At 39.3% G+C, this 72,089-nt stretch overlaps 2 protein-coding genes and 3 pseudogenes across 2 annotated transcripts; all 5 read right to left on the reverse strand.

Annotated features, from left to right (window-relative positions):
* Window positions 1-28,892: 28,892 nt before the first annotated feature.
* Window positions 28,893-29,868, reverse strand: LOC130974266 (cytochrome f-like; annotated as a pseudogene).
* Window positions 29,869-29,973: 105 nt separating this feature from the next.
* LOC130974267 (chloroplast envelope membrane protein-like) lies at window positions 29,974-31,012 on the reverse strand (annotated as a pseudogene).
* Window positions 31,013-31,102: 90 nt separating this feature from the next.
* Window positions 31,103-32,251, reverse strand: LOC130974268 (photosystem I assembly protein Ycf4-like; annotated as a pseudogene).
* A 104-nt stretch (window positions 32,252-32,355) lies between these two features.
* Window positions 32,356-33,438, reverse strand: LOC130974980 (acetyl-coenzyme A carboxylase carboxyl transferase subunit beta, chloroplastic-like). Its single transcript, XM_057899815.1, is given in 2 exon segments — window positions 32,356-32,727; window positions 32,730-33,438. Coding segments are annotated over 2 exon segments (936 nt in total). The 3' UTR covers window positions 32,356-32,500.
* Window positions 33,439-41,815: 8,377 nt separating this feature from the next.
* LOC130974981 (uncharacterized) lies at window positions 41,816-42,343 on the reverse strand. The gene has a single exon (XM_057899816.1). It carries the CDS (start codon window positions 42,341-42,343, stop codon window positions 41,816-41,818), a length of 528 nt encoding a protein of 175 aa, XP_057755799.1.
* Window positions 42,344-72,089: the final 29,746 nt, after the last annotated feature.

Consider the following 72,089-nt stretch of genomic DNA (forward strand, 5'->3'; position numbering starts at 1 on the left):
TCATTAGTTTCTCCAGGAGTACTTCTAGATTGGTGATTCTCTGTGAATCTTGTGTGATGGGTTGGTTTTGGGGTGTTGATGGATGAAGGTAAGTGTTTTGGTTAGTTGGGTGGTTATTGGGTGGGTATTGGTTAGAATTTGGGTAGTTGTTTTGTGGTTTTCTGTATGAATTTTGGTTAGTAGTTGGCTGGAGGTTGTGGTTTGTGTTTTTCCAATTGTTTTGGCCTGTGTTTCTTTGCCATGGTTGTTGGTTTTGATTATGGTTGTCTCCCCATCTGAGGTTTGGATGATTCTTCCAAGATGGATTGTAAGTCTCTCCATAAACTTCATTTGTTCCCTGATTCTGGTTGTGCAAGTATTGAACCTGCTCTTGTTGTTGCTCCTCTTGAGTTTCTTCACTTTGTACCCAAGTGTTTGGAGGTTGGCTTGTGGTGCTCACTGCTGCCACTTGCAAGCCATCAATTCTCTTAGCCATTTGCTCAAATTGTTGTTGAATCTGTTGTTGCATCATCTTGTTTTGAGCTAAGATTGAATCAACTCCTTCCAACTCCATGACTCCTCTTCTCTGTGATGGTTGGCGTTGTCTTTGATGAGCAAAGAAATATTGGTTGTTGGCCACCATATCAATGAGGTTTCGAGCTTCCTCTGTGGTTTTCATGAGTTGTAGAGAGCCTCCAGCAGAGTGATCAAGAGCCTCCTGAGCTTTAAGAGTGAGGCCTTCATAGAAGTTTTGTAGCTTGTCCCACTCAGTGAACATCTCTGGTGGACACTTCCTCAATAGAGCCTTGTATCTCTCCCATGCTTCATATAAGCTTTCGGCCTCCAATTGAGTGAAGGTTTGAACCTCTGTCTTCAACCTTAGGACTCTTTGAGGTGGATAGAATTTAGCAAGGAACTTGCTCACCAAGTCATCCCAAGTGTTGATGCTTTCTTTTGGAAAAGTCTCTAGCCATTGAGTGGCTTTATCTCTAAGAGAGAATGGGAAGAGTAGCAACTTGTAGCTATCAGGGGGTACACCATTTGTCTTCACTGTATCACAGATTCTCAAAAAGGTGGACAAATGTTGGTTTGGATCCTCCAAAGGTCCTCCTCCGAAGGAACAATTGTTTTGCACCAGAGTTATGAGTTGTGGCTTGAGTTCAAAGTTGTTTGCATTGACATTGGGAGGAAGAATGCTACTCCCACAATGCCTAGCATTTGCAAATGTGTATGAAGCCAAGACTCTTCTCTGTTGGTCATTGTTGGCTCCTCCTCCTGGTTGACTAGTATCTCCTTCCATATCTTGGAATTCCTCCTCAGATTCTTCTTCTTCTCCAACAATATTCTTCCCTCTTTCTGCTCTTCTTATTCTCCGAAGAGTCCTTGGATCAATTTCAGAAATGATAGGAGAGGATCTCCCTATACCTGACATACAAACACACAGCAACAAACGCACAAACCCAGAGAGTTAACAAAACTTCAATCTATTGCTAGAGTGAGGTTTTGGTTGGTTAGTTTAAGCAAAAATTCAAACAGTTAGTGTGTTAGTAAGAATTAGGATGACAGAAAAGGAAAAGTGCTTAATCTAGACCTCCACTTCACTTAATCATTGTCAATCTATTCCAATCCCCGGCAACGGCGCCAAAAACTTGATGTGTGGAAAACGATCCAACACAAAACTCACCGGCAAGTGTACCGGGTCGCATCAAGTAATAATAACTCACATGAGTGAGGTCGATCCCACAGGGATTGAAGGATTGAGCAATTTTAGTTTAGTGGGTGGTTTAGTCAAGCGAATCAAGTGTTGGTTGAGTGATTTGTGTTTATCAGGAAGTAAATGACAGTAAATGTAAAGGGGGAAGGGAGAAATGCAGTAAAATAAAGAACAGAAGAGTAAAAGTGCAGAAACTTAAAGAGCAAGAAAGTAAATGACTGAAACTTAAAGTGCAAGAAAGGTAAATTGCAGTAACTTAAATGGCAAGTAATGTAAATTGCTTGAATGTAAAAGGGAATTGAGGAATGGGATTGCAGGATCTAAACGAAAGAAAAGTAAATTGCAGTAATGAAGGTAGCAGAAATTGAATTGGATGCAAGCAGAAATTTAAACAGCAAGGAAATTAAAGTGCAGTAAGGTTCATAGAAGAACCAAAAGTGATCTCAGGATCCCAAGGGCTTAGGTAGCAGAGCCTAAAACCCAATTTCCTTCCCAGATCTGAAGTTACTAAGCAATTGACAGAAAATTAAAGATGAAGCAGTAGAAGAACAGAATTTGGATTGAATTATGCAGAAAATATAATGCAAAGAGTTTGAATGGGAATTGGGACAGAATTTCCCCAATTTCACACACCCAATACTCAGAAAACAGAAGAGGAGAATTGCCCAAGGGAATTGAGGAAGGAGATCAATCAACTCTCCCTTGATCCTCTGAAGTCTCGGCCAATTCTCTCCAGAACAATTCCAAGAGAGTCAAAGCTCCAAAGGAATGTGAAAATGAAAATTCAAAAGCCAAGGTAAAAGTAAAAATTCAAAAGTGAGCATAAAGGTTCCTAATTACATCAAACTAAGTCCTATTTATACACTTTCTATTCTTGGATAATGGGATTTGGATGGGCTTTTGGATTGGTGAAGAAATGAATTCAAATTTATTTTTAACTTGAATTTTGGCCCAAAAACCACTCCCAGGAGGCTGCCCTGCCCTTGTGGAGGGCAGGGCAGAAAATTGATGCTAGGCACAAGAAGTTGGTGCGGCCATGTTGCTTGTTGGTGCGAGTTGGTGCGCATGAGGAGGAAATTTGGTGCGCCAGAGGCTGCCCTGCCCGCGCCAAGGGCAGGGCGGGAAAGGTTGATGCGCCAGGATGAGCGTTGCGCGCGGATGGTGCTGCCAAGAAGAAAAGTTGATGCGCCAGGATGCGCTGGTGCGTGGGAGGCTGCCCTGCCCGCGCCAAGGGCAGGGCAGGATCGGTTTGGTGCGCCAGGGATGGGACGCGCGCGCCAGGATCGTGCCAAGGAAGGAATTGGTGCGCGCGTTGGTGCTTGTTGATGCGCCAAGTTCAATTGCCGCCCTGCCCGTGCCAAGGGCAGGGCAGGGTCCTTCCTTCACGCTTCGGGTTCGATCCTGGGAGCTTGCAAAAACGCCACTTTTTCTTTTGATTTCTTGGCACGCTAGTTGGTTTCAAGGCTTGGCTTCCTCATGGTTCTTGGTTCGAACCTTGTGGCATGCATGGGAGCTATTTTTCCTTGGATTTCTTTCCTTGATGTGCCCGATCCTGCTCTCCACAAGGGCAGGGCAGAATTTGCTTCTCTTGGCTCCAAGGCACCATTTTGTGCTCTGCCCTTGGAGTGGGCAGGGCAAGGTTGCCTTGTCTTGGTTCGGTCACTTAGTGCTGCCCTCCTAGAGGGCATTCTGCCCTTGTGGAGGGCAAGGTTGCTTCCCCCATTAGTTGAGGCACGCTTCTCCCTTCTTTGGCCACGCTTCCCTTTTCTTTTGTCACGCTTCTTAGGCCACGCTTTTCATTTTCTTTTCTTTTCTTCACCTAAAATAAACCAAACAACCACTCAAAGTATCACTAAATTCAAGAGGCTTATAAATCAATTAAAATGCAATTAAAATTAGCTTAAACCTCATGATTTATCATTAATTTCATGGTGGTTGCTTGATTTAGAGAAGTTATGCATTTTTACTCCAAATCACTAACTTAGGATGCAAGAAAGTGCATAAATGCTAACAAAACAAGTGAAATTAGCTTGAAAAATGGGTATATGATGACTTGTCATCAAGTAACATGTCTCCTTTTTTCATCATTCTTTCAAGAGCCAACATTCATGAACAACAAATTCAAAAGATATATGCACTGTTCAGGCATACATTCAGAAGTCAAAGTATTGCCACCACATTAAAATAATTAATCTGTTATAAAATTCAAAATTCATGCAATTCATCTCTTTTTCAATTAAGAACATTTTTCATTTAAGAAAGGTGATGGATTCATAGGACATTCATAACTTTAAGGCATAGACACTAAGACACTAATGATCATGTAATAAGACACAAACATAGATAAACATATGCATGAAAATTCGAAAAACAGGAGAATAAAGAACAAGGAAATTAAAGAACGGGTCCACCTTAGTGATGGCGGCTTGTTCTTCCTCTTGAAGATCTTATGGAGTGCTTGAGCTCCTCAATGTCTCTTCCTTGCCTTTGTTGCTCCTCTCTCATGATTCTTTGATCTTCTCTAATTTCATGGAGGAGGATGGAATGTTCTTGGTGCTCCACCCTTAGTTGTCCCATGTTGGAACTCAATTCTCCTAGGGAGGTGTTGATTTGCTCCCAATAGTTTTGTGGAGGAAAGTGCATCCCTTGAGACATCTTAGGGATTTCATGATGAATGAGATCTCTTGTCTGCTCCATCCTCTTCTTAGTGATGAGCTTGTCCTCATCAATGAGGCTTGCCAAGGTAGAGGACTTGTCCGCCACCTTATAAAGTTCTTTGGCTATAACCTCATGAACTTCTACTTCCTCTCCAATCATGATGCTATGAATCATGATAACCTTGTCTATAGTAACTTCGGCACAGTTGCTAGTGGGAATGATTGAGCGTTGGATAAACTCCAACCATCCCCTAGCCACGGGCTTGAGGTCATGCCTTCTCAGTTGAACTGGCTTCCCTCTTGAATCTCTCTTCCATTGAGCGCCCTCTTCACAAATGTCTATGAGGACTTGGTCCAACCTTTGATCAAAGTTGACCCTTCTAGTGTAAGAGTGTTCATCTCCTTGCATCATGGGCAAGTTGAATGCCAACCTTACATTTTCCGGACTAAAATCTAAGCATTTCCCCCGAACCATTGTAAGCCAATTCTTTGAATCCGGGTTCACACTTTGATCATGGTTCTTGGTGATCCACGCATTGGCATAGAACTCTTGAACCATTAAGATTCCGACTTGTTGAATGGGGTTGGTAAGAACTTCCCAACCTCTTCTTTGGATCTCATGTCGGATCTCCGGATATTCACTCTTTTTGAGTTTGAAAGGGACCTCGGGGATCACCTTCTTCATGGCCACAACTTCATAGAAGTGGTCTTGATGCACCCTTGAGATGAATCTCTCCATCTCCCATGACTCGGAGTTGGAAGCTTTTGCCTTCCCTTTCCTCTTTCTAGAGGTTTCTCTGGCCTTAGGTGTCATAAATGGTTATGGAAAATAAAAAGCAATGCTTTTACCACACCAAACTTAGAAGGTTTGCTCGTCCTCGAGCAAAAGAAGAAAGAAGAGAGTAGAAGAAGAAGAAATAGAGGAGATGGAGGGGGGCTTTGTGTTTCGGCCAAGGGGGAGAAGTAGTGTTTAGTTTGGGTGAAAATGAAGGGGTGAAGATGGGTTTATATAGGGGTGGAGAGAGGGGTAGGGTTCGGTCATGTATGGGTGGGTTTGGGAGGGAAAGTGGTTTGAATTTGAATGGTAAGGTAGGTGGGGTTTTATGAAGGATGGATGTGAGTGGTGAAGAGAATGGTAGGATTTGATAGGTGAGGGGTTTTTGGGGAAGAGGTGTTAAGGTGATTGGTGAATGGGTGAAGAAGAGAGAGAGTGGTGGGGTAGGTGGGGATCCTGTGGGGTCCACAGATCCTGAGGTGTCAAGGATAATTCATCCCTGCACCAAGTGGCGAGCAAAAATGCTCCTTCTACCAATCCTGGCATTAAACGCCGGGCTGGTGCCCATTTTTTGCGTTTAACGCCAATTTGGTGCCCCTTTCTGGCGTTAAACGCCTGTCTGGTGCCCCCTTTCTGGCGTTAAACGCCCAGAATGGTGCCAGACTGGGTGTTAAATGCCCATTTACTGCCCTTACTGGCGTTTAAACGCCAGCAAGCTTTTCCTCCAGGGTGTGCTATTTTTCTTTCTGTTTATCATGCTGTTTTTGCTTTTTCAATTGATTTTGTGACTTTCCATGATCATCAACCTATAAAAAAATAAAATAACAAAGGAAAATAGATAAATATAACATTGGGTTGCCTCCCAACAAGCACTTCTTTAATGTCAGTAGCTTGACAGTGGGCTCTCATGGAGCCTCACAGATACTCAGAGCAATGTTGGAACCTCCCAACACCAAACTTAGAGTTTGAATGTGGGGGTTCAACACCAAACTTAGAATTTGGTTGTGGCCTCCCAACACCAAACTTAGAGTTTGACTGTGGGGGCTCTGTTTGACTCTGTTTTGAGAGAAGCTCTTCATGCTTCCTCTCCATGGTTACAGAGGGATATCTGATGAGCGGATATTTTATACGCTTTTTGGGGGTAATTTCATGTAGATTTTAGCATGTTTTAATTGGTTTTTAGTAGAATAATATTAGTTTTTAGGCAAAAATCATATTTCTGGACTTTACTATGAGTTTGTGTGTTTTTCTGTGATTTCAGGTATTTTCTGGCTGAAATTGAGGGAGCTGAGCAAAAATCTGAGTTAGGCTGAAAAAGGACTGCTGATGTTGTTGGATCCTGACCTCCCTGCACTCGAAATGGATTTTCTGGAGCTACAGGAGTCCAATTGGCGCGCTCTCAACGGCGTTGGAAAGTAGACATCTAGGGCTTTCCAGCAATATATAATAGTTCATACTTTGCGTGAAGAAAGATGACGTAACTTGGCGTTGAACGCCAAGTACATGCTGCTGTCTGGAGTTAAACGCCAGAAACACGTCATGATCCGGAGTTGAACGCCCAAAACACGTTATAACTTGGAGTTCAACTCCAAGAAAGGCCTTAATTCGTGGATAGCTCTAGTCCCAGCCCCAGCACACACCAAGTGGGCCCCAGAAGTGGATTTCTGCACCAATTATCTTAGTTTACTCATATTTTGCAAACCTAGGTTACTAGTTTACTATTTAAACAACTTTTAGAGAATTATTTTGTACCTCATGACATTTTCAGATCTGAATTACATACTTTTTGACGGCATGAGTCTCTAAACTCTATTGTTGGGGGTGAGGAGCTCTGCAGCGTCGCGATGAATTAATACAATTCTTTTATTTTCCATTCAAACACGCTTGTTCTTGTCTAAGATGTTCATTCGTGCTTAATTATGGAGAAGGTGATGATCCGTGACACTCATCACCTTCCCCAAACCATGAACGTGTGCCTGACAACCACCTCCGTTCTACATCAGACTGAATGAGTATCTCTTAGATTCATTACGCAGAATCTTCGTGGTATAAGCCGGATTGATGGCAGCATTCATGAGAATCCGGAAAGTCTAAACCTTGTCTGTGGTATTCCGAGTAGGATTCTGGGATTGAATGACTGTGACAAGCTTCAAACTCCTGAAGGCTGGGCGTTAGTGACAGACGCAAAAGAATCAATGGATTCTATTCCAACCTGATTGAGAACCGACAGATGATTAGTCGTGCTGTGACAGAGCATAGGAACGTTTTCACTGAGAGGATGGGAGGTAGCCATTGACAACGGTGACACCCTACATAGAGCTTGCCATGGAAGGGACTTTTCGTGTGTTGAAGGATTTTAAGGAAGAGTTGAAGTTCGAAGGACAAAGCATCTCCAAAACTCCAACATATTTCTCATTACTGCACAACAAGTAACGCTGTTATTCTCTTTTATTTTTTCCAATCAAATCTAATAATTCCAACTTATAATCTTAATTAATATCCTGACTAAGAATAATAAAATAAACATAGCTTGCTTCAAACCAATAATCTCCGTGGGATCGACCCTTTCTCACGTAAGGTATTACTTGGACGACCTAGTGCACTTGCTGGTTAGTTGTGCGGATTACAAATTCGTGCACCAAGTTTTTGGCGCCGTTGCCGGGGATTATTCGAGTTTGAACAACTAAAGGTTTATTTTATTTCTTAGATTAGGAATAATTTATTTTTAATTTTATTGTTATAGAGTCATTAAATCTTGATAGGATAGTTTCTTTTCAAAATTTATTATTTTTCTTAATTAATTGCTAATTTTCGTGAGTCTAGTGTTTTGTTCTAAGTTTGGTGTCAATTACATGTCCTATAATTTTCTTTAAAATTTTCGACTTGTGTTCTTTGTTCTTGTTTGATCTCAAGTTTTTCTTGCTTTGTGTCTTTTCTTGTTTCACTTGTGTTCTTTTTAAAGCATTAATTGGAATATTCAGAACAAGTGTTACATTTACTCCCAATTGGCTAGAGTATTGGTTTATATTCTTGATAATTGGGTATATGCTTTGGAACCTTTTTCAAAAATAAATTTTCTTTGATTGAATCTTATGCCAAACTTTAAGTTTGGTGTTTTCTTGTTAATCTTTTTTTTATATAATTTTCAAAATTTTATTAAAGTTTTCTAAAAATTTTAAGTTTGGTGCTCTTTCTTTTGTTCTTGGTGTTCTTGTGAATCTTCAAAGTGTTATTGAGTTCTTCTTGTGTCTTGATCTTAAAATTTTTAAGTTTGGTGTTCCTTGGTGTTTTCCCTCCAAAAATTTTCGAAAATAAGGAGCATTAGATCTAAAAATTTTAAGTCTTGTGTCTTTTGTGTGTTTTTCTCTTTCATCATAAAATTCAAAATTAAAAAAAAAATTATATTTTCTAACTAATTTTGAACTATTTTTTTTCGAAAATTTTATATAAAAATTCAAATTTCAATTTCAAAATATTTCTAATTTCTTTTATTTATTTCGTTTTTTTCTATTTTATTTTATAAAAATTAATTCAAAAAAAAATAATAAAATCAACATATAAATTATCTCTTGTATTCCATCATGCAAGCAAGTAGGAATGAACAGTCCAAGAGGACTCTGGGGTCATATGCTAACCCCACTACTGCTTCATATGGGAGTAGTATCTGTATACCCTCCATTGGAGTTAGTAGCTTTGAGTTGAATCCTCAGCTCATTATCATGGTACAGCAAAACTGTCAGTATTCTGGTCTTCCACATGAAGAACCTATAGAGTTTCTGGCACAATTTTTGTAAATTGCTGACACAGTACATGATAAGGAAGTGGATCAGGATGTCTACAGATTATTAGTGTTTCCATTTGCTGTAAAAGATCAAGCAAAGAGGTGGTTAAATAACCAGCCTAAGAACAGCATAAAAACATGGAAGCAGCTGTCAGAAAAATTCCTGAATCACTATTTCCCTCCAAAACGGATGACACAGCTAAGGCTAAGCATCCAAGGCTTCAAATAAGGAGATAATGAATCTCTTTATGATGCCTGGGAGAGATACAGAGAGATGCTAAGAAAATGCCCCTCTGAAATGTTTTCAGAATGGGTGCAATTAGACATCTTCCACTACGGGCTTACAGAAAAAGCTCAGATTTCTCTAGACCACTCAGCTGGTGGATCTATACATATGAGAAAAACAATTGAAGAAGCTCAAGAGCTTATTGATATAGTTGCCAGAAATCAACATCTGTACCTAAGCAGTGAATCTTCCATGAAAGAAGAAGCTAAAACAGTAACTGCTGAACTCAGTCCGGTGGATCAGGCTAATGAATTCAATCAGCAATTAGACTTTCTAACTCAGCAGCTAGCCGAATTCAAGGAAATATTATAGGAAACAAGAATGGCTAACAGGAATATGGAAGTACAATTAAAGCAGACAGAAAAGCAATTGTCAAAACAAATAGCAGAAGAATGCCAAGCAGTTCAATTAAGAAGTGGGAAAACATTAAATACCTCACTTCAAAGCAGCAGGAAACCAAGAAATGAACAAGTGGATACTCAAAATCCCTCTGAGGACAGTCAGAGCCCAGAGAGGAATAAAGCTGGCGCTAAACGCCCAGACCATGCTCATTCCTGGCGTTCAACGCCAGAAACAAGCATGGATCCGGCGTTGAACGCCCAAAGGGAACATGGTTCTGGCGTTCAAACGCCAGTAACAAACAAGGAAGTGGCGTCTAACGCCACTCCAGCCCCCACCACTGGCATTCAAATGCCAATGGGGAATCAGTCACATACAAGTGCTGATAACAACCCTTCTAAAAAGGCTTCTCAACCCACTTCTGTAGGTAATAAACCTGCAGCAACTAAAGTTGAGGAATACAAAGCCAAAATGCCGTATCCTCAAAAACTCCGCCAAGCGGAACAGGATAAGCAATTTGCCCGCTTTGCAGACTATCTCAGGACTCTTGAAATAAAGATTCCGTTTGCAGAAGCACTTGAGCAAATACCCTCTTATGCTAAGTTCATGAAAGAGATCTTAAGTCATAAGAAGGATTGGAGGGAAACTGAAAAAGTTTACCTCACTGAAGAATGCAGTGCAGTCATTCTGAAAAGCTTACCTGAGAAGCTTAAAGATCCTGGGAGCTTTATGATACCATGCACATTAGAGGGCACTTGCACCAAGCAAGCTTTATGTGATCTTGGGGCAAATATCAACCTAATACCTGCATCTACTATCAGAAAGCTTGGTTTAACTGAAGAAATCAAACCAACCAGGATATGTCTTCAACTTGCTGATGGCTCCATTAAATACCTATCAGGTGTGATTGAGGACATGATTGTCAAGGTTGGGCCATTTGCCTTTCCTACTGACTTTGTGGTGCTGGAAATGGAGGATCACAAGAGTGCAACTCTCATTCTAGGAAGACCTTTCCTAGCAACTGGCCGAACCCTCATTGACGTCCAAAAAGGGGAAGTAACCTTGAGAGTCAATGAGGAGGAGTTCAAGTTGAATGTTGTCAAAGCCATGCAACATCCAGACACCCCAAATGACTGCATGAGTGTTGATATTATTGACTCTCTGGTAAGAGAGGTCAACATGGCTGAGAGTCTCGAATCAGAGCTAGAGGACATCTTTAAAGACGTTCAGCCTGATCTGGAGGAGTCAGAAAAAATAGTAGAACCTCTGAAAATCCCTCAGGAAGAGGAGAAACCTACTAAACCCGAGCTCAAACCATTACCACCTTCCCTAAAATATGCATTCTTGGGAGAAGGTGATACCTTTCCTGTAATCATAAGCTCTACCTTAGAGCCACAGGAAGAGGAAGCACTAATTCAAGTGCTAAGGACACACAAGACAGCTCTTGGGTGGTCCATCAGTGATCTTAAGGGCATTAGCCTAGCTAGATGCATGCACAAGATCTTACTGGAAGGTGACGCCAAGCCAGTGGTTCAACCACAAAGGCGGCTGAACCCAGCCATGAAGGAAGTAGTGCAGAAAGAGGTCACTAAATTACTAGAGGCTGGGATTATTTATCCTATTTCTGACAGCCCCTGGGTGAGCCCTGTCCAAGTCGTCCCTAAGAAAGGTGGCATGACAGTGGTTCACAATGAAAAAAATGAACTGGTTCCTACAAGAACAGTTACTGGGTGGCGTATGTGTATTGATTACAGAAGGCTCAATACAGCTACCAGAAAGGATCATTTTCCTTTACCATTCATAGACCAGATGCTAGAAAGACTAGCAGGTCATGAATACTACTGCTTTCTGGATGGATATTCAGGTTATAATCAAATTGCAGTAGATCCCCAGGATCAGGAGAAAACGGCATTCACATGCCCATCTGGAGTATTTGCATACAGAAGGATGCCATTTGGCTTTTGCAATGCACCTGCAACCTTTCAGAGGTGCATGCTCTCAATTTTCTCTGATATGGTGGAAAAATTTCTGGAAGTCTTCATGGATGACTTTTCAGTGTTTGGAAACTCATTTAGCTCCTGCCTTAGCCATTTAGCACTTGTTCTAAAGAGATGCCAAGAGACCAACCTGGTTTTAAACTGGGAAAAGTGTCACTTTATGGTGACTGAAGGAATTGTCCTTGGGCACAAAATCTCGAACAAGGGAATAGAGGTGGATCAAGCTAAAGTTGAAGTAATTGAAAAATTACCACCACCCACCAATGTTAAGGCAATCAGAAGCTTTCTGGGGCATGCAGGATTCTATAGGAGGTTTATAAAGGATTTTTCAAAAATCGCTAAACCTCTGAGCAACCTGCTAGCTGCTGACACACCATTTATCTTTGATAAAGAGTGTCTGCAGGCATTTGAGACTCTGAAAGCTAAATTGGTCACAGCACCAATCATCTCTGCACCAGACTGGACATTACCATTCGAATTGATGTGTGATGCCAGTGACCATGCCATTGATGCAGTGTTGGGACAAAGGCATGACAAGCTTCTGCACGTCATTTACTATGCCAGCCGTGTTCTAAATGACGCACAGAAGAATTACACAACCACAGAAAAAGAGCTACTTGCAGTGGTTTACGCCATTGACAAATTCAGATCCTATTTAGTAGGGTCAAAAGTGATTGTGTACACTGATCATGCTGCTCTTAAATATCTACTCACAAAGCAGGATGCAAAACCCAGACTTATAAGATGGGTGTTGCTTCTGCAAGAGTTTGATATAGAGATAAGAGACAGAAAAGGAACAGAAAACCAAGTAGCAGATCACCTGTCCCGAATAGAACCAGTAGAAGGGACGTCCCTCCCTCTCACTGAGATCTCTGAAACCTTTCCGGATGAACAACTCTTTGCCATCCAGAAAGTGCCATGGTTTGCAGATATCGCAAACTACAAGGCAGTAAGATTCATACCCAAAGAGTACAGTAGGCTGCAATCAAAGAAATTGATCACAGATGCAAAGTACTATCTTTGGGATGAACCATATCTCTTCAAGAGATGTGCAGACGGAGTAATCCGTAGATGTGTGCCTAAGGAAGAAGCACAGAAGATTCTATGGCACTGCCATGGATCACAATATGGAGGACATTTTGGAGGTGAGCGAACAGCCACAAGAGTCCTCCAATGTGGCTTCTACTGGCCTACTCTCTATAAAGATTCCCGAGCATTTGTACTTAATTGTGACAGTTGTCAAAGATCTGGCAATCTGCCTCACAGTTATGCCATGCCTCAGCAAGGGATCTTGGAGATTGAGTTGTTTGATGTATGGGGTATTGACTTTATGGGACCTTTCCCACCATCATACTCAAACACTTATATTCTGGTGGCAGTGGATTATGTATCCAAATGGGTGGAAGCTATTGCAACACCCACCAATGACACTAAAACAGTGTTAAAATTCCTCCAGAAACACATCTTCAGTAGATTTGGTACCCCTAGAGTATTAATCAGTGATGGGGGCAGTCATTTCTGCAATAAACAGCTTTACTCTGCTTTGGTTCGTTATGGAGTTAGCCACAAGGTAGCTACTCCATATCACCCACAGACTAATGGGCAAGCTGAAGTCTCAAATAGAGAACTCAAAAGAATCCTGGAACGGACTATAATTAACCGTAGAAAGGATTGGGCAAGGAGCTTGGATGATGCTCTGTGGGCATACAGAACAGCATTCAAGACCCCTATAGGGACCTCTCCATACCAGCTTGTGTATGGAAAGGCATGTCACTTGCCAGTGGAACTGGAACATAAGGCCTACTGGACAACCAGATTCCTAAACCTTGATGCCAAATTAGCTGGAGAAAAACGATTGCTTCAGTTAAATGAGCTAGAGGAATTTAGACTCAATGCTTTCGAGAATGAAAAAATTTACAAAGAGAAAGCAAAAAGATGGCATGATAAGAAATTGTCATCCAGAGTCTTTGAGCCGGGGCAGAAAGTTCTGCTATTTAATTCCAGGCTCAAATTATTCCCTAGGAAATTAAAATCCCGGTGGAGAGGTCCATATGTGATTACAAGCGTATCACCATATGGATACGTAGAGCTTCAGGATAATGAATCCAACAAAAAGTTCATTGTTAATGGATAGAGAATTAAACATTATCTTGAAAGTAACTTCGAGCAAGAATGCTCGAAACTGAGACTTGATTAGAGCTCACTGTCCAGCTAAGGACAATAAAGAAGCGCTTGCTGGGAGGCAACCCAGCCAATCACAAAATTTAATTTTATTCGTTGATTTTTACAGGTATATGTCAAAGTATCTTCAAAGGTAAAATAGCAATTGATTGGATTCACAGAGTTACAAGGGAATTTGGAAGCTCACTGGCGTGAAAAAGCCAGTAAGAAACATTTTGGGCGTTGAACGCCCAAAAGAAGCACCCACTGGGCGTTCAACGCCAGTAAGGGTAGCCATCTGGGCGTTAAACGCCAGAAAGGAGCATCTTCTGGGCGTTAAACGCCAGAAAGAAGCACCTTCTGGGCGTTTAACGCCAGATTGACAGCATCCTGGGCGTTCAGAAAAACGCCCAGTGACAAAGGACTTCCTGGCGTTCATCGCCAGAAAGATGCATCAGCTGGGCGTTGAACGCCCAGGAGAAGCAACATTTGGGCGTTAAATGCCCAAAACATGCAGCGTTTGGGCGTTTAACGCCAGGATGGTGGGAAGGAGGTAAAATTCGTTTCTCTTTACAAATTTTCTAATTTTTTTTTATGTTTCAATTCATGATTTCTTGCATAAACATGTTTCAAATTATCATCCCTCAAATCAAATTAGTTTTCTAAAAATCCTAATTTCTAATATCCCTTTTTCTGTGATTTCAGGTATTTTCTGGCTGAAATTGAGGGAGCTGAGCAAAAATCTGAGTTAGCTGAAAAAGGACTGCTGATGCTGTTGGATCCTGACCTCCCTGCACTCGAAATGGATTTTCTGGAGCTACAGGAGTCCAATTGGCGCGCTCTCAACGGCGTTGAAAAGTAGACATCCAGGGCTTTCCAGCAATATATAATAGTCCATACTTTGCGTGAAGAAAGACGACGTAACTTGGCGTTGAACGCCAAGTACATGCTGCTGTCTGGAGTTAAACGCCAGAAACACGTCATGATCCGGAGTTGAACGCCCAAAACGCGTTATAACTTGGAGTTCAACTCCAAGAAAGGCCTTCATTCGTGGATAGCTCTAGTCCCAGCCCCAGCACACACCAAGTGGGCCCCAGAAGTGGATTTCTGCACCAATTATCTTAGTTTACTCATATTTTGCAAACCTAGGTTACTAGTTTACTATTTAAACAACTTTTAGAGAATTATTTTGTACCTCATGACATTTTCAGATCTGAATTACATACTTTTTGACGGCATGAGTCTCTAAACTCCATTGTTGGGGGTGAGGAGCTCTGCAGCGTCTCGATGAATTAATACAATTCTTTTATTTTCCATTCAAACACGCTTGTTCTTGTCTAAGATGTTCATTCGCGCTTAATTATGGAGAAGGTGATGATCCGTGACACTCATCACCTTCCCCAAACCATGAACGTGTGCCTGACAACCATCTCCGTTCTACATCAGACTGAATGAGTATCTCTTAGATTCATTACGCAGAATCTTTGTGGTATAAGCCAGATTGATGGCGGCATTCGTGAGAATCCGGAAAGTCTAAACCTTGTCTGTGGTATTCCGAGTAGGATTCTAGGATTGAATGACTGTGACGAGCTTCAAACTCCTGAAGGCTGGGCGTTAGTGACAGACGCAAAAGAATCAATGGATTCTATTCCAACCTGATTGAGAACCGACAGATGATTAGCCGTGCTGTGACAGAGCATAGGAACGTTTTCACTGAGAGGATGGGAGGTAGCCATTGACAACGGTGACACCCTACATAGAGCTTGCCATGGAAGGGACTTTTCGTGTGTTGAAGGATTTTAAGGAAGAGTTGAAGTTCGAAGGACAAAGCATCTCCAAAACTCCAACATATTTCTCATTACTGCACAACAAGTAACGCTGTTATTCTCTTTTATTTTTTCCAATCAAATCTAATAATTCCAACTTATAATCTTAATTAATATCCTGACTAAGAATAATAAAATAAACATAGCTTGCTTCAAACCAATAATCTCCGTGGGATCGACCCTTACTCACGTAAGGTATTACTTGGACGACCTAGTGCACTTGCTGGTTAGTTGTGCGGATTACAAATTCGTGCACCAATATCCTTGAGCCTTAAACACAAAGGATTCTTCATTCACTTGAATGATCAATTCTCCTCTGTCAACATCAATCATAGCCTTTGCTGTGGCTAGGAAGGGTCTGCCAAGGATGATGGATTCATCCATGCACTTCCCAGTCTCTAGGACTATAAAATCAGCAGGGATGTAATGGTCTTCAACCTTTACCAGAACATCCTCTACAAGTCCATAAGCTTGTTTTATTGAATTGTCTGCCATCTCTAGTGAGATTCTTGCAGCTTGCACCTCAAAGGTCCCTAGCTTCTCCATTACAGAGAGAGGCATGAGGTTTATGCTTGACCCTAGGTCACACAGAGCCTTCTCAAAGGTCATGGTGCCTATGGTACAAAGTATTGAGAACTTCCCAGGGTCCTGTCTCTTTTGAGGAAATTTCTGCCTAGTCAAGTCATCCAGTTCTTTGGTGAGCAAAGGGGGTTCATCCTCCCAAGTCTCATTACCAAATAACTTGTCATTTAGCTTCATGATTGCTCCAAGGTACTTAGCAACTTGCTCTTCAGTGACATCTTCGTCCTCTTCAGAGGAAGAATACTCATTAGAGCTCATGAATGGCAGAAGTAAATCCAATGGAATCTCTATGGTCTCATTATGAGCCTCAGATTCCCATGGTTCCTCATTAGGGAACTCATTGGAGGCCAGTGGATGTCCATTGAGGTCTTCCTCAGTGGCGATCACTGCCTCTTCCTCCTCTCCAAGTTCGGCCATGTGGGTCATGTTAATGGCCTTGCATTCTCCTTTTGGATTCTCTTCTGTATTGCTTGGAAGAGTACTAGCTAGGCAGGAGTTCAGTAATTTTCTTGCTCAGCTGTCCCACTTGTGCCTCTAAATTCCTAATGGAGGACCTTGTTTCAGTCATGAAACTTTGAGTGGTTTCGATTAGATCAGAGACCATGGTTGCTAAGTCAGAGTGGCTCTGCTTAGAATTCTCTGTCTGTTGATGAGAAGATAATGGAAAAGGCTTGCCATTGCCAAACCTATTTCTTCCACCATTATTGTTGTTGAAACCCTATTGAGGTCTCTGTTGATCCTTCCATGAGAGATTTGGATAATTTCTCCATGAAGGATTATAGGTGTTTCCATAGGGTTCTCCCATGTAATTCACCTCTTCCATTGAAGGGTTCTCAGGATCATAAGCTTCTTCTTCAGATGAAGCGTCCTTAGTACTGCCTGGTGCAGCTTGCATTCCAGACAGACTTTGAGAAATCATATTGACTTGCTGAGTCAATATTTTGTTCTGAGCCAATATGGCATTCAGAGTATCAATCTCAAGAACTCCTTTCTTCTGATTCGTCCCATTGTTCACAGGATTCCTTTCAGAAGTGTACATGAATTGGTTATTTGCAACCATTTCAATGAGTTCTTGAGCTTCTGCAGGCATCTTCTTCAGATGAAGAGATCCTCCAGCAGAGCTGTCCAATGACATCTTAGACAGTTCAGACAGACCATCATAGAAGATACCTATGATGCTCCATTCAGAAAGCATGTCAGAGGGACACTTTCTGATCAATTGTTTGTATCTTTCCCAAGCTTCATAGAGGGATTCACCTTCCTTCTGTCTGAAGGTTTGGACTTCCACTCTAAGCTTACTCAATTTTTGAGGTGGAAAGAACTTTGCCAAGAAGGCATTGACTAGCTTTTCCCAAGAGTTCAGGCTTTCTTTAGGTTGTGAGTCCAACCATATCCTAGCTCTGTCTCTTACAGCAATTGTAGACCTCAGGGTCAACCCCATTGGTCTTGACAGTGTCACAGATTTGTAAGTACTCAGCTAAAAACTGATGAGGATCTTCCAATAGAAGTCCATGGAACTTGCAATTCTGTTGCAATAGAGAAACTAATTGAGGCTTAAGCTCAAAGTTGTTTGCTCCAATGGCAGGGATAGAGATGCTTCTCCCATATAAGTCAGGAGTAGGTGCAGTAAAGTCACCCAGCACCTTCCTTGCATTGTTGGTATTGTTGTTGTTTTCGGCTGCCATGTCTTCTTCTTGTTTGAAGATTTCTGTTAGGTCCTCTACAGAGAGTTGTGCTTTAGCTTCTCTTAGCTTTCGCTTCAAGGTCCTTTCAGGTTCAGGGTCAGCCTCAACAAAAATGCTTTTGTCTTTGTTCCTGCTCATATGAAAGAGAAGAGAACAAGAAAGTATGGAATCCTCTATGTCACAGTATAGAGATTCCTTGAGGTGTCAGAGGAAAAGAAGAATAGAAGGAGAGGTAAAAGAATTCCAACATATCAAGAAAGATAGAGTTCGAATTGTGCATTGAGGAGGAGTGTTAGTCCATAAATAGAAGGATGTGAGAAGAGGGGAAGAAATTTTCGAAAATAAATTAAAAAGATTTTAAAAACATTTTGAAAAATTGAAGAATGATTTTCGAAAAATATGATTGGGAAAGAAATAAAGTGATTTTTGAAAAATATTTTTGAAAGTAGAAATCAAAAAGATATGATTGAAAACTATTTTAAAAAAATTGTGATAAAAATATATGATTGAAAAGATATAGTTTTAAAAAGATATGATTGAGAAGATATGATTTGAAAAACAATTTAAAAAGATTTGATTTTGAAAATTAATGACTTGGCTAACAAGAAATTTAAAAGATATGATTCAGACATTAAACCTTTCTCAACAGAAAAGGCAACATACTTGAAATGTTGAATCAAATCATTAATTGTTAGCAAGTATTTTTGAAAATGGAAAGAAATTGATTTTGAAAATATATGATTGAAAAGATATGATTTGAAAAAGATTTGATTTTGAAAAATTTTGAAAATTTGAAAAAAATTTGCATTAAAAACAAAATCTTCCCTCTTGTGCCATCCTGGTGTTAAACGCCCAGAATGGTATCCATTCTGGCGTTTAACGCCTAAAACTCACCCCTTTTGGGCGTTAAACGCCCAGCCAGGCACCCTGGCTGGCGTTTAAACGCCAGTTTTCCTTCCTCACTGGGCGTTTTGGACGCCCAGCTTTTTCTGTGTAATTCTTCTGCTGTATGTTCTGAATCTTCAATTCTCTGTATTATTGACTTGAAAAGGCACAAATTAAAATAATTTTTTTGAATTTTTAATGATGAGGAATAATCAAAATGCAACTAAAATCAAATAAACAATGCATGCAAGACACCAAACTTAGAAGTTTGTATACTACTGACACTAACAAATTGAGAATGCATATGAGAAACAACAAAACAGTCAAGACAAGAGAATTTAAAGATCAGAGCAAGGAAATCATCAAGAACAACTTGAAGATCAATGAAGACACATGATTGAATTCGAAAAAATGCAAGAAGAATAAAAACATGCAATTGACACCAAACTTAAAATGAGACACTAGACTCAACAAGAAACATAAAATATTTTTGGTTTTTATGATTTTGTAATTTTTTTTTTGGTTTTTTCGAAAATTATGTGGAAAAGAAAATAAAGAGATTCAAATTTTTTAATAATAATTCCAGGAATCATGCAATGTTAGTCTAAAGCTTTAGTCTAAAGAAATTAGACATGGCTAGCCAAGCTTCAGCATGACATTGCATTCAAGAGCTAAATTGATGAGAATCAATCAGCTTTGGTGATGATGAAAACATCACCTTGAAACTCTAGAATTCATTCTTAAAAATTCTGAAAAAAATACCTAATCTAAGCAACAAGATGAACCGTCAGTTGTCCAAACTCAAACAATCCCCGGCAACGACGCCAAAAACTTGGTGCACGAAATTGTGATCATCAATGGCGCCATCAACATGGTACGCTCAATTGCAATCTCAACTCTTTATCAAAACTTCGCACAACTAACCAGCAAGTACACTGGGTCGTCCAAGTAATAAACCTTATGCGAGTAAGGGTCGATCCCACGGAGATTGTTGGTATGAAGCAAGCTATGGTCATCTTGTAAATCTCAGTCAGGCAGATTCAAATGGTTATGGAGGATTTATGAATAAAACATAAAATGAGGATAGAGATACTTATGTAATTCATTGGTGAGAATTTCAGATAAGCGTATGGAGATGCTTTGTCCCTTCTGTCTCTCTGCTTTCCTACTGTCTTCATCCAATCCTTCTTACTCCTTTCCATGGCAAGCTGTATGTTGGGCATCACCGTTGTCAATGGCTACAGTCCCGTCCTCTCAGTGAAAATGTTCAACGCGCTCTGTCACAACACGACTAATCATCTGTCAGTTCTCAATCAGGTTGGAATAGAATCCAGTGATTCTTTTGCGTCTGTCACTAACACCCAGCCTTCAGAAGTTTGAAGCTCGTCACAGTCATTCAATCCTTGAATCCTACTCAGAATACCACAGATAAGGTTTAGACCTTCCGGATTCTCTTGAATGCCGCTATCAATTCTAGCTTATACCACGAAGATTCTGATTAAGGGATCCAAGAGATATCCACTCAATCTAAGGTAGAACGGAGGTGGTTGTCAGGCACGCGTTCATAGGTGAGAATGATGATGAGTGTCATGGATCATCACATTCATCAAGTTGAGGAACAAGTGATATCTTAGAACAAGAATAAGCCGAATTGAATAGAAGAACAATAGTAATTGCATTAATACTCGAGGTACAGCAAAGCTCCACACCTTAATCTATGGTGTGTAGAAACTCCACCGTTGAAAATACATAAGAATAAGGTCTAGGCATGGCCGAATGGCCAGCCTCCCAAAGAGGGTTCAATCATAAAAACATGATCCAAAGACCTAAAGTGATCTAAAGATCTAAAAATGATCCAAAGATGAAAATACAATAGCAAAAGGTCCTATTTGTAGAGAGAACTACTAGCTTAGGGTTTACAAAGATGAGTAAATGACATAAAAATCCACTTTCGGGCCCACTTGGTGTGTGCTTGGGCTGAGCATTGAAGCTTTCATGTGTAGAGACTTTTCTTGGAGTTAAACGCCAGCTTTTGTGCCAGTTTGGGCGTTTAACTCCCATTCTTGTGCCAGTTCCGGCGTTAAACGCCAGAATTCTTGAGCTGACTTGGAACGCCTGTTTGGGCCATCAAATCTCGGGCAAAGTATGTACTATTATACATTGCTGAAAATCCCAGGATGTCTACTTTCCAACGCAATTGAGCTTCTGTAGCTCCAGAAAATTCACTTCGAGTGCAGGGAGGTCAGAATCCAACAGCATCTGCAGTCCTTTTCAGCCTCTGAATCAGATTTTTGCTCAGGTCCCACAATTTTAGCCAGAAAATACCTGAAATCATAGAAAAACACACAAACTCATAGTAAAGTCCAGAAAAGTGAATTTTAACTAAAAACTAATAAAAATATAATAAAAACTAACTAAAACATACTAAAAATATACTAAAAACAATGCCAAAAAGCGTATAAATTATCCGCTCATCAGCCATCCTTCCCTTTACATTGGCAGCAGAATGTAGTAGTATCCTGTTATACGTGGGAGATGCTTGATGAGGTCGAACAGGCTTTTGTGACGGTTTTAGAGGATCTTTAGAGGGAACCTTCTCATTTAGATACCAAAAAATGTTTGGGAGACCCCTCCCTCGTCCGAGATATATTGGGTATTACTTAATGTATACTATTTCTTGTTTTTTGCTTTTCTCCTTTCTTCCCAGTATGTAAAACTGTTGTTTTTCATTTTTCAGAGATGGCCAAGAATAATGATGCAATGAAGGCCTTCAAAAAGGCGAGGAAAGCCACTGCAGCTCAAAACACCTCGGCCCAGGTAGATGGGGAAGGGTCCTCTCAGGTCCCATTGAAGCCGTCTGTGCCGAGTTCTCCTGGCCCGAGGAGAATGATCCCTACTCCTCGGGTTCGTTTAGTGGATCCCCCACAATCTTCTACTGCTGCCGTGGTTTCTTCTTCAGCTGTTCCTCCTCCTAAAAGACCTCGAACCGTTGAACGTTTCAATCTGGATGCCCCAGATTTTGAACCCATTAGCTTTGTTGACCAGCAGATCGCCCCTTATGGTGCCCTCTCTATGGATGATGTTTCTTTGCTTCATCACTTAGATTTTATAACTCGAAGCAGTGTTAAGATGGCTCATATGGGAGCTGCTCTGTATCGGACTGCTCAAAATCTTCTTCTGCATGCTACCAAAGCCTTTATCGAGGAAGCTAAGCGAGAGTTCGATCGGATGAAGGGTCTGAAGGAGGAACTCGAAGCGGAGGTGACTAAATTGACGAAGGAGCTAGAAGGGGAGAAGGCCAGCTCTCTTGCCTTGGCGGCCTCTGTGCGGTTGGCTGAGGATGTGGCATTGAAGCACAAAGACAGTTATGTCACGACTTACCGAGAAGTGATCCATCTCAGAGGGGAGTTAGAGTTGGTCCGAGTTTATTATTCTGAGCTCCAGGGTCACTTTGTGGGTAGCGTAATTGCTACTTATGAGAACCTGAAGGAGCAGGTTCGGGTTATTACCCCGGAGGCCGACCTTGCTTTATTTAGTTTGGATAATGTTGTGAAGGATGGTAAGATCGTCCCCGATGATCCTGATGATGACGACGTTGAGCCTCCCTCTGAGCCTGTTGCCAAAGCTTCTGTTGTGTCAGTTTCTTCAGCTCCTATTCGTCCCGAATTAGATCCTGATTGCCAAGGTAAAAAGTTAGTTGAATGACAAGTAAAATAAAATAATAATAACTGGAAAATAAACCTTTGGCAAGGTACAAGAACTGGAAGTCCTATCCTTATCAATTGTGATGAGAATTGGATTTTAATCCCACTTAGTTAACCTTTACTAAACAAAGGAAGGTCAAGTGGACTAATTAATTTGATACCTAAAGTCCTAGTCTTTCCTTTGGAAATGCTAGAGTTATTGGAACTCAAATTAATTAGCAACTCCCAATTTCAACCACTGCTTTATTTGACAGCTCAAGCGTCACCAATTACTCAACCAAAGCCAAAAGAGAAAAATCCAAATTATTTATATTATAAGTAAAAGAAACAAATCATAGATCTGAAAATACCTCAAATTATATTAAATATAAAATCAATCCAAACATAAAGAGTTCATAAACTAAATTGAGAAAATAAACGGAATATTGAACCTGTGATTGAAGAAGATGAATTCCTAATCCTAATCTTAATCCTAAGAGAGAGGAGAGAACCTCTCTCTCTAAAAACTACATCTAATCCTAAAATTATGAATTATGAGAGCCTTCTCATGAATAAATGGATTCCCCCACTTTATAGCCTCTAATCTATGTTTTCTGGGTCGCAAACTGGGTCGAAAACAGCCCAGAAATCGCTGGAGAAGAAATATGCCACGCTGATTTTCGTAACTGCGACGCGTCCGCGTAAATGACGCGTTCGCGTCGCCTAGCGTCAGGGCAACTATGGCATATTATATATCAAATCGAAGCCCCGGACGTTAGCTTTCCAACGCAACTGGAACCGCATCATTTGGACCTCTATAGCTCAAGTTATGACCGTTTTAGTGCGAGAGGGTCAGGCTGACAGCTTTGCAGTTCTTTCAATTTCTTGTATTCCTTCCGCTTTTGCATACTTGCTTTCCATCCTCCATGCCATTCCTGCCCTATAATCCCTGAAATCACTGAACACACATATCACGGCATCTAATGGTAATAAGAGAGGATTAATATTAGCAAATATAAGACCAAAGAAGCATGTTTTCAATCATAGCACAAATTCTGGAAGGAAAACATAAAACATGCGATTAGTATGAATAAATGGGTAAAGAGTTGATAAAAACCACTCAATTGAGCACAAGATAAACCATGAAATAGTATTTTATCAACCTTCCCACACTTAAACATTAGCATGTCCTCATGCTAAGCTCAAGAGAACTAAAAGAGTGAAGGGAGTGGTAGAATGTATGAAATGCAACCTATCTATATGAATGCAACTACATGCAAAAATGATTCTACCTACTTGGTTAAAAGTAAATAAGTTCTCCAAGACAAAAATAATTCAAATTTCACTAATTCAAATCATATAAAATAAAGACAAGGAAACGTGTAAGAAGATAGCTCATGAAAGCAGGGAACATAGAATCAAGCATTGAACCCTTACTGGTAGTGTATATCACTCTAACTCTCAAGTATCTAGGGTCAATTCTCTCAATTCTCTACTAATCTTGCTTTCTCTAGCTTGCTCTTCATCTAACAATCAACAAAAATTTAATGCACCAATACACAAATGAAGAGGTCTTTTAAGGGTTGTAATGGGGTTAGGGTCAAGGTAGGATTGTATTTGGCCAATTGGACTAAAATTTGAATCCTTAATTAACATAAACTTTCCACCTAACTTAAGACAATATATTTAATTAAAATACAAAATCTAACTTCCCATTAACTGTGCTTTTCACATGTTTATGCATTCCAAGTTTTGAGTACAGCTCATATGCATTGATTTCACTATTTATTTTGGGGCATTTTGTCCCCTTTTATTAATTGCTCTTTTCTTTTCCTTTTTCACTTTTTTTCTTTTTATTTTTCTCAATGCATATGATTAAAGTATTGAATGCAATAACATGTGCTCAACCATTATTTTGCACATTTTCACTAAAATATACAACACCCAATTATTCAAACCAAATATTTTCAAACCCAACTTTCCCACACTTAAATCATGAGCATTTTTTACTAGTCTAAGCTAACCAAGGATTCAAATTAAGGACATTATTGTTATCCTCTTAGAGTTAGTAATGAGCTAAAGTAAAGAACAAGGGGTAAAATAGGCTCAAATCGGTTTGCAAAGGATAATGAAAGGGTAAGGCCATATGGGTATGTAAGCTTAGTGAAACAAAGGCCTCAATCATCTCAGTGCATGCATACATTAAACAATGAAAATATAGAATTAAGCAAGATAAAGATCACAATTTTAGAGAGAAAAAACACACATCAAAAATAAAATATTGGTTGATAAAATGCAACCAATCAAATAGGCTCAAAATCTCACTGGTTTTGTGTGTTCGAGCTCTAAACTATGTTCCAAAACAATATTTCTTCATACAAGTTTTTCAAAAAGTTTTTTTTTTAAATTAGTGAAATACTATAAAAAAATTTCTTGAAAAAGAAAATATTACTTCAACCAAGTGGTAAAATATGCATAAAATTAAACTATAATGCAACAATGAAAAATAAAAATTGGTGTTATCAAGGGACTAACTGACCCGTGGAGATCGGTATCGACCTCCCCACACTTAAAGATTGCACCGTCCTCGGTGCATGCTGAGATGTACAGGTGGGCGGGTGCTGTGGTTCCTCAACCGATGCTCGTTGTAGAGTCTTTCTCTTTACTCTTTCTGGTGGCCAGCCTGAAAAAGGGAGAAGAGAAAGGGACATGAAGTCAAAGGGATAAAGCAAAGAAGAGGGTGGTACGAGTGATAATCATGCCAAGTAAGGAAAATAGTGAAAGAAAGTCATGGTCGCGATTCCATGTGATCAGTCCATCAATGGAAATATAGCAAGGCATGGGGAGTATTGGATGCAAGATGTTTATTAGCATGCCGGCAAGGGCATGAGTAGCATAGATCAAGCATCAAAAGCTTGAATGTATTGTTAGTCGTGAGAAACTAACAATAACGTTTGTATTAACAATTATATTTAATTAATGAAATAGTAAAGGGAATTTGTGAAAAGCAAGCATTGAATAATAGAATAGAATAATGTAGAAAAGTGCATGATGCCGTACGGGCTTTTTCACAAACATAAAGCATGCATATTAAATAAGGTATGAAAAGTATTAAATTGAACATGCAAGCACCCTTTAAAAAATGATATATAATTGATGGGGTTTTTGTGGAAAAATGAATTTCCAACACACAAATCTAACCGGCAAGTATACCGGGTCGCATCAAGTAGTAATAACTCACAAGAGTGAGGTCGATCCCACAGGGATTGATGGATCAAGCAACTTTAGTGGGTGATTAGTTTAGTCAAGCTAACATTGAAGTGAACTGTGTGAAATGTAGCCGACAGAAAGTAAATTGCAGAAATCTTAAAGATGCAGAAAGTAAAGTTGCAAGTAACTTAAATGACAAGAAAGTAAAATAACTGAAACTTAAATTGCAAGAAAAGTAAATTGCATCAAATGTAAAGGGGGCTAGGGTGCTGGAAATTAAAATTCAACAAGAAAATGTAAAGAGCAATCAAGCAGAGAAGTAAAAGATGAAATAAGTGCAGCAGATTTAAACAGAAATGGAAAATTGCTTGAAGAAGCAACACAGAATGTAATTAAGCTTAATTGTGAAATTTAAAGAGACAAATGAAGATCTCAGGGAATCAAAGAGACTAGAAAACAAGTCTAGATCTCAAGCCCTTCCTTGATTCAACAGCATGCAGATTGAAGAAGAAATGAAGATGAAAACAGTAGGAGAACTTTGATTTAAATTGCAATTCACTGAAATTATGCAGCAAGGCAAAACAAAGAGAAATCTCAAAGGGAGAATGAAACAGAATTCCTTCAATTCTCCACCCAAGATTCAAAACAAAGAAAAGAAAACTAAAAGAGAGAGCTCTCTACTACTACTCCTAATGCTCCCTAGTGGAGCTAGCCTTTTTTTTAATGAGATGGAATTGATGCCTTTAGATAGGCTTTACAAAGTGAAAATGAAAATGAAATTAAAACAAATTACATTTAAAATAAAAATCCTAATCTAATTGATCCTTGTGCCTTTGAGAGATGATAATGGGCTTAGCTTGCTTTGGATTTGAGGGAGAATGGGTCTTGGATGGCCTTGGTTCAATTGGTGAAGAATTGAGTTCAAAGGGAATTTTTATTGAATTTTGGCCCATGGGTGTTGCTCCTAGGAGGCTGCTCTGCTCTTCTGGAGAGCGGAGCAGTGAAGTCTTGCATGGGGATCCAATTAACGCGCCAAGTGTGGGAGGGTCACCAGGGGATTGCCCTGCCCTTGTGGAGATCGGGGTAGTGGAGCATTGCATGTGTAACCTGCGCCCAAGTCCTCCTTGCCGATGTTGTGTTGCGCGCCTCATGTCCCTGGCCGTGTCATGCTCATTCTTGTGTGCGCCAAGGGGAGGTCCCAAGTTCAAACCCTTGTGAAAGCATTTGTGGAAACAACTTTCCTTGAATTTTTATGAAGAGAGCACGACATTGCTCTCCAAGAGAGCACTCTGCTCTCCTTGAGAGAGCAGACTTCCTTGGTTTCCTTGTGTCTCCCTCTTCGAGCCTTGGTGGAAGCATTTTGGTTTATTTTCGCTTATTTTTTGCCCTTAAAGATGCCTTTCACTCATGCCTCAATTGTACGCCAAATATGGATTGACATATATCGTTGGAAAGCTCTGAATGTCAGCTTTCCAATGCAACTGGAAGCACCGGAGAACGTTCTTTTGCTGATATTATTACCAGTATTCGATACTGGATTATTCATAGCATTACTATACCCTCCCTATTCATTGCGAGTTGGTTATCTGTCAGCACGGGTTTAGCTTACGATGTTTTTGGAAGCCCTCAGCCAAACGAGTATTTTACGGAGAACCGACAAGGAATTCCATTAATAGCTGGCCGTTTTGATCCTTTGGACCAACTTGATGAATTTAGTAGATCTTTTTAGGAGGCTCCAATGACCATAGATAGGACCTATCCAATTTTTACAGTACGATGGTTGGCTGTTCACGGACTAGCAGTACCCACTGTTTCTTTTTTGGGATCAATATCAGCAATGCAGTTCATCCAACGATAAACCTAATCCAAATTATAGAGCTACGACACAATCAAACCCAAACGAACAAAATGTAGAATTGAATCGTACCAGTCTCTACTGGGGTTATTACTCATTTTTGTACTTGCTGTTTTATTTTCGAATTATTTCTTCAATTAATAGAAGAAAGGGAATAAATACGTATACGTATTCGAAATTCTCTTATCCCATTCGGAAGGATATAATTTCATAATTATCTATGACTGTTTATGTCACTAGCATGACTACCTGATCAAATGTGGAGGAAAGTGGGATAAATGGCCGATACTACTGGAAGGATTCCTCTTTGGATAATAGGTACTGTAACTGGTATTCCTGTGATCGGTTTAATTGGTATTTTCTTTTATGGTTCATATTCCGGATTGGGTTCATCCCTGTAGTAATAAGATGAATTGAGTTTGCAAAATGAACGTGTAAGAAGAACTCAACAGGGATCCACTCTTTTTGTTGATGAATTCGAGGGGGTCCCGTTGAGTTCTTAATAAGAAGAAGATTTCTTATTCTATAAATGACTCAATAGATAACTTTTTTCAATGTTTCAAAAAAGTCCATTTCAATTTTTTTTAATGTTTTTTAAAAATGAACTTTATTTTTTGATTAAAAAAAGTCTTTTCCAGAGGAAAATTTCTTTCAATTTAAGTTGAAAGAAAAGTAAAAAAAGAATAAAAGGGGAATCATTTGATTTACTTTTTCGGGATATCGCAATGGAAATAATATGAATTCTGTTTAATTCTATCGTAATATATTCTTAATTCTATTCTATCTTTATTCCCTTTTTCTATTCGAAATCTTATTGTTGGGTCAACCCCCCTTCTTTTGTTTGTCCACTACATAATGTGGTATACTGTATTCATTAAGATGATATTTTATCTTATCTCATAAAGGTTCCGCTCAAAGAAGGGAATCAACAAGTATTATTCTATCTAAATAGAATAGAAAAGATTTTCTATTTCGATATTTTGCTACAATCAAAAAACAATCGGACTCTAGGAAAAGATAAAAAATAAAATCTCTCCTAGAATCTCGTTTTCCCTATTTTTATTTCTACTGTGCTTAATATTCTCCAACTATTTTTCTTATATTACAACAATAAAGAACTAATAATTGTTTTCTATTGTAGGACATTGAAATCTGAAAACAGTGACATAATCATATTGCTCTAATTTATTAGGTTGAAAAAAGGCAAAGTAAAATAGTCTTCTTCACTATATATACTATGACTGACTAGTACTGCAGTACAAGGAATTCTCTAAATACGGTAGAAAAAGACTCGAAAGAATCAAAGGTTCGGTCCTTTTTCTTAAATTTTTGATTATACAGAATAGAACTACAGTACAGAATTTATCGACTAAAATTTAGTTCTTTTACCGGCTTAGGCTTAATATGTTCATAAATTCGCGGACCTGTAAATTAGAAATTCATCTCGGATAATTGCACCTTCTCAAATTGTTTCTTTTTAAGAACCAAGAAGATTTATGCCAAAATAATCGATGCCAAGAAGAACAAAAGACCTTGGACACGTAACGGATCTTGAAGTACTATTTCTGCATCCCCCTGACCAAATCCACCCACATTAGGATTACTCGTTAATGGTTGATCAAGTTTGATAGATTCACCCTCCGAAACAAGAAGTTCCGGTCCTGGAGGTATAATATCAATCACTTCACGTCCATCCGATGCATCCGCTATAGTTATTTTGTATCCCCCCTTTTCTTTTCGTATGATTTTTCTTACTATCCCCGCTGCTGTAGCATTATACACAGTATTATTACTCTTGCTCCCGTCGGGATAAATTTGACCCCTCCCCCTGTTCCCGCCTACATATATTGGATATTTTAAGAAGTGAACATCTCTCTCAGTAGCGGGATTGGGGGAAAGGATAGGAAATGTGATTTTACTATATTTCTAGCCGGGAACAGGACCTACCACAAGAATATTTTTTTTTTGTGGGACGATAGCTTTGAAAAGAGAGATTACCCAGCTTTTCTTTAATCTCGGGTGAAATACGATCGGGGGGGCCAATTCAAAGCCCTCCGGTAAAATAAGAACAGCCCCGACATTCAAAGCCCCCATTTTACCATTAGCAAGAACTTGTTTGATTTGCATATCATAAGGAATTCGAACAACCGCTTCAAATACAGTATCGGGAAGTACCGTTTGTGGAACTTCAATATCCACGGGCTTATTAGCCAAATGGCAATTGGCACATACAATACGACCTGTCGCTTCTCGCGGATTTTCATATCCCTGTTGTGCAAAAATGGGATATGCATCTGAAATAGGTGCTCGAATTAATATATATATTATGAGCGATACGGAAATGGATCGAGTAATCTCTTCCTTTATCCAAGAAATGGCATTTCTAGTTTGCATGGTCCAATCATTGATCCTGAAAATTCAATTTCTACAATAAATTTTGGTAGGTCACTGGCATTGTTAGTTCCCTATCCATGATTCGGCTATTTACTGAAAAACTATTCCTGGAATATGGGAAGAATCTCTTGGGTGGTGGCGATAAAGAAAAATATTGGAATGTTGTTTAGCTTGCTTTTGTAAAATGTAAAAAATAAAAATAACAAACTTTCAAATTTGACCTAACCCACAGATCTTTTTTTCAGTCATTCATTGAATGATAAATCACGACAAGTGATGGAGATACGCGATTTAAATAACGGAAAATCCAATATTTTATAATAGTATCTAAAATGACTGGAAATGTGGAAACAAGACCAGATATAATTTGATCATTATGAGCAAATCCAAAATCTTTCTAGAGAGAACCAATCATTAGTTCCCACCCATGGGTCGAATGGAATCTTATACATAAATTTGTTAATAAAAGAATGGAAAAAGCTTTTATTGTGTCACTTAAGTTATATAGGAATTCTCGAACCTATGAGTTAAGAATAAGAAGTTCTTGATTACCCAGACTGGAATAACCACTTAGAATAACAAAACTAAGTATGTTTGTCGAGAAATGCAAAATTGCATGGATACGATCCTCGTTGTGCATCGTTATCAATTGGATGGTTTCTTTATATATTTTGGTACGAAGATTTTGTGAACGTAGTTCCGGGTATTCCTTTAGCATTTCATCCAAGAGGAATAGTTCCTTGAATTCTATGAATTTTTTTAGAATAATCTTTTCTTGAATGATATTCAAGAAAATTTCAGGTTGCTTAGTATTCCACCAATTAGTAACCCAAGATTCCAAACTTTTTTGAAATGTGAAAGAGATGCACCAGGGCAAAAAGACTATAGGTGTAAGATATCGAAGGGGAATGAATGCTTTCTTTTTTGCCATTTTTCGTCTTTATTTAATGAACGAACTCAGCTTCGGCTTTATCTCATCCGTCAACTATATAGGATGATAATAATGTTTCTATCAAGCATAAGTTCTATTACAAGTCATAGAAAATCTATAATCTATTCCCGCGTTTTTTTTTATTTTCAATTCGGGAATTAGTTCTTGAATTTAGAAACAATAAAGAAATAGACTAAAAATCGAAAGAATCCACTGCCAATTTTGGCATGACGAAAAAATACAATATTATTTTCTTTCATCAAAGGACATCAATTACTAAAATTCGAAGCAATTAGACCTTTTAATGAATACACGGAGGAACACTTTGCGTAATGAATATTAGTCGGATTTCGAACCCAAAGAGGGCCCCTTCTATCAAAACAAAATCTCTTTTTCCGAAGAAAGCATTCATTTTTTCAGTTTCATTTCTTTTTTTCAAAGTAATTCAATTGGTACACGCAAGAAATAGGCCAATTCTGCAGCTTTTTATTCAATTTCTCGTGAAGTTAAATTCTCGTCAATACGAGTCAGGGGGATGGCCCCCTATCCTATGATTTCCATATAAAGGATACGACGAGTAGAAATACCCTCTTTAACTTCTATTCTGATGGACTGAATATCTTTCATAAGAAATCGAATAAAAATACGACGATTTTTTCCAGGAAATCCCCAACGAAAAATACACACTATTCCCGCTTTTTTATCGAATCGATCATAACCACTACCCACATTCCACCAAATTGTACACCACAAATATGAACTAATAAAGAGACCCGCGATTCCATAGAAAGACATCACGATTCCTTGTGGAAAAAAAAGAATTTGCTGAGACGGAAATAAAGATAACAAATTCCTACCAAGATAACTGGAAATTCCAACCAATAAGAACCCCAATGAACCTAAAAAAAGGATAAAGGCCCAGCAGAAATTGCTAGTTTTTCGAGACCCCGCTATAAGTTCTACCCATATACGTTCTGATCGCCAACTCATATTAGATCCAGTTCTGTTTTATTGGAATTGTTAGAATAAATAAACCAAACCCAAGTAAATGAATTTGACTTGATTCTTCTTTGTTTCCGAAGTAACTCTCATCAACTAGCACTATTATGGTGTAAACCTTTAGGAGTGATTATTCATCAAGTTGCTCCCTGATCTAAAAAAATATACTTGATTTGTGCCTATTGTCCGTATCTAAAAGATCTTGTTCTTTTGAACATAAAGAAATAAAGAAGCCATTGCAAGTGCCGGAAATACTAGGCCCACTAAAGGCACAAAAATGGAAGGTAAGTTTATCATAGAATGGGTACCTCGATTTAATATTTGTACCTGCTATATATAATTATTAATTATAGAATATTGAATTTATATATCGCATTTTTTTCTTATATTGTTATAAAGATAGTCTATAATCAATAGAATTCAAATATACTTAGTATGACTCAATGGATCACTTTTTTCGATAAGTATTTTTTATGGATTCTACTCATCCTATTCCTATTAACTGAATATATATATTCAGTTAATAGGAATAGGATGAGTAGAAAAGAGTATATTGAGGAGTATAAAATAGAATCTAATTCTATATATAAATAATATATTATTAAAATAATAAAAAATAGAAAGAATGAATGTAAAACGTAGAACTAAAAAAATGGATTGATTTCGCCTTCTATTTCCGCAAGGAACATAGGTATGATAATACACTTTTAAATTTTTTTATTTGGAAAAAGAAAAAAAATCTTTTAAGTTCTGCTAAATTTTTCACAAAGGGAAGAAAGCATGGAGCTGAAATAACTCACTTAAAACCCCTTTTAAAGGATTACGCGGTACGATTGAATCAAATAAGCCCTTTTGGAATAAATATTCAGCTACTTGTGAACCTTCGGGTATTGTCGTATTCAACGTTTGTTTAATTACTCTTTTACCAGCAAATGCAATGTAAGCATCGGGTTCGGCAATAATGATATCGCCCAACATGCCGAAACTGGCGTCACCCCACCAGTAGTAGGAGATGTAAGGATGGATACATAGAATAACCTTTTATTTTTTTGATACTCATATAAAGCAGAAGATATTTTAGCCATTTGCATCAAGCTCAGACTTCCTTCTTGCATACGTGCTCCTCCGGACGCACATACTAGAATAAGAGGTAAAAGTTGATTGCCAGCATGTTCGACCAAACGGGTTATTTTCTCGCCTACTACAGATCCCATACTACCCCCCATGAACTGAAAATCCATGATCCCAATTGCTACAGGAATCCCGTTTAGTTGACCTGTGCCTGTTTGAACAGTCTCAGTTAATCCTGTCTTTCTTTGATAAGAGTCCATACGATTCTTATAGGATTCGGATTCCTCTTCCGAATGAAATTCAATGGGATCCATAGAGACCATGTCTTCATCCATAGGATTCCATGTACCTGGATCAATCGAAAGTTCGATTCTATCTGAACTGCTCATTTTCAAATGATATCCACAGTGTTCACAAATATTCATTTTTGATTTAAAAAATTTCCTATAATTTAATCCATAACAATTTTCGCATTCAATCCATAAATGCTTGTATTTTTGAGTTTCATCGAGATCTTTAGAATCCTCTCTTTTAGTTAAATTCTCATTCGTGATAGTTGTTTTTATGGAAGAACCCTCGCTTTCACTACTATTTCCGCCCTTACCACAAATAGAACTCTCTTGTTCCATATCAATAGCATCATTGGGATCATCTTGCTCTTGGATTGATAGATGTGGGTGCTCTTCCATGGATGGTGGTGATGGGATTGGTGGATCATTATGTGGTTGAAAAGGAAGTGCACTAGAGCTTGAGGGTTGATTGTTGAAGGTATTTGGTGGTCCGATTCGGGCTGCGAGAGCTTGTATAGTAGAGTTTAGATCGGTAAATGTTTTCTCCATGGAGGTTTGGGGTGGATAGGAGGGTTCATTTGTTGGGAGAAGGGGTTCATGGTAGGAAGGTGGTTCATCTTGATAATGATAAGGAGATGGTGTATGTTGAGGTACTGGTTCTGTGTATGGTTCATTTGGCTTATAAGGTGGTTGGTATGGTGGGTACGGGTTAGGATCGTATGAGGGTGTCTGGTGGTAAGGGGCTCGTGAGTATGGTGGTCCAAAGCTATATTGAGGAGGGGGTTCATAGGCGTATGGAGGTGGTTGTTGCCATAAGGGTTGATTAAATCCTTGTGGCTCTTTCCATCTTTGATTGTTCCAACCTTGATGCCTGTTCCCATTATAATCTCCTCTTCCTACAACATAGTTGTAATCAGACTCATAGCCAAAGGGGTGAGAGTTCATAGTAGTAGAAGAAAATAAAAACAAAAACTAACAAAAAGAAAATATTTTGAAAAAGATATGATTTTGAAAAAGATATGATAGGATTTAGAAAAAAGATATGATTTTTGAAAAAGGATAAGGTAAGATTTTGAAATAAAATATAATTTTTTTTTTAAAATCTGAAATATTTTTTTTAAAAAATATTTACAATAACCAATAATAAGGGACACGTTTGCAATTCCCCGGCAACGGCGCCATTTTGAAGAACTGAAGATTGTCGGTTTAGAAGTTATAGTAAATTCTCGTTGTAAGTATAGTTACTAAACCAAGCAATCAACCTTTCTTACAAAAGTTTTGGTTGTCACAAGTAACAAACCCCTTTGAAATTGATAACCGAGTATTTAAACCTCGGGTCGTCTTCTCAAGGAATTGCAAGGAGGTATGTCTTATTATTGGTTATGAAAAAGTGTGTTTTGGGGTTTTGGATTAAGGTAAAAAGTTAGTTGAATGACAAGTAAAATAAAATAATAATAACTGGAAAATAAACCTTTGGCAAGGTACAAGAACTGGAAGTCCTATCCTTATCACTTGTGATGAGAATTGGATTTTAATCCCACTTAGTTAACCTTTACTAAACAAAGGAAGGTCAAGTGGACTAATTAATTTGATACCTAAAGTCCTAGTCTTTCCTTTGGAAAGGCTAGAGTTATTGGAACTCAAATTAATTAGCAACTCCCAATTTCAACCACTACTTTATTTGACAGCTCAAGCGTCACCAATTACTCAACCAAAGCCAAAGGGAAAAATCCAAATTATTTATATTATAAATAAAAGAAACAAATCATAGATCTGAAAATACCTCAAATTATATTAATTATAAAATCAATCCAAACATAAAGAGTTCATAAACTAAATTGAGAAAATAAAAGGAATATTGAACCTGTGATTGAAGAAGTTGAATTCCTAATCCTAATCCTAATCCTAAGAGAGAGGAAAGAACATCTCTCTCTAAAAACTACATCTAATCCTAAAATTATGAATTATGAGAGCCTCCTCATGAATGAATGGATTCCCCCACTTTATAGCCTCTAATCTGTGTTTTCTGGGCCGCAAACTGGGTCGAAAACAGCCCAGAAATCGCTGGAGAAGAAATCTGCCACGCTGATTTTCATAACTGCGACGCGTCCGCGTGGATGACGCGTTCGCGTTGCCTAGCTTTTGGGCAACTATGACATATTATATATCAAATCGAAGCCCCGGACGTTAGCTTTCTAACACAATTGAAACCGCATCGTTTTGACCTCTATAGCTCAAGTTATGACCGTTTTAGTGAGAGAGGGTCAGGCTGACAGCTTTGCAGTTCTTTCAATTTCTTGTATTCCTTCCGCTTTTGCATGCTTTCTTTCCATCCTCCAAGCCATTCCTGCCCTATAATCCCTGAAATCACTGAACACACATATCACTTCATCTAATGGTAATAAGAGAGGATTAATATTAGCAAATATAAGACCAAAGAAGCATGTTTCCAATCATAGCACAAATTCTGGAAGGAAAACGTAAAACATGCGATTAGTATGAATAAATGGGTAAAGAGTTGATAAAAATCACTCAATTGAGCACAAAAGTGAAAAAGTGAAAAAGGGAAAATTACATTTTGGAGGGAAAGAAAACACTCAACAAGCGTGACTTCTTAGATGGCATGTGGCTGGCGCTCTACCGGCGTGTCACGTGCCCTTCAAACTAGCTTGGCGTGCCATGCTCAATCCTTCAAGTGGCACGCTCATCGCTCTATCAACCTTGGCGTGCCACGCCTTTGAACTCAAGTGGCATGCCATAGTGGAATTCTTGTGTTGGCGTGCCATGCCTTCGAGCTCAAGTGGCACGCCCTTTGCTTTTTCCACTTTCCTTTGCCTTTGGAAACTTGAACTGGTGTGGCACGCCCAGGGTCTGGCGTGCAACGCCCTTGTTGTGTGCTTGGCTAAGCTCCTCTGGAAAGTTGCACTAGCGTGGCACGCCCAGGGTCTGGCGTGCCATACCCCTTTGTGAGTGAATGGTTCCTCTGTTTGGTGTGGCACGCCACGAACTCAAGTGGCACGCGCCAATGCTTCTTTGCCCTCTGAATGACACTGGCGTGCCACACCTGGTTGCTCAAGTGGCACGCCTAAGTGAAGAATAGTGAATGGTGTGCCACGCCTTCGATACCATGTGGCATGCACCATGTAATTGGCCTCTTCCATCCTCTCTGGAAACTTATACCAGCGTGCCACGCCTAAAGGTTGGCGTGCCACGCCCATGATCTTGTCTTGTTCCAGTAGTTGGCATGCCATGCCTCGGCCTTCAAGTGGCACACCATAGTCACATGCTCAGATTGGCTTGCCACGCCTTTGACACCAACTGGCACGCCTAGTCCTTGCTCATGTTATCTTGTGCATTGGTGTGCCACGCCTGGTTGCTCAAGTGGCACACCTAAGTGAGGTTGAGAGGTTGGCGTGCCACGTCTTCGACTTCAAGTGGCACGCCCAGTCTTCAATTGCCTTCAGCCCCTTCTCTGGATCATTGTACCAGTGTGCCATGCCATGCTGCTCAAGTGGCACGCCCATGTATTTGTGCACTCATCAAGCTTGGCGTGCAACGCCTGGGTCTTCAAGTGGCACGCCAAAGTGACTTTTTGGAGCTGGCGTGCCACGCCTTCGACACCAAGTGGCATGCCATAGTGGAGGTTCTTCTTGAGATGGTGAGTTGGCGTGCCACGCCCCTTTGCTCAAGTGGCACGCCCATAGTAGTTGATGGGTCAGGCGTGCCACGCCCCTTTTGTGTCCTCCATTTTGCTTTCTGAAATTTTGTACTAGCGTGCCACGCCCAGTCCCTGGCGTGCCACGCCCACATGCATGCTTGGATCTCCCTTCTGGAATTTAGTACTGGCGTGCCACGCTTAGCTCCTTGCGTGCCACGCTAGTGCATTTTTGTGGCGCTTGCTCCCAAGTGGCATGCCAGTTTCACACGCCCAGCTTCTTGTTTGTCTTCTTCCCATCTTTGATGCCTTTTTCACCTGAAATTTAGCACAACTTATCTCAAAGTAGTATACCATAATATTCATCAAATAATGCATGAATTGTACTGATCAAATGAGATTTGTGCTCTTTTATGGCCTTCTTTATGTAAGAAAGAAGGGTAGATAATGCAAGTCATCAATGAGGTATGGGAATGCTAGCCTTGCATTGGTGGAAGGCTTCTCAGCTCTCTTGTACAATTCTTGAGGGATCACCTCATGTACTTCCACCTCACTCTAAATCATGATGCAATGGATCATGATGGACCTTTCAATAGTCACTTCTAACAGGTTGCTAGTGGGGATGATAGAGTGTTGGATGAATTCCAACCATCCTCTAGCTTTGGGCTTGAGGTCAAGCCTTCTTAGTTGAATGGGCTTGCCTTGGGAATCCTTTTTTCACTATGCTTCTTCCACACAGATGTCTGAGAGTACTTGATCCAGTCTCTAATCAAAGTTTACTCTCCTAGTGTAAGGATGTGGGTCTCCTTGCATCAAAGGTAAGTTGAACGCCAACCTCACACTTTCCGGGCTAAAATCTAAGATTCTCCTATGGACCATGGTGCTCCAATTCATGGGATTTGGGTTCACACTAATGTAATATTTTTTTGTGACCCTTTGACGATCGGATTTTTGATGGTATAGAAATTCACAAATAAATTCTCGTTGCAAGTATAGTTTCTAAACCAATCATTAATCCTTTCATACAAAAAGTTGTTTGTCACTAAAACAAACCCCTGAATTTATAAACCGAAGTATTGAACCTCGGGTCGTTCTCCCTAGGAATTACAATAAAGTGTCTTGTTATTGGTTGTGAGTTATTTTTGGGGTTTTGATAAGAAGCATGAAAGATAAATGGCAAGAAAATAAACTAAAGCCTAAAAAGGTCTTGGCAAGGGTTGGTGGTCAAGAATCTCTATCCTAATTACTAACCACAATATGAGAATTGGCAAGGATTAATCTCATTAAATCATCCTCTAACTAGTAGTAAAGGAAAGTCAAATGAGCTATATCAATCCTAGTCCATAAGTCCTAACTCTCCACTAATTCAATTAGTGAGAACTAGAGTCAATGGCTCCCAATCATCAATCACTTGGACATTAGTAACTCAAGAGTTCCTAAGTTACCTTTCCAAGCCAAGAACATAAAACTCTACTCTAAAATCCAACCAAGCATTCCATCAAACACTTGGAAGGCACAAAAGGAAAGCATAGTAAAATTGCAAGAAAAGTAAATCTACACTACTCAATTGCAAGGAATTAAACAACAACAAATCAAATGAACACAATTATTATAAAGTACCTTGATTGAATTGAAAGAGAGTAGAAGAAACAAAAGTAGATCTACAACAAAACACAAGAACAACATAAAAGGAATTTACAACAAAAGAATGGAAGAAAGATGAATGTAACTACAAGGAATTGAGAGATAGAGGTAGAAGAAAGCAAAGATTAAAACCTGGATCTAAGAACTAAACCTAATCCTAATCCTAATTCTAGAGAGAAGAGAGAGCTTCTCTCTCTAGAAACTACCTCTAAACTAATCCTAATGTGTGTAATGTGAACTAATGAGTTGCTATCCCCTTTGCTCTTCAATCCTTGGCTTTAAATAGCATCTTTGGCGCCAAAGTTGGTTAGGATTGGGCCCCACAACCCTTCAGAATTCGTTGGCCACGTTTTCATTAAAAAATCATAAACCAACACCGACGCGTACGCGCACATCACGCGTGCGCGTCCATGGGGTGATTCGCAGGTGCGCGCAAGCGCCAGGTGCGCGCGTGCGTCCATGGGCGAGTTCAACTTCTTTGACTTTTCATGATTTCTCCACTTTGCATGCTTTCCCTCTTCACTCCTTTGATCCATTCCTAGCCTTTTCAATCTGAAATCACTAACAAACAGATCAAGGCATCTAGTGGAATCAAAGGGAGATTAAAACCATCAAATTAAGGGTTGAAAAGCACGTTTTCACATCTAAGCACAAATAAGGAGACAATCACAAAACCATGCTATTTCAATGGATAAATGAGGGTAAAAGGTATTAAAATCTCTTAGAATCAATGCAAGACAAACCGTCAAAATGGGGTTTGTCAACCTCCCCACACTTAAACCAAGCATGCCCTCATGCTTAAACCAAGAATGAAGTAAAGGTATGGCATTTATTCAATGGGAACTAAACTATATGCAACCTACCTATATGCAACTATCTAAATGAATGCAATTGCTTGGTCAAAATAAATCAATTCTCAAGAAGCATATATGCACAAGGGCTAAGGACTAGCAAGTCTAATCCACAATTGAATTGAGTTATTAAATATTTTTATAAACTTGCATGAAAAGAGATGATCATAGGTGGAAACATGTAATTGAGCATCAAACCCTCACCGGTAGTGTTTGCACTCTATTCGCTCAAGTGTTTAGGGTTGATTCACTCAATTCTCTCCTAATTATGCTTTCTAAGATTTGTTTTTCTTCTAACAATCGACATATATTTCATGCATGCATACAAGTATCATGAGGTCTTTTCTTTGGTTGTAATGGGGCTAGGGTCAAGGTAGGATGCATATATGGTTAAGTGAGCTTGAAGTTTGAATCTTTGATAAGCTTAGACTTCCCACCTAACCTATGACATCCTATACAATTAAGTTCTAACCTAACTACCCATTCTTCACTTTTTCACATACTCATGCATTTTCTTTTCATTTCACAACACTTATGCATTGATTTTATTGGACTATACTCTGATTTGGGGCATTTTGTCCCCTTTTTATTCCTTTCTTTTTTTTTTCTTCTTTTTCTTTCTTTTTCTATATATTTTTTTTCTTTTCCATATTATTTTTTTTTCTTTTTCTTTTGTTTTTCTCATTTTTTCTATATACAAGAATCTCAATGCATAAGGTTTTACATTTGATCAATACATGAGTATGTACCCAATTCCCAATATTTTCAATAACAATACAAAATTACCCTTTTATTCACCCAATGTCCCAAGGTTCCCACACTTGAATGATACTCACACACTTCTAGCCTAAGCTAATCAAAGATCCAAATAAGGACATTTATTGTTTTTCGCTTTAAGGCTTGTAATGTGCTAAAATTAAGAACAAGTGGGTTAAGCGTTGGCTCAAATTGGCTAACAAAGGAATATAAAAGGTTGGCTATTTGGATAAGTGAGCTCAATGAAATGATGGCCTCAATCATATAAATGCATGAATACACAAAATAATGGACATAAAGAATCAAACAAATCAAAGATTACAATCATAGAAAGAGAATAATGCACACAAGAAGGAAAAATAAGTGGTTATAAGATGTAACCACGCCATTAGGCTCAAATCTCACTTGCTTGTGTTCTTAGCTCAAAAACATGGTCCACAATATATATAATTCAAGCAAGTTCTATGAAAGTTTTCACTCAAATCAATTAAGGTGCCCTATAGATAGAAATCTTAAAAATTTCATTATTTTGACTAGCTTATTGTGTATACATATGCAAAAATTAAGAGAATGCAAATAAAAATCCTAAAATCCTAGAATGAAATGCAAAAGTGTTGAGATTAGAAATTTGTCACCCAAAATCGTCGAACGGTCGGACGACCTCCCCACACTTAAAAGTTTGCACCGTCCTCGGTGCACTCAAAGATGAGCAAGGGGGTACGACGACTCTCCGGATTGCTACGTGTTCTTAGTCTTGCTTCCGTTATTGCTTGTGGTGCATTCATCATGAAAAACAAAAATATAACACCATAAGGTAGGGTGATACAAAAGCAAGGAAGCATAATTGTTGGAATGAGGTAAATCACTAGAATTGAGTGAGTGAATTAGTGTGAATTAGTGAATTAGCATAATTGGTGCATTAGCATAGAACTCTTGCACTATTAGGATCCCAACCTCTTGGATGGGATTGGTTAGGACTTCCTAACCTCTTCTCCGGACCTCTCTTTGGATTTCCGGATACTCATTCTTCTTGAGCCTGAAAGGGACCTCATGGATCACTTTCTTCTCTGCCATTACTTCATAGAAGTGGTCTTGGTGGGCTTTGGTGATGAATTTTTCATTTCCCAAGATTCAGAGGTGGCGGCTACTGCCTTTCTTTTCCTTGTTCAAGAGGATTCTCCAACCTTGGATGCCATAAGTATGTTGGTATTAATTTATTTCTTTCATATGGTATAACAGTGACCCCTCCTTTCTTAGGAACTACTTGTACTGGGCTCACCTAGGGGCTGTCTGAAATGGGGTAAATTATCCCTGCTTGTCATAACTTCAACACTTCTTTTTGGACCACTTCATTCATTGTTGGGTTTAGTCTTCTATGTTGCTGTCTTGAGGGCTTACCACTTTCCTCAAGGAGGATTTTGTGCATACACATTGAAGGACTAATCCCCTTTAGATCTGCAAGTGTCCATCCTATGGCGTCCTTGTGTTGCTTCAGCATATGGATAAGTTCCTCTTCTTGTCCCTCATTCAAGCTTAAATTAATGATGACTAGGTATGTGTTGTTTTCACCCAAGTAGGCATACTTCAAGCTTGGAGGTAGGGCTTTCAACTCTAGTTTTGGTGCCTCCACTTCCTTGTTACTTGTTTGGTTCAACATGATTGAATCTTCTATGATTTCTTGAGGTAGTTCTCCTCCTGATGCTTGTTGCTCTATCCCTATAGCTTCTTCACATTGTTGTTCTTCCAAAACTCCTTGAACTATGTTTTCCATTGTGTCCACCATCGTGCATTCGCCAATGGATTCCTTGGGTTAGCTCATCGCCTTAAAGACATTAAACACCATTTTTACTTCATGCAGTCTCAAGACTAACTCTCCCTTTTGAACATCAATTATGGCTCCAGTAGTAGCTAGAAATGGCCTTCCTAGGATGATTATTGTGTTAGCCTCTTCCTCCATATCAAGTACAACAAAATCAATCAGAAAGATGAACTCTCTCACTTTTACCAACAAATTTTCCACCACACCATGAGGGAATTCAAATGTCTTATCAGCTAATTGAAGAGCCATTCTAGTAGGTTTGGCCTCTTCTATCCTCATTCTTTTCATCATGGCCAAGGACATAAGGTTGATGCTGGCTCCTAGATCACATAGTGCCTTCTCAATTCTTATATCCCCTATGATGTAGGGAATTTGGAAGCTCCCAGGATCTTTCAATTTCTGGGGAAGCTTCTTTTGTATTATGGCACTATATTCCTCAGTGAGTACCACATTTTCTTTTTCACCCCAGTTTCTTTTCCTTGTCATGAGCTCCTTTATGAACTTGGCATAGAGTGGCATTTGCTCTAATGCCTCAGCAAAGGGTATGTTAATTTAAAGCTTCTTAAAGATCTCTAAGAATCTAGAGAATTGGCTGTCTTTCCCATCTTTTCTCAGCCTTTGTGGGTTGGGTGCCTTTGGTACATAGGCCTTCAGGATTTGCTTTGGTGGCGGTGGTTTAGGTGTCTTTTCTTCCTTCTTGGTTTCAGATCCATTTACAGCTTCCTCTTCTTGCTTGTTGTGGCTTGAGGATGCCTCATTTATCACCTTACTACTTTTTAGTGTGATGGTCTTGCATTCCCCTCTTAGGTTGACCATGGTATCACTAGAGAATGTACGTGTGGGCATTGGTATCTGTTTAGACAAGCTTCCTAGTTGTGATTCCAGTTTTGAAATAGCTGCCCCTTGGTTCCTCATGTTGGATCTGGCCTCCTCTTGAATTGCATCTATCTTCTTCTCTTCTTGCACTTTTCTCTCTACTACAGCAGAAATAGTCCCTATTAGTTATGCTATAACAGCCTCTAATCTTGCAAAGTTGCTGTTGATATCACATGGTTGCATGGTTGAGGATGATGCATCTTGAGGGTGGTTATTGTATGGTTGTTGGGTGGAATGGTAGGGTGCATTTTGTGAGTTGTTGTAGGGTCTATTGTTGTTTGACTGATGGTTGGGATTGTGGTTATTGTATTGGTTAGAGTAGTATAGTTTGTGGTCTTGATTGTTGTTTTGTTGATTTCTTCACCCAAAATTTGGGTGGTTCTTCCAACCTGGGTTGTATGTCTTGGCATTGGGGTTATATGGTGGTCTAGAGGAATTGTTCAATTATTGGCCTGCTCCCATTCATCTTCAACTTCTGGGTTTTCTTCCTTTTGTGGAGGTGCTTGAGCTTGAACAGCTGAGACTTGGTTCTTCTCCATTTGCTTGGTCAGGGCTGCTAGTTGAGCTGTGATAACTTTGTTTCTTTTGGGTTCTATCAGAGGCATAGAAATACTTGTTGTTAGCAATAGTTTCTATGATGTCTATGGCATTTTCAATTGTCTTTTTCTTCTTGAGGGAGCCTCTAGAAGAGTGATCTAGGGCCTTCTTTGACTCATGTGATAGGCCCTCATAGAAGATGTGCAACTGCACCCATTCATTGAACATATCCAGAGGGCATTTTCTTGTCAAGTCTTTGTAGTTCTCCCATGCTTCATAGAGAGTCTCCCCATCATGTTGTCTAAAGGTTTGAACCTTAGCTCTCAGCCTATTGATTCTTTGTGGAGGGTAGAACCTTGATAAGAACTTGTTAACAACATCCTCCCAAGTGGTAAGGCTTTCTTTAGGAAATGATTCCAACCATTTTGATACTTTATCTCTGAGAGAGAAAGGAAACAGTAGCAGCTTATAGGTGTCTAGGTGGACACCATTAGCTTTTACTATATCACAAATTCTCAGAAATGTGGTTATATGTTGATTAGGATCTTCTTGAGCACTTTCTCCAAATGAGCTGTGGCTTGAGCTCAAAATTGTTAGCATGTATGTTGGGTCTCAGAATGCTGCTACTGATGAGCGGATAATTTATACGCTTTTTGGCATTGTTTTTAGGTAGTTTTTAGTAGGATCTAGCTACTTTTAGGGATGTTTTTATTAGTTTTTATGCCAAATTCACATTTCTGGACTTTACTATGAGTTTGTGTGTTTTTCTGTGATTTCAGATATTTTCTGGCTGAAATTGAGGGACCTGAGCAAAAATCTGATCGGAGGCTGAAAAAGGACTACAGATGCTGTTGGATTCTGACCTTTCTGCACTCGAAATGGATTTTATGGAGCTCCAGAACTCCAACTGGCGCGCTCTCAATTGCGTTGGAAAGTAGACATCCAGGGCTTTCCAGCAATATATAATAGTGCATACTTTATTTGAGCTTAGATGACGAAAAATGGCATTCAACGCCAGTTCCATGCTGCATTCTGGAGTAAAACGCCAGAAACATGTCACAAACCAGAGTTAAACGCCAAAGACACGTTACAACTTGGCGTTTAACCACAAGAGAAGCCTCTGCACGTGTAAAGCTCAATCTCAGCCCAAGCACACACCAAAGTGGGCAGAGAAAGAGGATTTATGCACTTAGACTTATTTCTGTAAACCCTAGTAACTAGTTTAATATAAATAGAACTTTTTACCATTGTACTAGGAGTCCTTTTTTCCCTATTTTTGAATTCACAAGCTATTTGGGGAGGCTGGCCATTCGGCCATGCCTAGACCTTGCACTTATGTATTTTCAACGGTGGAGTTTCTACACACCATAGATTAAGGTGTGGAGCTCTGCTGTTCCTCGAGTATTAATGCAAAGTACTATTGTTCTTCTATTCAATTCATGCTTATTCTTGTTCTAAGATATTCACTCGCACTTCAACCTGATGAATGTGATGATCTGTGACACTCATCATCATTCTCACCTATGAACGCGTGCCTGACAACCACTTCTGTTTTACATAAGATTGGGCGTGTATCTCTTGGATTCCTGGTCCACGATGCATGGTTGCCTCGCCTGACAACTGAGCCTTCCATTTCGTGAGATCAGAGTCTTCGTGGTATAAGCTAGAATTATTGGCGGCCATTCCTAAGATCCGGAAAGTCTAAACCTTGTCTGTGGTATTCCGAGTAGGATCTGAGATGGGATGACTGTGACGAGCTTCAAACTCGCGAGTGTTGGGCATAGTGACAGACGCAAAAAAATCACTGGATTCTATTCCAACATGATTGAGAACCGACAGATGATTAGCCGTGCTGTGACAGCGTATTTGGACCATTTTCACTGAGAGGACGGGAGGTAGCCATTGACGCCGGTGAAACCCGAACATACAGCTTGCCATGGAAAGGAGTAAGAATGATTGGATGAAAGCAGTAGGAAAGCAGAGATTCAGAAGGAACACAGTATCTTCATGCGCTTATCTGAAATTTCCACCAATGAATTACATAAGTATCTCTATCTCTATTTTATGCTTTATTTATCTTTATATTCGAAAACCATTATAACCATTAGAATTCGCCTGACTAAGATTTACAAGATGACCGTAGCTTGCTTCAAGCCGACAATCTCCGTGGGATCGACCCTTACTCATGTAAGGTTTATTACTTGGACGACCTAGTGCACTTGCTGGTTAGTTGTGTGAAGTTGTGAAAAAGAGTGATATTACAATTGTGCGTACCAAGTTGTTGGCGCCATTGAGATCACAATTTCGTGCACCAGCTACCATAATTCCCAGGATTGGGATTTATGTAAGAGCCTAGTACTCTTCTCGCTTGAGGTGGAGCATGGTTGCCAACTGCTTCTTCATGGTGGTTGTGTGCATCTCCTTCCATGGTTTGAGTTGGACCTTCTTCTTTTTCTTCATCACCAACCATCCTTTTTGCCTCTTGCCACTGCTTCTCTTCTCAATCTCAAAAATATTCTCTTTGGTTCAAAATCATAGGAGATGTCAATTCCTCTTCTCCCTGTCATACACAAAACAAAACTCACAAAAGAAAAAGGTTATCACCCTTTGAAACAAAGGTGGGTGAGTCAAAAATTAATTGATGCAAATTATCAAACAGTTAGTGTACTTTTTGTTAGTGTTAATATATAAATAATGAAAAAATATAGGATAATAAAAGGAATGTATAAAGTAAAGACTGGAATTAAAGAAAATAACAAAATAAAGAAAATGCTTAATCTAAATGCTCATCTCACTTAATCACTGTCAAATAAAAATCAATCCCCGGTAACAGTGCCATAAAACTTGATGAGCCAAAATTCACTCCCTATATAAGATGAATCCGTTCTTTGGCAAGCGCACCAAATATCATCAAGTAATAACCCACAGTGGAGTGGGATCATATCCACAGAGATTTATTTATTGAGAAATTGTAATTGATGAATGAATTTAGTTAAGCTGATCAATAGAGAGAGTATTGGATGCAGAAAATTAAATAACAGAATTGTAAATGGCTCAAATGTAAAAGAAAGCAATAAAGTGCAAAAAAGTAAATGGCAAGAATGTAAAGAACTGAAGCATAAATGACTGAATTTTAAATGGGAATGGGAAATAACAGAATGTAAAGAAAGCTATAAAGAATGTGGAAGATAAGAATAGGGGGAATTCATTGGGATTGGGAGATGTTGCTCTCTTTGGATTAAATTCAGCTCATCTCATCTTCAATCATGCAACTCATTGACCCTTTGGCAATAATGATTGATTGAACCCCAATCCATTGGTGATTCAATCTCTCAAATCTTGATAATCAGCCAACTTCTTGGTCTAATTGCTCATGAAGAAAGATATGCTTGGTCCCTGATATACCACACATCGCCATAGATACAAATAGTGGGTGGATTATATGTCATTATATCCAATCCCAAAACCCAGATCTACTCAAGTGTGAGAAGGGATTTCAAGCATGGTTTCATGTTTCTTTTTCCAAGGGTCCCATGAAACCCATTTTGCATTCAACCTCTTTCCCAAGATGATTGAACACTAGCATGAAAAACAAAATTCCTTCTAGCAAATCAAAGAGAAGATGAAGAGAAGAAGAAATTCACTATCATTAATCCATAAAGTACAACAGAGCTCCCTCTCCTAATGAGAGGGAGTTTAGCTACTCATAGCTTAGAAAAAGTACCAGAGATTGAGGAAAAAGATAAAAGAAAATCCAAACCCCTTTTCAGTACTTCTAGGGGTTATTTATACTACTCCTATCACTAGAATTAAGAAAATCCAAAAGAGAAAAGAAAATTACAACTGGAGGCAAAAGGAAAAACTCATGAAATGATGCAAGTGCCTGGCATGTGCGGGCGTTTGAGTGGCGTGCCATGCCTAGCCACTTAGTTTGGCATGGCACGCCACGCCCAGCTCTTCAAGTAGCAGTCCCCTTTCATTAACCACCATGGCGTGCCACGCCTTCGAGCTCAAGTGGCACGCCCAAGGTCTTCTTCTTGCTTGGTTAGCCTGGCATGCCACGCCTTCGAGCTCAAGTGGCACGCCCAGGCTCTTTCCTCTTACTCAACTTTCTTGGAATTTTGAACTGGCGTGGCACGCCCAAGGTCTAGCGTGCCACGCCCATAGTGTGCACTTCATCCATCCTCTCTGGAAAATAATACTGGCGTGCCACGCCCAGCAGGTGGCGTGTCACTTCTCTGGAAAATATAGTTGGCGTGCCACGCCCAGTAGGTGGCGTGCCACACCCATGTATTGCATGCATCGTTCTCTTTGGTCCAGTAGCTGGCGTGCCACGCCCAGCATTCAAGTGGCACGCTCAGGGTTGTCTGGTCTTGGCGTGCCACGCCTTAAGTCTCAAGTGGCATGCCAAGTCTTCTTCTTCCTTAAGTGCTGGAGTTGGCGTGCCACGCCTTCGACATCAAGTGGCACGCCGAGTAGGTGGTTAGGCCTCTTCAAGCACTGGTGTGCCACACTTGAGACTCAAGTGGCACGCCCAGGTCATGGGTGCTAGTTGGCGTGCCACACTTTCGATACCAAGTGGCACGCCCAAGTGTTGAACATTCACTTCCTTCTCTAGGCAATTGAACTTGCGTACCACGCCTTGGTGTTCTTGTGGCACGCCCAAGTCATGGGTAGTAGTTGGCGTGCCATGCCTTCGACACCAAGTGGCACGCCCAGTGTGTCCCTTTTGGATTAGTGAACTGGCGTGCCATGCCTCCCAGTTCAAGTGGCACGCCCATAGTGTATGAGGGGGTTAGCATGCCACGCCTTCTTTGTGGTCTTCAAACTTGCCCTCTGGAAAATATAATTGGCATGCGACGCTTGGCCCCTGGTGTGCCATGCCTTTGTTAAAGTTTCAAGACTCATTCTCTGGAGTTGTCAACTGGCGTGCCACGCCCATACTGTTTGTTGGCGTTTGTTCCAAGTGTCACGCCCAACTTCACACACCCAGCTCTTTTTATTGCTTCCTCCCCCTTTTTGTTGCTCTTTTCACCTAAACTTCAACACAACTCATTTCAAAGCAACATACCATAATATTTATCATTTATTTCATGAAATTGCATTGATTAATGAGATTATGCCCGTTTTATGGTCCTTTTAGATGAGAGAAAGAGGTAGATAATGCAAGTCATCGTCCTTTCTCTGAAGTTTATAACTGGCATGCCACGCTTGGCCTTGGCGTGCCACGCTTATTGTGCTTCATCTTCCTGGCGTGCCACGCCTGGCCTTGGCGTGCCATGCCTGGCCTTGGCATGCCACGCCCATTGAAAGCTCCATGGACTTCTTCTCTTGATTTAATAGCTAGTGTGCCATGCCCTTTGGCTGGTGTGCCACGCCCATACGATTTGGTGGCATTTATACCAAATGGCATGCCCAGCTTAAACGCCCAGCTTCTATTTCTTGCTTCGTTCTTCTTTTGTTGCTCTTTTTACCTTAAATTCAACAAAAACTCATTTCAAAGAAAAGAACCATAATATTCACCATTTAACTCATAAAATTGCATTGATTGAATGAGATTACACTCTTTTTATGGTCATTTTAGATAGGAGAAAGAGGTAGATGATGCAGGTCATCGGTGTTCTTAGAGCTATGATTAACTAAACCTCAATCATTAGGGGAAGGAGATTTATTGTAATTCACATGATTGAATGAACTTTTTTTTTCTTCTTCACAATCCGCTTGTTGTAGCTAAGGAAAATCTTCTATGCTTATTGTGATCCACTCACTCCGGAAAAGGGTTTGGGTTTATTGAATTCCTATGTGAGCCTCGGGAAGGGAATCATAGGAGTTAGAATTGAAGCTCTATCCCTCACAATTCTCTTGACCAACACCATTCAAGATGAATTAAGGTCTTGAGAATTTGTGTGGCTCAAGGATAAGAGATGTGCACTTAACCTCTTCTCATGACAATCGGATCAAGGAATTGGCAATTTGATTGTGATTAGAGAGATTGGGTTGCCAAGAAATTAGGTCTCAATCAATTACAATCCTCCATAGATCTACTTCATATGATTGAGATGGGTGTTGAAACCCACTGATTCATGATGGATTATGATATCTCCAATCTCTAATGAATCTTTCTCTTTGTTGTTCTTCACTTCAATTGTCCTTGAGTTCCATTTAATTGCTTTGATTTACTGCTTCCTTTAATTTTCCAACACCCAAAGCCCTTTACATTTCATGCAATTTACTTTCCATTGTTATTTACATTCTTGCTTGTTATTTAGATTTCAGCTCTTTTAATTTCTTGCTCTTTATGTTTTAGTTCTTTAGTTTCTTGCCATTTAAGTTTTCGCAATTTACATTTTGCCATTTACTTTCCGCACTTTAAGTTTCTTGTAATTTACTTTCTGTTGATTAAATTCCACTCAAATCATCAATATTTTCTTGACTAGAGGAACAACTAAGGATGGAGCACCAAGAGCACTCTATTATTCTCCATGAAATCAGAAAGGACCAAAGAGCCATGAGGGAGGAACAACAAAGGCAAGGAAGAGATATTGATGAGCTCAAGCACTCCATAGAATCTTCAAGAGGAAGAACTAGCCGCCATCACTAAGGTGGACCCGTTCTTTTATTTCCTTGTTATTTTTTTCTATTTTTCGTTTCTTATGCTTTATGTTTTGTCTACGTTTGTGTCTTTATTACATGTTCATTAGTGTCTAGTGTCTATGCCTTGAAGCTATGAATGTCCCATGAATCCTTCACCTTTCTTAAATGAAAACTTTCTAATTGCAAAAGAACAAGAACTACATGAATTTTGAATTCTATCTTGAAATTAGTTTAATTATTTTCATGTGGTGGCAATACTTTTTGTTTTCTGAATGAATGCTTGAACAGTGCATATTTTTATAGTGAAGTTTATGAATGTTAAAATTGTTGGCTCTTGAAAGAATAATGAAAAAGGAGAAATGTTATTGATAATCTGAAAAATCATAAAATTGATTCTTGAAGCAAGAAAAAGCAGTGAAAAATACAAAGCTTGCGAAAAAAAAGAGAGAAAGAAAAGAAAAAGTAAGCAGAAAAAGCAAGTAATCTTTTAAACTAAAAGGCAAGGGTAAAAAGGATCCAAGACTTTGAGCATCAGTGGATAGGAGGGCCCAAAGGAATAAAATCTTGGCCTAAGCGGCTAAACCAAGCTGTCCCTAACCATGTTCTTGTGTCATGAAGGTCCAAGTGGAAAGCTTGGGACTGAGTGGTTAAAGTCGTGATCCAAAGTAAAAGAGTGTGCTTAAGAACTCTGGACACCTCTAACTGGGGACTCTAGCAAAGCTGAGTCACAATCTGAAAAGGTTCACCCAGTTATGTGTCTGTGGCATTTATGTATCCGGTGGTAATACTGGAAAACAAGAGGCTTAGGGTCACGGCCAAGACTCATAAGTAGCTGTATTCAAGAATCAACATACTGAACTAGGAGAATCAATAACACTATCTAAATTCTGAGTTCCTATGGATGCCAATCATTCTAAACTTCAAAGGATAAAGTGAGATGCCAAAACTGTTTAGAAGCAAAAAGCTACAAGTCCCGCTTATCTAATTAGAACTAAGCTTCATTGATATTTTGGGATTTATTGTATATTCTCTTCTTTTTATCTTATATTATTTTTAGTTGCTTGGGGACAAGCAACAATTTAAGTTTGGTGTTGTGATGAGCGGATAATTTATACGCTTTTTTGCAATGTTTTTAGGTAGTTTCTAGTATGTTTTAGTCACTTTTTATTATATTTTTATTAGTTTTTATGCAAAATTTACACTTCTGGACTTTACTATGAGTTTGTGTATTTTTCTGTGATTTCAGGAATTTTCTGGCTGAAATTGAGAGACCTGAGCAAAAATCTGATTCAGAGGCTGAGAAAGGAATGCAAATGTTGTTGGATTCTGACCTCCCTGCACTCGAAGTGGATTTTCTGGAGCTACAGAAGCCCAATTGGCGCGCTCTCGATTGTGTTGGAAATTAGACATCTTGGGCTTTCCAACAATGTATAATACTCTATACTTTACCCAAGATTTGATGGCCCAAACTAGCGTCCAAATGCCTACCAGAGACTTTTTTCTGGTGTAAAACGCCAAAACTGGCACCAAAGATGGAGTTAAACACCCAAACTGGCACCCAAGCTGGCGTTTAACTCCAAGAAGAGCCTATGAACGTGAAAGCTTCAATGCTCAGCCCAAGCACACACCAAGTGGGCCCCGGAAGTGGATTTCTGCACTTAGTTACTCATTTTCTGTAAACCTAGGTTACCAATTTAGAATAAATAGCACTTTTTGACTATTGTGTTGTATCTTTGGACCAATTTTCGATCCTTTGATCAAGTCTTCTCCCCCTGATTTCGAATTCTTATGCCATTTGGGAGGCTGGCAATTCGGCCATGCCTAGACCTTTTGTTCTTATGTATTTTCAACGGTGGAGTTTTTACACCTCATAGATTAAGGTGAGGAGCTCTGCTGTTCCTCATGAATTAATGCAAGTACTATTATTTTTCCTTCAATTCACGCCTATTTCTTCTCCAAATATACTATTGTACTTAATTTAGTCAAGTCAGACTAAAGGGGTGATCCGTGACAATCACCCACCATCTTCAGTACTCGCTTAGCTAAGATCCACGTGCCTGATGGTGGACGAAATTGTGATCCATGCTCTTTGTACTTGTATGAAATTTAATAATTGGCTCTATTTGAATTCACAACTCCGTTCAACTAACCAGCAAGTGTACTGGGTCGTCCAAGTAATAAACCTTACGTGAGTAAGGGTCGATCCCACAGAGATTGTTGGTATGAAGCAAGCTATAGTCACCTTGTAAATCTCAGTTAGGCAGATTAAAGGATTATGGGTTTCGAAAATTAATAATAAATAGAAAATAAAAAGGGATAGAAATACTTATGTAAATCAATAGTGGGAATTTCAGATAGGTGTATGGAGATGCTGTGTTCCTCTTGAAACTCTACTTCACTACTCACTCTTCCTTCAATCCTTCTTACTCCTTTCCATGGCAAGCTGTATGTAGGGCATCACAATCATCAATGGCTACTTTTAATCCTCTCGGGAAAATGGTCCTATGCGCTGTCACTGCACGGCTAATCGTCTGGAGGCATCACCCTTGGTTGATAGCTACATCCCATCCTCTCAGTGAAAATGGTCCAAATGCTCTGTCACAGCACAGCTAATCATCTGTCGGTTCTCAATCAGGTTGGAATAGAATCCATTGATTCTTTTGCGTCTGTCACTAACGCCTAGCCTTCAGGAGTTTGAAGCTCGTCACAGTCATTCAATACCGGAATCCTACTCGGAATACCACAGACAAGGTTAAACTTTCCGAATTCCCAGGATCCTACTCGGAATACCACAGACAAGGTTAGACTTTCCGGATCCCCATGAATGCCGCCATCTATCTAGCTTATACCACGAAGATTCTGTTGGGGAATCTAAGAGATATGCGCCCGGCCTAAGGTAGAACGGAAGTGGTTGTCAATCACGCGCGTTCATATGTGAGAATGATGATGAGTGTCACGGATCATCACATTCATCAAAGTGTTGTGCAACGTATATCTTGGAATAAGAATAAAAGAAAATTGAATAGAAAGTAATAGTAATTATATTGAAACTTGAGGTACAGCAGAGCTCCACACCCTTAATCTATGGTGTGCAGAAACTCCACCGTTGAAAATACATAAGTGAAATGTTCAGGCATGGCCGAATGGCCAGCCCCCAAAATGTGATCACAGGATTCAAAATATGATCCAGGATCCCCTGTGGTCAAAAGACGTCTAATACAATAGTTAAATGTTCTATTTATAATAAACTAGCTCCTAGGGTTTACATGAGTAAGTAATTGATGCATAAATCCACTTCCAGGGCCCACTTGGTGTATGCTTGAGCTGAGCGTGATCAATCCACGAGCTGAGGCTTTTCTTGGAGTTGAACTCCAAGTTATGATGTGTTTTGGGCGTTCAGCTCCGGATCATGATGTTTTTATGGCGTTTAACTCCAGACAGCAACATGTACTTGGCGTTAAATGCCAAGTTACGTCGTCAATTCCCGAATAAAGTATGGACTATTATATATTGCTGGAAAGCTCTGGATGTCTACTTTTTAACGCCATTGAGAGCGCGCCAATTGGAGTTCTGTAGCTCCAGAAAATGCATTTCGAGTGCAGGGAGGTCAGAATCCAACAGCATCAGCAGTCCTTTTGTCAGCCTTTTTCAGATTTTTGCTCAAGTCCCTCAATTTCAGCCAGAAATTACCTGAAATCACAGAAAAATACACAAACTCATAGTAAAGTCCAGAAATGTGAATTTAACATAAAAACTAATGAAAACATCCCTAAAAGTAGCTTGAACTTACTAAAAACTACCTAAAAACAATGCCAAAAAGCGTATAAATTATCCGCTCATCACAACACCAAACTTAAATTGTTGCTTGTCCCCAAGCAACTGAAAATCAAATAGGATAAAAAGAAGAGAATATACTATAAATTCCAGAATATCAATGAATATTAATTATAATTAGATGAGCGGGACTAGTAGCTTTTTGCTTCTGAACAGTTTTGGCATCTCACTTTTTCCTTTGAAGTTTAGAATGATTGGCTTCTCTTGGGACTTAGAATTTCGGATAGTGTTATTGAATTTCCTAGTTAAGCATGTTGATTCTTGAACACAGCTACTTATGAGTCTTGGCCGTGGCCCTAAGCACTTTGTTTTCCAGTATTACCACCGGACACATAAATGCCACAGACACATGACTGGGTGAACCTTTTCAGATTGTGACTCAGCTTTGCTAGAGTCCCCAGTTAGAGGTGTCCAGAGCTCTTAAGCACACTCTTTTTGCTTTGGATCATGACTTTAACCACTTGGTCTCAAGCTTTTCACTTTGACCTTCATGACACAAGCACATGGTTAGGGATAGCTTGGTTTAGCCGCTTAGGCCTGGATTTTATTTCCTTGGGCCCTCCTATCCATTGATGCTCAAAGCCTTGGATCCTTTTTACCCTTGCCTTTTGGTTTTAAGGGCTATTGGCTTTTTCTGCTTGCTTTTTCTTTTTCTTTCTATTCTATTTTTTTTTTCGCCATTTTTTTTCGCAAGCTTCTTCTTGTTCACTGCTTTTTCTTGCTTCAAGAATCAATTTCATGATTTTTCAGATCCTCAATAACATTTCTCTTTGTTCATCATTCTTTCAAGAGCCAACAATTTTAACATTCATAAACAACAAGATCAAAAGACATATGCACTGTTCAAGCATTCATTCAGAAAACAAAAGTATTGTCACCACATCAATATAATTAAACTAAATTCAAGGATAAATTCGAAATTCATGTACTTCTTGTTCTTTTGAATTAAAACATTTTTCTTTTAAGAGAGGTGAAGGATTAATGGAATTTATTCATAGCTTTAAGACATAGTTACTACATACTAATGATCATGAAATAAAGATACAAAACATAGATAAACACAACATTTAAAAACCGAAAACAGAAAGAAATAAAGAACAAGGAATGAATCCACCTTTAGTGGCGTCTTCTTCTTGAAGGACCAATGATGTTCTTAAGCTCTTCTATGTCCCTTCCTTGCCTTTGTTGCTCCTCCCTCATTGCTCTTTGATCTTCTCTTATTTCTTGGAGAATGATGGAGTGCTCATGATGTTCCACCCTTAGTTGTTCAACATTGTGGCTCAAATCTTCTAAGGAAGTGTTGAGTTGTTCCCAATAGTTGTTGGGAGGAAAGTGCATCCCTTGAGGCATCTCAGGGATTTCTTGATGATGAGCTTCCTCATGCATCTCTTGAGAACCGTGAGGGGTCTCTCTTGCTTGCTCCATCCTCTTCTTGGTGATGGGCTTATCCTCTTCAATGAGGATGTCTCCTTCTATGATAACTCCAGCTGAGTAACATAGATGGCAAATAAGGTGAGGAAAAGCTAGCCTTGCCATGGGTGAGGGCTTGTCGGCTATTTTGTAGATTTCATTGGAGATGACCTCATGAACTTCTACTTCCTCTCCAATCATAATGCCATGAATCATGATGGCCCGATCCACAGTAACTTCAGATCGGTTGCTTGTAGGAATGATGGAGCGTTGAATGAACTCCAACCATCCTCTAGCCACAGGCTTGAGGTCCAGTCTTCTTAGTTGGACTGGCTTGCCTTTGGAGTCTCTCTTCCATTGAGCTCCTTCCACACATATGTCCATAAGGACTTGGTCCAACCTTTGATTAAAGTTGACCCTTCTAGTGTAGGGGCGTTCATCTCCTTGCATCATGGGCAAGTGGAATGCCAGCCTCACATTTTCCGGACTAAAATCTAAGTATTTCCCCCGAACCATTGTGAGATAATTCTTTGGACTCGGGTTCATACTTTGATCATGGTTTCTAGTGATCCATGCATTGGCATAGAACTCTTGAACTATTAAGATTCCGACTTGTTGCATGGGGTTGGTTAGGACTTCCCAACCTTTTCTTCGGACTTCATGTCGGATTTCCGGATACTCATTTTTCTTGAGCTTGAAAGGGACCTCAGGGATCACCTTCTTCTTTGCCACAACATCATAGAAGTGGTCTTGATGGCTCTTGGAGATGAATCTTTCCATCTCCCATGACTCGGAGGTGGAAGCTTTTGTCTTCCCTTTTCCTTTTCTAGAGGATACTCTGGCCTTAGGTGCCATTGATGGTAATGGAAAAACAAAAAGCTTATGCTTTTACCACACCAAACTTAAAATATTGCTCGCCCTTGAGCAAGAGAAGAAAGAAGAGAAGAAGAAGAAGAAGAAACTATGGAGGAGAAGGGGAAGTGATGGTTCGGCCAAGGGTGAGAAGAGGGGGTTGTGTTGTGTGAAAATGAAGTAGAATGGAAGGGTATTTATAGGGAGAGGGGGGAGGGTGTGTTCGGCTATTTAGGGTGGGAATGGGTGGGAAATTGGTTTTGAATTTTTGAAGGTAGGTGGGGTTTATGGGGAAGAGTAGATGGATGTGAGTGGTGAGGGGGGTGATTGGGAAGAGGAATTGAGGTGATTGGTGAAGGGTGTTGGGAAGTGTGACATGGGGAAGAGTAATCACAAAAACTAGGATTAGGAGGTAAGGTGGGAATATGGTAGGTGGGGATCCTGTGGGGTCCACAGATCCTGAAGTGATCCTGTGGGGTCCACAGGTCCTGAGGTGTCAAGGAATTCCATCCCTGCACCAAATAGGCATGTAAAATGCCTTTGCACACCATTCTGGCGTTTAAACGCCCATTGGTGCACATTCTGGGCGTTCAACGCCCATGTAAAGCATGTTTCTGGCGTTGAACGCCAGTTTCATGCTTGTTACTGGCGTTCAACGCCAGCTTTTCTTCTCTGGGCACATTCCTGGCGTTCAGCGCCAGAATGTTGCTTGTTTCTGGCGTTCAGCGCCAGAATGATGCTCTGTTCTGGCGTTGAACGCCGGCCAGATGCATCTTACTGGCGTTGAACGCCAGCCTGTGCTTCCTCCAAGGTGCGATTTTTTTCTTCTGCTGTTTTTTACTCTGTTTTTAATTTTTATGATTTTTTCGTGACTCCTCATGATCATGTACCTAAAAAAACACAAAATAACAATAAAATAAAATAAAAATTAGATAAATAAAATTGGGTTGCCTCCCAACAAGCGCTTCTTTAATGTCAATAGCTTGACAGTGGCTCTCATGGAGCCACAAGGTGATCAGGTCAATGTTGTATAGTGCCAACACCAAACTTAGAGTTTGGATATGGGGTCTTAACACCAAACTTAGAGTTTGGTTGTGGCCTCCCAACACCAAACTTAGAGTTTGACTGTGGTGGCTCTTCTTGACTCTGAACTGAGAGAAGCTCTTCATGCTTACTCTCTTTTGTCACAGAGGGATGGCCATGTGCTTTAAACACAAGGTAGTCCCCATTCAATTGAAGTACTAATTCACCTCTGTTGACATCTATCACAGCTCCTGCTGTGGCTAGGAAAGGTCTTCCAAGGATGATGCAATCATCCTCTTCCTTCCTAGTATCTAGGATTATGAAATCAGCAGGGATGTAAAGGCCTTCAACCTTTACTAGCACGTCCTCTACTATTCCATAAGCTTGTCTTAATGACTTGTCTGCCAATTATAATGAGAACAAGGCAGGTTGTACCTCAATGATCCCCAGCTTCTCCATTACAGAGAGTGGCATAAGATTTATCCCTGACCCCAGATCACACATAGCTTTTGCAAAGGTCATGGTGCCTATAGTACAAGGTATCAAAAACTTGCCAGGATCTTATTTCTTTTGAGGTAGAGTTTGCTGAATCCAGGTATCCAGTTCACTAATGAGCAAGGGAGGTTTACTTTCCCAAGTCTCATTACCAAACAACTTGACATTCAGCTTCATGATAGCTCCTAAGTATTGAGTAACTTGCTCTCCATTCACATCTTCATCCTCTTCAGAGGAAGAATAGTCTTCAGAGCTCATGAATGGCAGAAGGAGATTTAATGGAATCTCTATGGTCTCTATATGAGCCTCAGATTCCTTTGGATCCTTAATAGGAAACTTCTTCTTGCTTGAGGGACGTCCCAGGAGGTCTTCCTCACTAGGATTTTCGTCCTCCTCCTCCCTTGTGCATTCGCCCACATTGAGTATATCAATGGCCTTGCACTCTCCTTTTGGATTCTCTTCTGTATTGCTTGGGAGAATACTGGGAGGAGTTTTAATGACTTTCTTACTCAGCTGGCCCACTTGTGCCTCCAGATTTCTATTGGAGGATCTTGTTTCACTCACTGAAAGTGGCCTTTGACAGATCAGAGACTAGATTGGCTAAATTAGAAGTGTTTTGTTCAGAATTCTCTGTCTATTGCTGAGAAGATGATGGATATGGCTTGCTACTGCTCAGCCTGTTGCGTCCACCATTGTTAAAGCCTTATTGAGGCTTTTGTTGATCCTTCCATGAGAAATTTGGATGATTTCTCCATGATGAGTTATAGGTGTTTCCATAAGGTTCACCCATGTAATTAACCTCTGCCATGGCAGGGTTCTCAGGATCATAAGCTTCTTCAGAAGCTACCTCTCTAGTACTGTTGGATGCATGTTGCCATCCATTCAGATTTTGAGAGATCATGTTGACCTGTTGAGTCAATACTTTGTTTTGAGCCAATATGGCATTCAGAGCATCCATTTCAAGAACTCCTTTCTTCTGAGGTATCCCATTATTCACGGGATTCCTCTCAGAAGTGTACATGAATTGGTTGTTTGCAACCATGTCAATGAGTTCTTGAGCCACTTCAGGCATTTTCTTTAGGTGAATAGATCCACCTGCAGAATGGTCCAACGACATTTTTGAAAATTCAGATAGACCATAATAGAATATATCTAATATGGTCCATTCTGAAAACATGTCAGATGGACATCTTTTGGTCAGCTGCTTGTATCTTTCCCAAGCTTCATAGAGGTATTCACCATCTTTTTGTTTGAAGGTTTGAACATCCACTCTCAGCTTGCTCAGCTTTTGAGGAGGAAAGAATTTATCCAAGAAGGCAGTGACCAGCTTATCCCAGGAGTCCAGGCTATCTTTGGGTTGTGAATCCAACCATATTCTAGCTCTGTCTCTTACAGCAAAAGGGAAAAGCATGAGTCTGTATACTTCAGGATCAACTCCATTCGTCTTTACAGTCTCACAGATCTGCAAGAACTCAGTTAAAAACTGATAAGGATCTTCAGATGGAAATCCATAAAACTTGCAGTTTTGTTGCATTAAGGCAACTAGCTGAGGTTTCAGCTCAAAGTTGTTGGCTCCAATGGCAGGAATGGAGATGCTTCTTCCATCAAATTTGGACGTTGGCTTTGTGAAGTCACCAAGCATTCTCCTTGCATTATTATTATTTTCGGCTGCCATCTCCTTCTCTTGTTCGAAAATTTCTGAAAGGTTGTTTTTAGATTGTTGTAATTTAGTTTCTCTTAATTTTCTCTTCAGAGTCCTTTTAGGTTCTGGATCAATTTCAACAAGAGTGCCTTTTTCCCTGTTCCTGCTCATATGAAAGAGAAGAGAACAAGAAAAGAAAGAGGAATCCTCTATGTCACAGTATAGAGATTCCTTTATGTTAGTAGAAAAAGAAAGGTGATAAGAAAAGGAGAATGGTTCGGATTTTTAGATGAAGAGAGGTGAAGAGAAGTGTTAGTAATTAAATAATTAAATAGAATAAGAAAAGAGAGGGGGAATTTCGAAAATAATTTTGAAAAAGGAGTTAGTGTTTTCGAAAATTAAAAGATGTTAAAATTAAAACATGAAACACTTAATTAATTAAAAATAATTTTTGAAAAAAAGAGAGAGGTATTTTCGAAAATTGAAGAGGGAAAAGTAGTTAGGTGATTTTGAAAAAGATAAGAAACAAACAAAAAGTTAGTTAGTTGATTGAAAAAGATTTGAAATCAAATTTAAAAAAAAAAGATAAGGAGATAAGAAGTTAGATAAGATATTTTGAAATCAAATTTTGAAAAAGATAAAATTTTGAAAAAGATAAGGTAAGAGATAAAAAGATTTAATTTAAAAATTTGAAATTACTTACTTCACTAACAAGAAACTACAAGATAGAATTCTAGAACTTAAAGATTGAACCTTTCTTAACAAGAAAGTAACAAACTTCAAATTTTTGAATCAATCACATTAATTATTAGCGAATTTTCGAAAATTTGATATAAAGATAAGAAAAAGATTTTGAAAATATTTTGAAAAAGGTTTTTTTGAATTTTTCGAAAAATAGAAAAAAAATGAAAAAGATATAATTTTTGAAAAAGATTTTGAAAAGATAAGATTTTTAAAATTAAAAATTTGACTTGACTTGTAAGAAACAACTAATTTTGAAAAATTTTTTGACTAAGTCAACTCAAATTTTCGAAAATTATGAGAAAAATAAGGAAAATATATTTTTTTGATTTTTGAATTTTTTAATTATGAGAGAGAAAAACAACAAAATTAGTCAATGCATGAAATTTTTAGATCAAAACAATGAATGCATGCAAGAATGCTATGAATGTCAAGATGAACACCAAGAACACTTTGAAGATCATGATGAACATCAAGAACATAATTTTGAAAAATTTTTGATGCAAAGAAAACATGCAAGACACCAAACTTAGAAATCTTTAATGCATGGACTCTAACAAACAAAAAATGCATATGAAAAAAACAAACAACACAAAACAAGAAAACATCAAGATCAAACAAGAAGACTTGTCAAGAACATCTTGAAGATCATGAAGAACACTATGAATGTATGAAATTTTCGAAAAATGCAAGAAAAATTTTTAAAAGCATGCACTTGACACCAAACTTAAAAATTGACTCAAGACTCAAACAGGAAACATAAAATATTTTTGATTTTTATGATTTTCTAATTTTTTTTGGATTTTTATTTATTTTCTTTTTTTTCGAAAATAAAGTTTAGAAAAACGAAAAATAAAAGAAAAATTTTGAAAAAGATTTTTGAAAAGAAAATTACCTAATCTGAGCAACAAGATAAACCGTCAGTTGTCCATACTCGAACAATCCCCGGCAACGACGCCAAAAACTTGGTGGACAAAATTGTGATCCATGCTCTTTGTACTTGTATGAAATTTAATAATTGGCTCTATTTGAATTCACAACTCCGTTCAACTAACCAGCAAGTGTACTGGGTCGTCCAAGTAATAAACCTTACGTGAGTAAGGGTCGATCCCACAGAGATTGTTGGTATGAAGCAAGCTATAGTCACCTTGTAAATCTCAGTTAGGCAGATTAAAGGATTATGGGTTTCGAAAATTAATAATAAATAGAAAATAAAAAGGGATAGAAATACTTATGTAAATCAATAGTGGGAATTTCAGATAGGTGTATGGAGATGCTGTGTTCCTCTTGAAACTCTACTTCACTACTCACTCTTCCTTCAATCCTTCTTACTCCTTTCCATGGCAAGCTGTATGTAGGGCATCACTATCATCAATGGCTACTTTTAATCCTCTCGGGAAAATGGTCCTATGCGCTGTCACTGCACGGCTAATCGTCTGGTGGCATCACCCTTGGTTGATAGCTACATCCCATCCTCTCAGTGAAAATGGTCCAAATGCTCTGTCACAGCACGGCTAATCATCTGTCGGTTCTCAATCAGGTTGGAATAGAATCCATTGATTCTTTTGCGTCTGTCACTAACGCCCAGCCTTCAGGAGTTTGAAGCTCGTCACAGTCATTCAATACCGGAATCCTACTCGGAATACCACAGACAAGGTTAAACTTTCCGGATTCCCAGGATCCTACTCGGAATACCACAGACAAGGTTAGACTTTTCGGATCCCCATGAATGCCGCCATCTATCTAGCTTATACCACGAAGATTCTGTTGGGGACTCTAAGAGATATGCGCCCGGCCTAAGGTAGAACGGAAGTGGTTGTCAATCACGCGCGTTCATATGTGAGAATGATGATGAGTGTCACGGATCATCACATTCATCAAAGTGTTGTGCAACGTATATCTTGGAATAAGAATAAAAGAAAATTGAATAGAAAGTAATAGTAATTATATTGAAAGTTGAGGTACAGCAGAGCTCCACACCCTTAATCTATGGTGTGCAGAAACTCCACCGTTGAAAATACATAAGTGAAATGTTCAGGCATGGCCGAATGGCCAGCCCCCAAAACGTGATCACAGGATTCAAAATATGATCCAGGATCCCCTGTGGTCAAAAGACGTCTAATACAATAGTTAAATGTTCTATTTATAATAAACTAGCTCCTAGGGTTTACATGAGTAAGTAATTGATGCATAAATCCACTTCCGGGGCCCACTTGGTGTATGCTTGGGCTGAGCGTGATCAATCCACGAGTTGAGGCTTTTCTTGGAGTTGAACTCCAAGTTATGACGTGTTTTGGGCATTCAGCTCCGGATCATGACGTTTTTCTGGCGTTTAACTCCAGACAGCAGCATGTACTTGGCGTTCAATGCCAAGTTACGTCATCAATTCCCGAATAAAGTATGGACTATTATATATTGCTGGAAAGCTCTGGATGTCTACTTTCCAACTCCGTTAAGAGCGCGCCATTTGGAGTTCTGTAGCTCCAGAAAATCCATTTCGAGTGCAGGGAGGTCAGAATCCAACAGCATCAGCAGTCCTTTTGTCAGCCTTTTTCAGATTTTTGCTTAAGTCCCTCAATTTTAGCCAGAAATTACCTGAAATCACATAAAAACACACAAACTCATAGTAAAGTCCAGAAATGTGAATTTAACATAAAAACTAATGAAAACATCCCTAGAAGTAGCTTGAACTTACTAAAAACTACCTAAAAACAATGCCAAAAAGCGTATAAATTATCCGCTCATCACATGACAACCACAAGTAGTCTACATGATGTTTAACGTAGTCATTTGACGCCAGTTGGAGTATATTCTCGTGGGTCTCTGATCCATGCGTTTGACTAGCATTCAAAGCAGTGAGATCAGAACCTTCGTGGTATAGGCTAGAAATAATTGGCAGCATTCTTGAGATCCGAAAAGTCTAAACCATGTCTGTGGTATTCCGAGTACGATCTGGGATGGGATGACTGTGACAAGCTTCAAACTCATGACTGTTGGGCGCAGTGACAATGCGCAAAAGGATCAACGGATCTTATTCCGACACAAGTGAGACCGACAGATGATTAGCCCTGCGGTGAGAACCGTAGCCAGACCATTTTCACTAAGAGAATGGATGGTAGCCATTGACAACGGTGATCCACCAACTTACAGCTTGCCATGGAAGGAAGTGCGCATCATTGGATGGAAGCAATAAAGAAGCAAAGGTTCAGAAGCAACAAAGCATCTCCAAATGCTTATCTGAAATTCCCACCAATGAATTACATAAGTATCTCTATTTTATTTTATGTTTTATTTATTTGTTAATTATCAAAATCTCATAACCATTTGAATCCGCCTGACTGAGATTTACAAGATGACCATAGCCTGCTTCAAGCTGACAATCTCCGTGGGATCGACCCTTACTCACGTAAGGTATTACTTGGACGACCCAGTGCACTTGCTGGTTAGTTGTGCGGAATTGTGAAAAGTGTGATCACAATTTCGTGCACCAAGCCTCAACTCATCACTTTGGTGCAGAACAATTGTGCTTATGGAGGAGACCTTCTTGAAGACCCCAATCAACATTTGTCTACTTTCTTGACGATTTGTTAAATTGTCAAGACAAATAGGGTGCATCCTGACATCTACAAGTTACTTCTATTCCCATTCTTCCTAAGGCGCAATGTGTCCCAATGGCTAGAAACCTTTCCCAAGGAGAGCCTCAACAATTGGCGTAACTTGGTGAGCAAATTCCAAGCCAAGTTTTACCCATCTCAGAGGATCATTAAGCTGAAAATAGAGGTGTAAACCTTCACACAAATGGATGGAGAGTCACTCTGTGAGGCATGGGAGAGATACAAGGCCCTGATAAGGAGATGTCCACTAGAGATATTCAGTGAGTGGGTGAAACTTCAAAACTTCTACGAAGGTCTTTCTCTAAAGGCAAGAAAAGCATTAGACTACTTCATGTTTTCTTTAAGTTTGTGATCTTGTGCAGTAGTTAGAATAGTAATAGAAACCGTCAAAGCTAGAAACAGAATAACTTGGAGCAGGGACCTTGCTGGCGTTGAATGCCAGACAAGGGGGACAGATGGGCGTTGAACGACCCCTTGAGGCAGCAAGACTAATGTTCAACACCAGCCAAGGGATGCTGGTTGGGCGTTGAACGCCCTCAGGGTACAGCAAACCTGGCATTGAATGCCAGTCAGGAAGCACTGGTTGGGTGTTCAATGCCCATAGAGGAAGAGCATCCTAGCGTTGAATGCTAAAATGGATGCCATTCTAAGTGTTCAACGCCCATGAAGGGGGAGGCAAGACTGGCGTTGAATGCCAGCCAGGGGAGACTGGCTGGGCGTTCAACGCCTAAAAAGGAGTGGCAAGCTGGCGTTGAACGCCAGCTAGGGGGCACTAGCTTGGTGTTCAACACCTAGAAGGGCACCTGCATGGCGTTGAATGTCAGAATCAAGGCATTCTGGGCTGTCAAACGCCCAAAACAGGTTAGGGAAGTTGTTGACTTTTTCAAAGCTTATTGTTTCCGATTTTTATCTTTTTAAATTACATATTCTAAACAAGATTCTTTTAACCTTCATCTTTTAATTTCAGGTTCCCTTCAAATCTAAAATCTTTTCAAATCTTTTTGAATTCTTTTTCAAATCTTGTTCAAAATTTCATATCTTCTTCAATTCCTTTTCAAATATTTTATTTAACTTTAAAATCATTTTCATGTCTTCTATCTTATCTTTTTATGTTTTTCATATCTTTTAATTTTAAAAACTTATCTTTTTCTATCTTTTACTAAAGTGTGAATCATATCTTATTTATTTTTTATCTAATTAAATTTTGGAAACCCATCCTCCCCATCCCTATTTATACCATTCAGCCCCTATCATACCCCTTGCATTCGAATTCTTCCTCTACTCTTCTTTATTTTCTTCTTTTTCTTTTGCTCGAGGATGAGCAAACCTTTTAAGTTTGGTGTGGAAAGAGCCCTTTCTTCTCCCTCCATTCAAATTTCATCGCTTCGAAAAGTGGAAGACCCACTTCAAGAAACAAGAAAGAAGACAACCAAGCAGTTGTTTTCAAACCCTTCAGATTCTACTCCAAGTAGCATGAAGAAAATTATTACAAAATAATGTGCCACAGGCCAGTGATCCCGGAAGTCGAATTCAAATTAAACGAATATGAGTACCCAGAGATCCAAGAGAAAATTCGAAAAAGAGGCTGGGAGATTCTAGCTGATCCTGATATCAATGTTGGAATAACAATGATCCATGAATTCTATGCAAATCTGTGGATGACAGATAAGCAAAAGCAAGATGGACAAGGGTTCCATACTTTTCACACCACAGTGCAAGGGAAGACTCTATATTTTCACCTTTACAGAGTGAGAGAGATCTTTATGTTACCTCCACAAAGGGATGATCCAAAATCTTTCAATTGGAGAGTGGTAGCTGATCCAAAGTTGGATCCTAAAAGATATATGTCTGCCGGGAATTAAGTGGATCAATAACACAAAAGAAAATCCAAACCAACTGAGAAGATTATATCTCAAACCAGTTGCTAGGGGTTGGCTGGACTTCAATGGGCGTTCTATACTCCCTACTAGTAACCGCTAAGAGGTTACCATAAAAAGGACTGTGATGATCCACTACATCATGATAGGGAATAAGGTGGAAGCCCACCAATTAATCCCCCTTGAGCTGTACAAGATTGCAAACAGGATGTCAACTCAATCCAGACTAGCCTATCCAAACCTTATTTTTTGCTTATGCAAGGAGGCTGGAGTTCTAATTAACAGAGACTCATTTATCCCAGTAGAAAGCCTAATCACCAAGATAGTGATGGATAACACCCAAATACAATCTGATCCTCCCAAGAGGAAGACACCTGAAACTCTTTAAGAGATCCCACCAATTGAATATTGGACCCAGCTGGAAGCATCTATGGCACAATTGTAAACCACCTTAGATCAATTAAGAGAGGAGCAAAAAGACCAGACTGGCATGCTTTGCAAACTGGTTAAGGAGCAAGAGAAGCAGGGTGTGAGCTAGAAGAACTAAAGCGTCAAAAATTATCCTCTTAAGAGCCTAATGCCTCCCATGATTAAGGTGGTTGAGTTCCACCTCTCTATTTTTGTTGCTATTCTAATTCCTGTTTCTTATGCTTAGATTTACATGATCACTAGTAGTATTTAACTTCTATTTTTTATTTAATTTTATGTCTTATTAATTTAAGAATTGCATGAGCATTATTAGGATTTAAGCTTTTATTTTCTAGTTAGCTATAAAATGTTCCTCTTATCATCTCATTGAGCTTAAATAAAATTTAAATATTTTTTTAGAAGCAGTAAAGATGCATAAATTTCAAGTTATATATTGAGAATTGTTCAATTATTTGATGTGGTAGCATTGCTTTTGTTTTCTTAATGCAAGAATGAACAATGCATGTTTGATATTGGAGTTAAGAATGTTGGCTCTTGAAAGAAAAATGATAAATGTGAAGTATTATTGGAAATCTAAAAAATCCAAAAAATATTGCTTCTTGAAGCAAGAAAAGGCAGCAAAAAGCAATAAATGAAAAAAATTATACATGCAAAACAAAGCAAGCAGAAAAAGAAAGAAAAAGAAAAAGTCAATAGCTCTTTAAACTAGAAGGCAAGAGTAAGGATCCGAAGCTTTGAGAATCAATGGTTAGGAGGGCCTAAAAGAAATAAAATCTTAGCCTGAAGGTTCAAAATAACTGATTCCACTAACTATATGCTTGTGGTGTGAAGGTGTCAAGTGAAAAGCTTGAGACTGAGCAGTTAAAGTCGTGATCCAAAGCAAAAGGGAGTGTGCTTAAGAACTCTGGACACCTCTATCTGGAGATTCTAGCAAAGCTGAATCACATCCAATTGGGTTCACCCAGTTAAGTGTCTATGGCATCTATGTATCCGGTGGTAATACTGGAAAACAAAGTGCTTAAGGCCACGACCAAGACTCTAAAGAAGCTGTGTTCAAGAATAAAAAAGAACTAAACTAGGAGAGTTAATAGTATCATTTGGATTCTGAGTTCCTAAAGATGCAACCTATTCTGACTTTCAATGGATAGTGAGATGCCAAAACTATTCAGAAGCAAAAAGCTACTAGTCCCACTCATCTAATTGAAATTGAGCTTCATTGGAACCTCTGAGATTCATTGTATTCTTCTCTTCTCTTTATCATACTTTGATTTTGGTTGCTTGGGGACAAGCAATAGTTTAAGTTTGGTGTTCTGATAAATGGAGATTTTATATTCTATTTTCATAGGTTTTAGTGCTAAATTCATACTTTTGGATTTTACTTTGAGTTTGTGTGTTTTATGGTGATTTATGATGGTGTATTTTTGGAAAAACAAATTCCAAACACACAAATCTAACCGGCAAGTATACCGGGTCGCATCAAGAAGTAATAACTCACTTAGAGTGAGGTCGATCCCATAAGGATTGATGGATCAAGCAACTTTAGTGGGTGATTAGTTTAGTCAAGCTAACATTGAGTGATTAGGTGAAATTGATCAACAGAATGTAAAATTGCAATGAAATTAAATTGCAGAAAGTAAATGGAACAAAAGCTTAAAGAACAAAGCAATGTAAATAGCAGAAACTTAAATGACAAGAAATGTAGATTGCAGGGAATGTAAAGGGGAGTAGGTGTTGGAAATGAAAGATACAGTAATTTAGAACTCAGATTAATTGCATAAAATTAAATTGCAGGAAGAATAAAGGAATTGGGGTGCTAGGAATTCAAGAGATCAAACAAAGAAGTGTAAATAATAATCAATCAGAGAGGTAACTTGCAACAGATCTAAACAGAAAGCAGAATTGCTTGAACAAGCAAACAGAAAGTAAATTCAACTCAATTGCAAAATCTAAATGAGAGGTTGAAGATCTCAGGAGCTCAATGAGACTAGAAAACAAGTCTAGATCTCACTCCCTTCCTTGATCCAACAGAGAACAAGATGTATGAAAATTAAAGATGAAAGTAATGAAGAGAACTTTGATTTAAATCACAATTCACTTGAGAGTTTGCAGAAGAAGAACAAGAGAAGTGCAGATATAGAATGAAAACAGAATTCCTTCCAATCTCCATCCAAAATTAAAAAAAAAAAAAAACAGAAAGAAAAACTAGGATAGAGCTCTCTACTCCTAATGCTCCCTAGTGGAGCCAACCTCCCTAATGAAATGAAGCAGATGCCTTTTTATAGGCTTTTCACAAAATGAAAATAAAAATGAAAAATGAAATTCTAAACAAAATTACAATTAAAATAAATTCCTAATCTAACTTGTTCTTGTGCCTTGAAGTGATGTCAATGGGCTTTTAAATTTTGGTGCAGGATTGAATAAATTTGATTTTTGGACCATGGGTCACACTCCCATGGCAAAGCTTGGCTCTCACCAAGAGCTCAGCTTTCAACTTGTGTCCCTGGCCTTTTGATGTAGCACAACAAAGCTCTCTCCAAGAGCTCAAAGCTTTCGGCAAGAACTTCCTCTTTGTCTCTAGTGAAGCCTCCAAGTTCAAATCCTAGCATCCCCACTTTTCCCATGCTGTATTCCTCTTTTTTTTTGGTGTGTGAAGCACGATAAAGCTCTTGGCAAGAGCTCAGAGCTCTCCATATGAGCGCTACTTTGCTTTGGAGTGAGGCTCCAGCTTCGAACATTGGTGGAAGCATTTTCTGATTTTTTTGCTTGTTTTTGGTTCTTAAAGATTCCTTTCACTCGTGCCTGAATTTCATGTTAAATATGAATTGCCATATATCGTTGGAAAGCTATGAATGTCAGATTTCCAACACAACTGAATGCACATCAATCGGACACTTGTAACTCAAGTTATAGTCCTTTGAAGAAGGCATGGTCATGCTGTGAGTGCCCAAGTTTAACTTAGCGAAAATTTTTGCTTCCAAGCTAAATTTCTTCCACGGCAAAGCTAGGCTCTTGGTGTGAACCTAGCTTTGAGTGCTGGTTGCCAATCTTCTTTGATTTGGTCATGGGCCATGCTTTTAAAAGCGTGGCCTAAGGCTCCTAAGTGTGCCCCAAAGCTCTTTTTTTCTCTTTTTTTAGCTTATTTTGTGCTTCTTTGCTTCTTTTTCTTCTTATTTCCTACAAGATTTATAAAATTCAAAGATCAAGGAAATATACCATTTAAGCACAAAAGCATTCAATATTTAAGCACAAATCATCAATGTCTTGTATGAAAAAGCATAGAAAAACATGACATGGTGTCAAGGAAAAGTGATCCCTGCACCAAGTGGCGAGCAAAAATGCTCTCTATGCCAATTCTGGCGTTAAACGCCGGGCTGGTGCCCATTTCTGGTGTTTAACGCCAACTTCTTGCCCTTTCCTGGCGTTTAACGCCAGTCTGGTGCCCCTTTCTGGCGTTAAACGCCCAGAATGGTGCCAGACTGGGCGTTAAACGCCCATTTGCTGCCCTTACTGGCGTTTAAACGCCAGTAAAGTCTTCCTCCAGGGTGTGCTGTTTTTTTTTTCTGTTTTTTATTCTGTTTTTGCTTTTTCAATTGATTTTGTGACTTCTCATGATTATCAACCTACAGAAAACATAAAATAACAAAGGAAAATAGATTAAATATAACATTGGGTTGCCTCCCAACAAGCGCTTCTTTAATGTCAGTAGCTTGACAGTGGGCTCTCATGGAGCCTCACAGATACTCAGAGCAATGTTGGAACTTCCCAACACCAAACTTAGAGTTTGAATGTGGGGGTTCAACACCAAACTTAGAATTTGGTTGTGGCCTCCCAACACCAAACTTAGAGTTTGACTGTGGGGGCTCTGTTTGACTCTGTTTTGAGAGAAGCTCTTCATGCTTCTTCTCCATGGTAACAGAGGGATATCTTTGAGCCTTAAACACAAAGGATTCTTCATTCACTTGAATGATCAATTCTCCTCTGTTTACATCAATCATAGCCTTTGCTGTGGCTAGGAAGGGTCTGCCAAGGATGATGGATTCATCCATGCACTTCCCAGTCTCTAGGACTATGAAATCAGCAAGGATGTAATGGTCTTCAATCTTTACCAGAACATCCTCTACAAGTCCATAAGCTTGTTTTCTTGAATTGTCTGCCATCTCTAGTGAGATTCTTGCAGCTTGTACCTCAAAGATCCCTAGCTACTCTATTACAGAGAGAGGCATGAGGTTTATGCTTGACCCTAGGTCACACAGAGCCTTCTTAAAGATCATGGTGCCTATGGTACAAGGTATTGAGAACTTTCTAGGGTCCTGTCTCTTTTGAGGTAATTTCTGCCTAGACAAGTCATCCAGTTCTTTGGTGAGCAAAGGGGGTTCATCCTCCCAAGTCTCATTGCCAAATAACTTGTCATTTAGCTTCATGATTGCTCCAAGGTATTTAGCAACTTGCTCTTCAGTGACATACTCATCCTTTTCAGAGGAAGAATACTCATCAGAGCTCATGAATGGCAGAAGTAAATCCAATGGAATCTCTATGGTCTCAGTGTGAGCCTCAGATTCCCATGGTTCCTCATTAGGGAACTCATTGGAGGTCAGTGGACGTCCATTGAGGTCTTCCTCAGTGGCATTCACTGCCTCTTCCTCCTCTCCAAGTTCGGCCATGTTGATGGCCTTACACTCTCCTTTTGGATTCTTTTCTGTATTGCTTGGAAGAGTACTCGGAGGGAGTTCAGTAATTTTCTTGCTCAGCTGTCCCACTTGTGCCTCCAAATTCCTAATGGAGGACCTTGTTTCAGTCATGAAACTTTGAGTGGTTTTTATTAGATCAGAGACCATGGTTGCTAAGTCAGAGTGGTTCTGCTTAGAACTCTCTGTCTGTTGCTGAGAAGATGATGGAAAAGGCTTGCCATTGCTAAACCTGTTTCTTCCACCATTATTGTTGTTGAAACCTTGTTGAGGTCTCTGTTGATCCTTCCATGAGAGATTCAGATGATTTCTCCATGAAGAATTATAGGTGTTTCCATAGGGTTCTCCCATGTAATTCACCTCTTCCATTGAAGGTTTCTCAGGATTATAAGCTTCTTCTTCAGATGAAGCATCCTTAGTACTGCCTGGTGCATTTTGCATTCCAGCCAGACTTTGAGAAATCAAATTGACTTGCTGAGTCAATATTTTGTTCTGAGCCAATATGGCATTCAGAGTATCAATCTCATGAACTCCTTTCTTCTGATTTGTCCCATTGTTCACATGATTCCTTTCAGAAGTGTACATGAATTGGTTATTTGTAACCATTTCAATTAGTTCTTGAGCTTCTGTAGGCGTCTTCTTCAGATGAAGAGATCCTCCAGCAGAGCTATCCAATGACATCTTGGACAGTTCAGACAGACCATCATAGAAAATACCTATGATGCTCCATTCAGAAAGCATGTCAGAGGGACACTTTCTGATTAATTGTCTGTATATTTCCCAAGCTTCATAGAGGGATTCTCCTTCCTTCTGTCTGAAGGTTTGGACTTCCACTCTGAGCTTACTCAATTTTTGAGGTGGAAAGAACTTTGCCAAGAAGGCATTGTCTAGCTTTTCCCAAGAGTTCAGGCTTTCTTTAGGTTGTGAGTCCAACCATATTCTAGCTCTGTCTCTTACAGCAAAAGGGAATAGCATAAGTCTGTAGACTTTAGGTTCAACCCCATTAGTCTTGACAGTGTCACAGATTTGCAAGAATTCAGCTAAAAACTGATGAGGATCTTCTAATGGAAGTCCATGGAACTTGCAATTCTGTTGCATTAGAGAAACTAATTGAGGCTTAAGCTCAAAGTTGTTTGCTCCAATGGCAGGGATAGAGATGCTTCTCCCATAGAAGTCGGGAGTAGGTGCAGTAAAGTCACCCAGCATTTTCCTTGCATTGTTGGCATTGTTGTTGTTTTCGGCTGTCATGTCTTCTTCTTTGAAGATTTCTGTTAGATCCTCTGTAGAGAGTTGTGCCTTAGCTTCTCTTAGCTTTCGCTTCAAGGTCCTTTCAGGTTCAGGGTCAGCCTCAACAAGAATGCCTTTGTCTTTGCTCCTGCTCATATGAAAGAGAAGAAAACAAGAAAATATGGAGTCCTCTACGTCATAGTATAGAGATTCCTTGAGGTGTCAGAGGAAAAGAAAAATAGAAGGAAGAAGTAGAAGAATTCGAACTTATCAAGAGAGATGGAGTTCGAATTGTTCATTGAGGAATAATGTTAGTCCATAAATAGAAGGATGTGAGAAGAGGGGAAGTAATTTTCGAAAATTAAGTAAAAGATTTTAAAAACATTTTGAAAAATACTAATTAATTTTCGAAAACTAAGAGTGGAAAAG

The sequence above is a fragment of the Arachis stenosperma genome, chromosome 4, assembly GCF_014773155.1.
Source record: "Arachis stenosperma cultivar V10309 chromosome 4, arast.V10309.gnm1.PFL2, whole genome shotgun sequence".
Taxonomy (NCBI): Eukaryota; Viridiplantae; Streptophyta; class Magnoliopsida; order Fabales; family Fabaceae; genus Arachis; species Arachis stenosperma.

Bases quoted from the DNA above. Each gene is read 5' to 3' on its own strand.
- LOC130974981 (XM_057899816.1), bottom strand. From the start codon at position 42,343: ATGCCACTCTATGCCAAGTTCATAAAGGAGCTCATGACAAGGAAAAGA.